General features: G+C 48.3%; 2 protein-coding genes and 2 pseudogenes across 2 annotated transcripts; 3 read left to right on the top strand and 1 right to left on the bottom strand.

Moving 5' to 3' along the window:
• Positions 1-13,471: 13,471 nt before the first annotated feature.
• On the bottom strand, positions 13,472-24,700 carry LOC136518412 (cyclin-B1-2-like). Its single transcript, XM_066512070.1, has 4 exons — positions 24,485-24,700; positions 24,274-24,374; positions 23,340-23,437; positions 13,472-13,731 (listed from the first exon to the last, which is right to left on the bottom strand). The coding sequence occupies exons 1-4, from the start codon at positions 24,605-24,607 to the stop codon at positions 13,631-13,633; spliced, it is 423 nt and encodes a 140-aa protein (XP_066368167.1). The 5' UTR covers positions 24,608-24,700; the 3' UTR covers positions 13,472-13,630.
• Positions 24,701-29,087: 4,387 nt separating this feature from the next.
• On the top strand, positions 29,088-43,722 carry LOC136516000 (uncharacterized; annotated as a pseudogene).
• A 436-nt stretch (positions 43,723-44,158) lies between these two features.
• LOC136516814 (uncharacterized) lies at positions 44,159-45,568 on the top strand (annotated as a pseudogene).
• Positions 45,569-46,610: 1,042 nt separating this feature from the next.
• LOC136518559 (myb-related protein Hv33-like) lies at positions 46,611-48,262 on the top strand. The gene is made up of 3 exons (XM_066512233.1): positions 46,611-47,146; positions 47,281-47,410; positions 47,564-48,262. The coding sequence occupies exons 1-3, from the start codon at positions 47,005-47,007 to the stop codon at positions 48,240-48,242; spliced, it is 951 nt and encodes a 316-aa protein (XP_066368330.1). The 5' UTR covers positions 46,611-47,004; the 3' UTR covers positions 48,243-48,262.
• The last annotated feature ends 23,177 nt before the right edge of the window (positions 48,263-71,439 follow it).

Genomic DNA, 71,439 nt, shown 5'->3' with positions numbered 1-71,439 from the left:
TCGAGCATACTCTCTCCATTCTAAGATAAAAATCTTTCTAAGTTTTATATTTTATCCTAAAATAAATAATATTCTACACAGATATGGAACACCGCCTCCTAAGATAACTACCAAATCTAAGAGAGATCCTCCGGAAAAAATGGTACATGCGTCTTTTGCCAAGGTCCTTAATCCGTCTGAAAATTTTTAGAAACTTATTTATTATGGGATGGAAAGCTTATGTAATAAGAGTCAAATGTTTTAAAGTTTGATCAAAATTATATAAAAGGATACTAACATTTATGATATAAGATAAGTATCGTTAAATAAATTATAGAATTTATTTTCGTAGTAAACCTAGTTGGAGACATAAATGTTAATCTTCACTATTATTAAAAATAACAAAAAAATAACCACTAAATATGTGTCTAAATTATCTACAATCTTCATTGTAGAGAATTGTATCCCTAAGTGCTTTTTTAATATATGCTTCAAAATTATCCACTTCTTGTGTTGTTAACTATAGAAAACTAACTCAAGACACACACGCATGATATGTATTGTAACACCCCAGGTGTTTGCCACCAATTAAGCAATGGGTTTGAGCTCGAACATGGCATATTAAGTGATGATGAAGATGTCAAGGTCCAACCTATAGAAACGAGCCCCAACCTAAACTTGGATATTGCACCTTTGCTCGTCTATAGACCCCTTTTTCAAGATATATGCTTGGGTGGTGTGATTGGGATATCTTCATGTGTCTCACATCAATACCCATCTATATTGATCCATGGAAAAGTTTCGTGAAGTTTGGAATCAAGAAGTCACATGAAATGACGAGTTATGTCCTTGCTTGAATTATTTTATAAAGTGAATGGAATTCTCGATCGTCAACCAAATCTTGCAACCATGCCCAAATGACTCTAGATGAACTCTACAACAAAAGTCATGAAAGGTTTATGTTGGGCAAATGCCAAGAAAATGCTCCAATGGATCAAAAAGGATAATTTAAGCTTCATCGTGATCCTACTTTGGTCAAAGTAGAACAGCAGGATCTATACCAGTTTTGAGGTTGGACATTAAATGAAAGTTGTAGTCCATATCATGTAGGACAAACTTTGTTTTTGGACGAAGAGCTAGATCATCTTGTAAGTAAGTCAAATCGAGGTCACAAGATCGAATTTGCTGCTGATTTCAGCACTTAGAAATAGAAATTCATCGACATCGGCATTGACGTCTCGCGTTCTCCAAATTCTGTTAAGCAACTTGACTTGACCCCAAAATGGAAGTTGGAGCTAAGTTCATGGAGAAGAGCATGTAAAAAGATGGCACCAGTTTGACCTCGTTTTCACCATCAATTTGAATGTTTGCTTATCGCTGTCAATACGCTGACACTAGCAGTTTGTGGCTCAATTACCCGCTGTTGAAGAGCTCTAATGACCATGCGGCCTTAATAAAAGTTGGAGAGTAATCAGAGTTGAGCAAACTTCATTTTAGGCCCAAAGTCCAATTCGCACCCGAGACGGCCCAAATCTGCTCTCCATCATGTCCACACCGACGCACGCCACCTGTTCGGAGTTTTGCCTCATTAGGTGACGCGTGTGCTGGACGTGTCCTCCATGCCCGAGCTGGGCACCTCACCTTGCTGCCATGTGTCCTTGCGCCCCTGCATCAATGCTGAGAGCCGAGCGCGTTTCCCTTCACTCGCTCTGGCCCTCCCTTTCTTCTTCCCTCTCGCATTGCCGCTGCTTACGGGCGCGACCGTCGCCGCCATTGCCGGCCAAGTTGGCCGTCGCCTGTCTCCATGGCCGCCGTTGTTCCTTCGTCTCCAGCCTCCCTCCACCCAAATTGACCGCACCACCACCTCCCTCACCTCGCGCCGCAACCCCCGCACCCCTCGCCTGAAGCCACTCGTCGCCGGTGCGCCCTCACCACGGTGCCGCTCGGCCTAGGCCGCCAGCGCACATGGCTGGGGCTCCACGCTCCACCTCGGGCTGAGCCGAGGCCACCGGCGAGTGCGCGCAGCCCTACTCGTGCTCCCCCGCCATTCCTACGCCGCTGACGAGCCTCCTCCGGCCAGAAACGACGAGCTCCGGCGCATCCTCTGCTCCAAATCCCGTCAAGGGCTTCGCGCTCGAATTCAAAAAAAGGGAAGGTTCTTTCTGCGAAGTTGTGTCACATGTGAATAGTGCAGTAAAGGATCTGTTCTTTCGGGTTTTATTTGTGGAAACTTCAGGGTCCTCGATGCAAGATTTAGATTCCTTTTCTTTTTTATTTTTGGCAGATTTGAATGCTCCACTTTGAAAATTCGTAGTAATTTGTAGAAAAATCATAAAATATAAAATGAGGACTTTTTGGAATCCTTGTGAAATTGTCTATGCAGTAGATCTATAATGTGGCATGTTTTAGTTTAAATATTTTGCTGTAAAAATAGATCTATGCAGCTAGGTTCCTGTTACTTGCCATGTCTTGTCTTTTTCATAACTGCAGTTTTTATGCTCAAATAAATGTGAAATTTTTGTGGAGTGCTAATAAGGTGATTGTTGTTGTCTGGTAAAAATTTCAGGAGTTTAGTATTTATAGTTTAAGAGTTATAAAAATAACAAATGCCCTATATTGGTTTGCTTCTACTCTAAATAGTTCTGCATGTTTGAATTAATTGGCTCAGTTAAGTTATGAATCATGACTTGGTGAAAATACATGAGTTGTGGTACTTTTCTTAAGCTTTCCAAAAAGTTAAATATCATGATTTTTGGCTAAGTAGATCTTGAGTTATACTTGTTTAAATCTCTGTGGCTGTTTCTACCCAAAACCAGAGAGAGTTTCCTTGTTCTTATTGTGGGGCCTTCTTAGTAGTAGAATTAGCTTTAGGTGTTTACAACAAAGTTGTTTCGAATTTGCTAAGCTTTCTAAAAAGTCTAGAACCACATTTTTTGGACATGTATAACTCCATTTATAGCTGTTTAAAGTGGCATGTCAGTTTCTGTCTATGTTTTGGACAGAGGTGCAATTATTGGATTAGTTGACCCTTCTAACTGTAAAATCATCTTAATATGAGAATAACAAAGTTGTAGATAATTCATGTATCTAGCTTCTGTTAAAAGTTGGTGGTATTTGGCCTTGTGGTTTGTGAGTTATGCCTGTTTAAAGTTGGGTGTCAGAAATGGCTGCTTTCTGTCAATTGTGGATTAGTTTCTATAAATGAGTATATTTGACTTAGTTAACTTGAGAATTATGATAAGATGATTAAAGGTGAATTGTAGAAAATTCCATAAGCTTTCCAAATTGTCTTGTTGCATGTCTTTTGGATTAGTACAATTCTGTTTATGAGTAAAATTAGCTGCTGCTGTTGCAGCCTTGACTCTGTGATTGCCGTGAATAACTTGTTTGCTTGATATGAGTCGATGTGATGATTTAGATGCTAGGCTAATTAAGATAACTTGTTAGTTGCCGGTGCTAAGCCTTAACTGAAGATGAGCAATTGTATATTAGGTTGTCTAAACCTGGCAAGTTAAAGTAATTTGAATAGAACGTAAGTAAACTAATATGCCATGCTTGTTGTACTTGCTATCTCCATGTTTGGTTTGATGTGAATAGCTTGCTCTTTATAGTTAGTTGTGTGAGGTTAGTTAAATAGCTATTGGTGTCTATGTCTTGCATAATCTTGTGTTTGTCTTGAATGTTTATGTGGTGCCTCTTGTATTACCATTCTTCATATTCATATACATACATCTTACATCTCATTTAGGTACGCTAGATGAACCACGTGAAGAACGTGATGTTGGAGCCGAACCCGAAGACGATGTATGGAGGATCTATCCCGAAGATGGAAGGACTAAGCGAGTGCTAGGACCTGAGACGTCACCAGGACGGTGCAAGCTAACTGAACTGACTTGTGTCGGATCCCAGGCAAGCCCCGGAGCATTCTAAGTCTCCTACTTTATAAAAGCAATTCTTTCTATATATGAGTTATATATTGTTGCATTAAGTTGTAGGAGTTGATTGAAACCGTTGATGCATTTAGTACTATCCTTGCCTACCTTATTACCTTATTACCCTGTTAGGTCGGGATCGAATAACTGCTTAGCCTTGCTTAGACCGGTAGCGATCGGTGATATCCGGTCACCTACATTTATAGGTGGTTACTGGAAGAATTCAGCTATGGAAAGAATGATATCCTAGAATTAACCATGTGTGATGGATAATTGGAGACAGGACGGAAAAGTTGGAGGCAACCAGATAGGATTCTGGGGTGATGTTAGTTTCCGTCTGTGTCGATTAAGGACCGACCGTTGTTGGGCCTCGAGTCATGTTGAACGCATGCCTTACATTTAGCTGGCCGAATAAAGTACCTTTCGACCACGAAGCTGGGAGATTATTTGGGCCGAGTAGATTGCCCGCAGCGCACTGTACCGGAGCAGGTGTGGTAGGACACGGGGGCGCGATGATAAGACCAAAGGGCAGTTGGTCGGCCCCTGGGTACATGTGGTTCCTGGCAAACTCGAGATTCATGGATAGTTGACTCGGTGACCGATACCTCACTTTAGCGGGTGAGTGAGGTTTGTGTAAGGAATAAATCACCAGCTGGTTAGGAATCGATTCGAATCGCCATCGCTCCTGGATAGTGAGCACTTGACTCGAGTTACGACATCGTAGTAATTATTATGGAACAATGATGGTTATCTGGATGGTATGGGATATGCTAAATCTAAATTGGTAACTGGATGTTATTGGTTAATCAAGTGATTGCTATAGTACAGGTGCTTACCTAGATGGATAGGTCATAATAAAGATGATGCAAAGTACTTAAAATGATTTCTTCATGATAGCTTATGCTTTTCGCAAACGAGTCAGCTAGCCCACTAAAGAAAGCCTTGCATAATCCTTGATGTCGCTTTATTTTGGTTTAAGACGGGTAAGTCTGGCTGAGTACATTCGAGTACTCAGGGTTTATCCCACCTTGTTGCAGGTGATGTTCTCGACCTGTTGATGATGGTGGCTAACCGCCGGTGGGCTCGGTGATTCTATACTTACTTCTCATCTATATGTTTTTTATCGGATGATGTCACTCATGCTAGCAATATATTTGGAACTTATATTAATGTAATCATTTGAAAGCTATGTTGTTTTCACTAAGCGGTTTTGAAACCTAAACTGGTATTTTTATTTGTGAACCCAATTATAATATTATTTTCACTGCAACCCCGTGTATGTGATGTGTATTTGCTTAATCACGCGATCTTGGTTGCGATGTTGATTTACCGAGGTCTATCGGGACACTCGGCGGACTACCGGGTTTATATGAGTGAAAGTATAGGTGTGTCAACGTGTTAGCGGGGACAACCGTACTTGATCTTGTATAAATTGAGCGGTTCTGTCACATGTATCACCATTCACATGCATAAAGCTTCACCCTAAAGTTTATATAAATTGCCTAACTATACTATTATATGCATAAAACGACAATAATATCTACTTTCATATCAAATACATAGCTCAAGATAGGTTTCATTTGAACACATGCCATACAACACATGGAGGGGTGATGCAATGAATAGAGGAATTGAAAGGTATATAGAGTAATCGGTAACTAAAGTTTATTCATTTGGGCAAGGATAAGGAAGTATCTACAAGAATATCGTGTTGAATGTAAACAAATTAGATAGAACAAAAATAAACATCTTTTGGCTACCTGTGATGGCTCTAAATTTATTTCTGAATTTATAACACTTAGCTCTCTTAATATTATTAATACCTGTGCATGAGCACAACTGTTTTTCTTTTTTTGCGAGGAAAAAATGTGCATGAGCACAACTTGATGGACTAATTAAGTAATAAAAGAAACTAAAACCTCAAAATGTGCAACCACCAAGTCATTTGTACCGTCTGTTTACCAAGTAGGTTTAGATTCCTTCCTTCTCAAGAACCACTGGAGTCTAGAGGGACGTATCTTCCTTCCCATCGCATTCTGTTTTACTAGTAATTTGATATCCACGTGTGTGTCGTATGTGCATGTCCACTTAACAGTAGCTTCTAATTTCCGATGGATCATGTTTGTACTGTGAAAATATTTTGATAGCTAGAACACCAAGATATGAGACTTGTTTGGCTATAGATACCACAACGTCAGTGTCATTTGTTTGTAAATTTATGTTTCTTTTATTAGTTGATTTATTTTTTTAGTTTTATAATTTTTTTTCTTGACACTATCGTAGCGTTAACACGGACAATATACTAGTATCAATAGCCGGGCATGAGCACAACTTAATGGACTAATCAAGTAATAAGAGAAACTAAAACCTCAAAATGTGCAGCCACCAAGTCATTTGTACCGTCCGTTAACCAACTAGGTTGAGATTCCTTCCTTCTTCAAGAATCACTGGAGTCTGGAGGGACGTCTCTTTCATCCCATCGCATTCTGTTTTACTAGTAATTTGGTTTTTTCCTTTTAACCTTCTTCTGTAGAACTTCCATGTTCCAATTGAGTGGCAACGGGTCTCTGTCTCTTTGGTCAGTTTTGGTACCACATTATGTATTTATGGCAGTCTTCTGATGTCTCTCCGTCCCAAATTATAAGATGTTTGATTTTTTTTTTACCTCAAGTTTGACCACTCGTTTTATTCAAAAAAATTATATAAATATAGTCAAATTTAAGTTATTCTTGAAGAACTTTTATTAATAAACCAAGCCATGATAAAAGAAGTGATATTTTATATAAAATTTTGAATAAAACGAGTGGTCAAGATATCAAAAAGTCAAACGTCTTGTAATCTGGGATGGATTGAGTACTCACCTCTGCTTAGCTCTTCCGGGTCCAGAGTAGCGTGTAGCGGGGTACCCCGAAAACGTCTCGAGTCTGTCCTAGGCTGCAGTTAAGCTGTTTGGACCATGCATTGCTACGGTACCGTCGGCCGGCCTACCATTGCCCCGTCTCCACTCGTTCAAACCGTGACCAGCTTAAGGCAGCCTGTCAGTGGCAGACTTGTTGCATGCAGCTCACGTACAACGGGGTACGCCCATCGAACGACGGACCATACACGCCGCATAGACAAAGACAACGAGGATTATCGAGACTCGAGAGAAGACTCTCTTTCTTTCATTTGGGCCATCTGATGGTCATCGACCTACCTAACACCAGTGGCGACCAGACTGATTGGTCTCACACGCGAAGCTCACTCAGAGCTTCCCGGTCCCATGTGACGGAGACGGACCAGACGGCAAGGGCCTTCTGCCTAAGGTTGATGACGGTGCGATCATTTCTTTCACTGGAACCAAAACGAAGACCTTGGCCTGGCAGGCAGCTCCTCTATAGGCAGACGGTGTCTGACGACACAACCAAACATTCCCTTATTAATACGACATATTTAATTGCCACGTACTTAAAAGACAGACATGAAAACATGGTGATATACTTCAAAACCTTGCAAATAAACATGGTGATATACTTCAAAACCTTGCAAATTTAGAAATGACGATATATATGGCCGAAAAAGGAAAATCTTTATATCAAGAAGAGCTAACTATAATGACCAAAGAGAAAGTGTGTTAAATCAGAAGAATTGTGAAGGAGGGAGAATACCCCTTCCATACAAGGTTCTGCATGATATTTAACGTGTTATGTGAACGCGCAAAACCTTCCATGGTAGAAAGAGAGCTTAAAATGATGCAAGAGATGTGATGCTGCCACGATTTCAGAAGGGGACCTATGATTCTTCTAGAAGACGATGATGCATCCCGCGCACCGGATTTTTAAGAGATGTGTGATGATGCCACGATTTCAGAAGGAAAATACCTACTCCGCGGCTGCGGTCTGCAGTATCAGACCACATACTTTTTCCATGAGCTTGAAAATGAGTGGTTACTTACTCTGCCCTCTTCCCAGAAGGCAGAAGCCAAGCCCATCAACGAAGAACAAAATGTAATCTACAGTTGATTCTGCTAAAAGCTTTCAAGAGCGAATGGAACACGTTCTTCAGAAAAACTAAAAAGTAGGGGCATGAGGTACAAAACATGTAATTAGATAGATGGACTGTCCCAATAGCTCACCAGCCGGGAAAAAAAAACAGGGAATAACACGTGCATTGCCCGTGACAACCTCCTCGTTAAGTTACAAGCAGAAAGGCTACTCTCAGATGCGGATGTAACCATCAAGTTTAATTATTGGGAAGGAAACGTTTACAGAATGCTTGCTAGCCCCTCCTTTGCAGGAACAGGCCTGTTGCCGGGAAATGCATTGCGAGATACATCGACGAGAGCCTTGAAGCTGTATGGCTCGTGCATTGACAGCTCTGAGAGTACCTTCCTGTTGAGTTGGATATTCTCCTTCATTAATCCATGCATGAAATTGCCATAGTTCACCTGGACAAACAATTAAGAATATAAAATAAGCATGGGCACTGCAGTGTTTAAATTTGGAACGATTCAAAGCTCTGGCAGCTTATTCTACTTGTATGAGATGAACAAAGCTGGTGTTTTCTGAGAATTGTTTGGTTTAGCATAACCATGCAAGAAACATTGGGCTAAGACTACAAAATGAGCCTCGAAAGTAAATGATGCATACCCCATGGAGGCGTGTACCAGCATTGATGCGCTCAATCCAAAGAGATCGCATGTCTCTCTTCTTGTTGCGTCGATCCCTGTATGAATATTGCAGTGCCTTTTCCACCCTCTCCCTTGCTATCCTTATGCAATTTTTCGCCCTTCCTCTGAATCCCTTAGCTAGCTTAAAAATCTTTCCCTTGTTCATTTTCAAGTTTTGGTAGTCTCACACAAAACACTCTGCCTTATATCTGCAAGATCAAGGAAAAGGTAAGGGAAAACGTTGGAATTCAGTAAGAACTAATCCAATGTTAGTTCAGACTATGCATAGGATCTGGCTGACATTTATTCCTAACTAAGGATTGCATACAAGTGAACCATGTCAAAAGATTGTTTCTACAATGTTTTAATTGCTACACGGTAACACAAGTTCAATTGGAACTGGAAGTATATGTCAACATCAATAATTCAAGGGTGTATAGGCATCCTTTTTAAAATACCCTTCAGCGAAATGCAAGGTCTTAGTTCAACTATCAGCCCAAAAATAAACAGAAACAATACTACCTAACTAATTTAAAGTTGAGTACAAAGAAAGAAATTAAATCATACATACATTTCTCTATTTCAAGGGGAAGGCTGTACTGTGAATTCAAATCTTGAAAACCAAATACATATGACCAAATGAAGTATAATCTTAATACCAGAGGCAAAACAAGTGCTGGCCACTGCATACAACTTGCACTCACATACCAAATTAATCTGACCATCAACACCAACATATTTTGCGTACTTGTTCAAATAGATCATTCACAGATCACAGAGGCAGTTCTAAAGACCATATGTTTCAGCTCTTGTAGGTCACAATGTGCTTCCACAAATTCACTCTACCAGTGCTTCCACCAATTTTATAGTACTACCGATGCTTCCACCAACTCATACTACCAATGGTACAAAAGAAGGTTGTTGGGAATAGATGGATGTGGCAGAACAGATAGAAATACTACTTCCACATCATCATCAGCTATGTAGCACAAAGACAGATATGCGAAGACATCATTCCCCCCCCCCCCCCCCCCCCCCCCCAAAAAAAAAAAGAAAGCTGATACTTTTGCTATCCCTTTTTAATAAATAAATACTCCCTCTGTCCCCATAAAGAGTGTCATTCTCACTTCCCGAGAAGTCAAATGTTTTAACTTTCACCAAATATATATAAGAAAATATTAATATTTATGGTGCATAATTAGTATAATTAGATGAATTGTTAAATATATTTTCATAATAAACTTATTTGGAGATACAAATATTGCTAATATTTTGTACAAACCTAGTCAAACTCAAGAAAGTTTAAGCAGCATGAACCCCATAGCGGCACTCATTTTGGGACGGAGGGAGTAACAAGGTATGTTTTACACAGTTAAACATCGAGCAGAAAATATTGTCCTCACATCATTCCTACAATCAGGACTAGTCTCAGGTGAGGAATAGTTTTAAACAAGTGCAATTAATAAAGAAGTAAAATTTGATTGTAACCACTGGGACACAAAGTTATTGACCCAGGATTTGATCAAGAGTAGTAGGGCCTTTACCCCGCGGCTGAAACTACCCAACAAAGAATAATTTTCTAGTTGATACGATTGAACTACATGTTTCATAATGCAATACAATTGTTAACAACATTACACGTGGATGTGGATAAGATGAAAATGTAAATTAAAAAAGGGACAAAAAACAAAGATTAAATATGAGCAAACATTTCTAGTTTGAATGTAACATTACAGTAACACAAGTACTACTACTAGGTAGTTTAGATAACTTCTTCAAACGGGAATTCAATTCTTGTAATTTTTAGATTCATGATTGCACTTTCAATTTTCAATCCAATTAAATAGATATGACATACAAATCTACTACCTACAAGACTACAACTACAAATGGATTAGAGAAGAGATTCTATTTATGCGTAGATTAGTGTTCTCCTACCAGAGGGTGAGGAATCGAGAGAAATACCAGAGTCCAGACTCCAGAGGGATTGACGAAGGGCCGGACTTGGAGGGAGAAGGGAGACGTGGCTGCCAGCTGCCGCTCGGTTGCTCCCACCCTGCAGCGAGAGATTTGGCGAGGAGGAGGTCACCACCGCTCTGACCGTACGGCGGCCGGTGGCGGCGTGGCGCGGAGGCGGCGGACGAGCCACGAGCGGACTCCCGTGCGTGCGCCGTGTGCGGGTGCAAGGAGCAGCAGCAGGTACCCTAGTCCCTTTGTTGCTGGGCCTAATATCTGTGGACCGAAACTACGTGAGGATAGGAAGTGTTACTGGACTCCGCCGCCCCTGCGACAGAGAAGAACAGTAGGTGGTTGTGGTTCAATGAGCAAGGATACCTCACAGCAGAACAGGTATGGTTGACGGATGATTTTCACGCGGCCCTAGTTCGCAGGCAATCAAAGATGTAGGATCCAACAAGAAGAACCTCACAGTGACTCAACACGGAGCTCGTCGCGCGCGCGTGCAAGCGTCCAGGACTCAAAGGGACGTCAGCGGCTCACGGTGCGTCGCCGGCGGGTGCTGCCAGCTGGGGCTCGTCGCCGGCAATGGATCTCGTCGCGAGTCTAAACCTACCAAATCCCCAAACTCCAGTCTCACAGCCACGGGGAAGGCGCGGCGGCGGAGGTGAGATTTGGACCGCGAGTACAATAGCTGGAACCCGTGCCTAAACCCCGAGGCCGAGGCTAGACCCATGCTGAGAGAGAGAGGAACAGAGGGAAGAGAGAGCGGTGGACGGATTACCTTCCTGCCAGGAGGCGGCGGTGCCAATCGATATCAGCGAGGGCTCGCCGGCGAGGGCGGCAGCGGGTGGCAAACAGATGATTAGGCAGTGGCGGCGCGGCCGCTCCACTCCTTCTATACGCATCATCTACTTGGGCTTCATCAGTTCATCCTCCAGTCGGGCCGTATTGTTGAGGTGGTTGCTATCGACCTTTCTTATGGTTGTTCCCTCAAAAAACATTTCTTATAGCTCGTTGACAGATTGATTGGGCCTGATTTTATCACATATCATACTTTATTGGGCCACATACACCATTTAATAACGTGCTATATGAACTGATTCCAGCTTTGGGATCTCAACTGCATTTATGTTCTATAAAAATTGCTAACACTCTACTATGAGAAGAGCGGCTAAATTTTAATCTCAATGACAAACTGAGTTGGGATTAGAATAAAATGGTAATGCAAACGGATAAACATTCGGCAGGCCTAGCTTCTGGACGTCCGGACGGGGCGTCGCGTCCGGACGCGGGTCCCACACCTGCGTAGCTCCCACGTCCGCATCCCGCCCTAGCACCAGCGTCCATTGCAGGACCCGTGTCCTCGCGCCCACCCCGCGCCCCGCACGGGAAACCCACGTGGGTTGACCTACGGCTGTGACAGACACTGGCCGCAACGTGCAACACCCTGATCTACTTTTGAAACATCTAGATGAAATATTTGCAACATACGTCTGAAACAGATGAAACATTTGAAACATGCGTGTATAGGCATAGCAACATATGCAACATCCAGATCTACTTTTGCAACGTCTAGATGAAACACTTGCAACATAAATATGAAATATATAAAACACTCAAAACATACGCTTGAAACATGCGGGTAGAGCCATAGCAACATATGCAACATCCAGATGGAACACTTGAAACATACGTCTAAAATATCTGAAACACTTGAAACATAGGCTTGCAACATGAGTATACTGTCATTGCAACGTATGCATCCCAGATCCACTTTTGAAACATCCAGATAAAAACACTTGAAACATAAGTTTAAAACGCCTGAAACACTTGAAACACGGCGTCGCTGACGACCATGGCCTACCTGGTGGGGAACTGCGGTAGCCAGCAAGCTGGGGTCTCTGCAGTGGGGGACAGGCACGACACGGTGGGGGTAGGTATGGCGTGGCAGGAGACAGGCGAGCGGTGAGGAAGTAGGCCGACGGATGAGCGGCCACGCCACGGTTCGGCCACGTGGTCAAGCGCGCAGCCCGGCTCGGTGACGAGCACCAGGCCTAGGCGGGGGTGCGCGGCAGCGGGCGGCGGGGTGGCCATGCGCGCGGCCCGGCTCGGTGACGAGCGCCAAGCCTAGGTGGGGACGCAGGGCAGCAGCCGACGGGGTGCCTTTCGGGCAGCTCGGCCTCGATGCTTGGGGCGGCAGCGCTCATGCTTGAAGTCGTTGCATCGCGGCCTTGAGGGCCACGGGATGAGCGGATAAGGAGTGAGGATTTTCTTTTTGTTTTTAGAAGATGGAGCCGTGCCCGGGGGCAGGTCACGGGACGAATGCTCATACCGTATCATTATCGATAAACATTCGTTCTCCAAAGCAATTTCAGGCTGGTTGTGCTGAATCGCCAACCAGGCAATCATGCCAAAAGCTTCCTTTATAAGTTACTTTGTGCACATTTGGGCTTTGGAGTACTTTGTGCACGTATTAACAATGCAAATTTTACCTTGTGTTTGATGTCTCACAACTAATGACCTACATTATCCATTAGTACACACATTTGTTCCCAGAGATCCCTGAGTTGCCTGATCTGGGCAATATGCATATGCTGCTGTCGCTAGAATCCGTTTTTGGGTATGAGTTTGGTAAAGGAAGGCAGTGCTTGTGCACCTGCAGCGCAGCCATCAGGTAGTACAGTACAAGCAAAGTGAAGGAGACACGTGCAGTCCAGCCATCACCCATCAGGCACTCACTTCTGTAGCACGTCTGCCATACAGGTGAAGGGAAGTCAGTGTGCACTGCATGAGCATGCCATGATTTGTCATTCCTCCATATTTGTGCCCCAAAATAAAACCATATGCCAAGAGAACAAACATTTTGGCAACCGTGGACAACTCACATCAAACATACAGGAATTTGGTCGCTTTCATGGGCTCGCAGGGGCAAGGAAACCAGAAAAAAAGGTGCCAAAGTTCAAACTGGACAAATATTAAATTCGGCGTTGATTGAAACATAACACTGAACAGATGCAAGCTACCAGTTTTCATATTTCACCATCTTAATATGGTCTATTGACCGAAGTACTGGACTGAGAGGTGAACGTGCAGCAGAACTACATTCACTGCCTCAATTGAAGCTAGGGCAGATAGGTCCCTTGGACAAACCAAGGCGAACCTCCATTCCGTGGTGCATGTCAGGTTGACGGAAACTGTCAGAATCTTGAGGCACTGCAAGTCAACAGAAAAAGGAAATTAGCACTACTCAAAGACAATTGTGGCAACAGGAAAAATACCCAGATACTACAGGGGTGGGGTGGGGGGGGGGGGGGGGGGGGGGGGGGGGGGGAGTTCAGTGCTATACTTTAATTGCGAATGTCTGACCAACATATACTCCCTCCATTCCACATTATAAGACGTTTTGGCATTACTAGATACATTCCTTTCACTATGTACTTAGACATATTGTATATATAAGTGCATAGCAAAAACTATGTATCTAGAAAATCCAAAACGTCTTATAATTTGAAACGGAGAGAGTATTTTTTTTTTCTCGAACGCGCAGGAGAACTGCGCATCAATATATTAAGAAGAAAAAAGGAGGGGGGAAAGAGCCCCAAAAAACTGTTACAAAAACACAGAAACAAAAAACTGTTACAGAGAAAAGGGTCTGCATATATAGATAAAATACTAATACTAAGCAGTAAGCACCAATAACCACTGACAAATGAAACACAAGATTTTATCATTTATCAAATATGCTGATCCTAACTCCTAAGAAAGTTACTGTAGGCTTGTAGCTATGTGAGACAAGCTCAGGTCAGACTGTGTCACGAAGTATGTAACACTTTTTCGTAGTACATACATACATTAATCAAGTAAAACAATAGCCAACAATCATGTAATCTGAATGCTCTTGAACTAATGACCTCTCCAACTTAATTACCAATAACCTCTCCAATACTCAAAGTTCCAACAACTATATAATTTGTATGGTAAATTTACTACTCCTGATTTACAGGAACTCCTAACTTTCAATTAAGCTGGATAAATTAGTTTTACTTCAAAGGGTCTTCCTGAGTACAACAATATTAGTGCGAATTATAGAAGGTTAAGATGAATAAAAACAGCAGTACTCTAACAACAACATAGTCTTTCAGTCCCAAGCAAGTTGGGATAGGCTAGAGTTGAAACCCACCAAGAGCCCCAAGTCACGGTTCAGACACTTCAATAGTTGTTTTCCAAGCCTATTCAAACATAGATTTCTAGGTATATCCCAAGCCTTCAAATATCTTTTTATTGCCTCCCTCCATGTCAATTTCGGTCTTCCTCTACCTCTCCTCATATTATTAGCTTGGCTTAGGACTCCACAATGCACTGGTGTCTCTGGAGGTCTTCTTTGGACATGGTCAAACCACCTCAACCGATATTGGACAAGCTTTTCTTCAATTGGTGCTACCTCTAGGCGATCATGTATATCATCGTCCCAAACTCGGTCTATTCTTGTGTGACCGTAAATCCATCACAACATACGCATTTCTGCAACACTCAGTTGTTAAACATATCGAATCTTTATAGGCCAACATTTTGCTCCATACAACATAGCCGGTCTAATCGCCATTCTATAGAACTTGCCTTTTAGCTTTTGTGGTATCCTCTTGTCACAGAGAATGCCAGAAGCTTGTCGCCACTTGATCCACCCTGCTTTGATTCTATGGCAAACGTCCGCATCAATATCTCCTTCCCTATGTAGCATCGATCCCAGATACCGAAAGATATCCTTCTTAGGCACTACTTCACCTTCTAAACTCACATCTCCCTCCTCCTGTACAACTCCGCCAAAATCGCATCTCATGTATTCGATTTTAGTTGTGCTCAATCTAAAATCTTTAAACTCAAGGGTCTGCCGCCATAACTTTAGTTTCCTATTTACAACTGCCTAGCTTTCGTCCACTAACACTACATCATTAGCAAACAACATACACCAAGGGATATCCCCTTGTATGTTCCTGGTAACCTCATCCAATACCAAGGCAAAGAGATACGGGCTTAAGGCTGACCCTTGATGAAGTCCAATTTGAATCGGGAAGTAATATGTGTTACCATCATTTGTTCGAACACTAGTCACAACATTGTTGCACATGTCCTTGACGAGGGTCACGTACTTTGATGGGACTTTATGTTTTTCCAAAGACCACCACATAACATTTCTTGATATCTTGTCATAATCCTTCTCCAAGTCAATGAAAACCAAGTGGAGATCCTTCTTCTGCTCTCTAAACCACTCCATAACCTATCTTATTAATAAGATTGCTTCTGTGGTTGACCTTCCGGGCATGAAACCAAATTGGTTTGTTGATATCTACGTCGTTCCTCGCAGGCGCTGCTCGATGACTCTCTCTTGTAACTTTCATAGTGTGGCTCATTAACTTAATTCCCCGATAATTAGTATAACTTTGGATATCTCACTTGTTCTTGTAGATTGGTACCAATATGCTTCTTCTCTACTCCTCAGGCATCTTGTTTGATCGAAAGATATTGTTGAACATCTTGGTTAGCCATACTATAGCTATATCCCTGAGACATCTCCACACCTTGATTGGGATACCATCAGGGCCCATCGCTTTGCCCCCTTTCATCCTTTTCAAGACTTCTCTGACCTCAGATTCTTGAATCCTCCGCACAAAGCGCCTGTTAGTGTCATCAAACGAGTCGTCCAGCTGAACGGTGATGTTCTCGTTCTCACCATTGAACAATTTATCAAAATACTCTTGCCACCTATATCTGATCCCATCCTCCTTTCACCAAGAGCTGCTCTCTCTTATCCTTTATGCACTTGACTTGGTTGAAGTCCCTTGTGTTCCTATCGCGAGCCCTAGCCATTCTATAAATGTCCTCTCCTTCCTTTGTACTCAAACGTCGGTAAAGGTCCTTATAGGCCCGCCCCTTTGCCTCACTCACCGCTCGTTTTACAGTCTTCTTTGCCACCTTGTACTTCTCTATGTTGTTTGGACACCTGTCATGATACAAGCGCTTATAGCGCTCCTTTTCATTAATAGCCTTTTGCACATCTTCATTCCACCACCAATTGTCTTTCGAGTCACATCCGCTCTCTTTGGTCACTCCAAGCACCTCTGAAGCAACCTTCCGAACGCATGTTGTCATCTTCTCTCACATGTTGTTTGCATCGCCTTCATCATTCCAAGGGCCCTCTTCAATGACCTTTTCCTTAAAGATCTTTGATGTCTCCCCTTCTAATTTCCACCACTTCGTTCTAGCAACCCTAGTTTGTTTGTTCCCACGAGCTTGCACCAGAAAGTGGAAGTCAGCCACCACCAGCTTGTGTTGAGCGACCAAACATTCTGATGGATAAGTCTCATGTGTGGCTGGTCTTTGTGGGGCTATGATGCTCACATGGTTGTGGGGCTATGATGCTCACATGGTCATGGTCCTTGTGGCTGTTTTTCTGTTTTTAGGACAGCATCTTAGACTAGAGGACAGCATCTTAGAGGACAGCATCTTAGACTAGAGGACAGCATCTTAGCTAGGACAGCATATTAGCATCTTAGACTAGCATCTTGGCATATGCTTGGCTGGCTAGCAGCCTATAAATATGTAACCCCAACCCCTTGGGTTGGCATGGCATTTGTGTGAGCTTGTGTGAGAAATAGACAAGAAAATTGCCCCAACTCCTAGTGTCATCCTCTCTCGATGAGAGTAAGAATTCTCCTACTACCAAGAGTGAGAATTCAGCGACTAACAAGTGGTATCAGAGCCGTATTATCCTGTAGCCTGAGCATCTCTTGCTCATCTTCTCTCCCAGCCCCACAACAGCCCCAGCTGTTGGCAGCAGCAGCTCCTCCGGCCGCTCCTGTTCACTCCTCTCCCAGCTCGTCTGAAGCAGCCCTCTCCCCACGCAGCAGCCCCCCGGTAGCGCGTCATGTCCGCAGGGCAGTCTCAGCGCTCGGTCGCCTCGAGCACGCGGCGTCGGCAGGAGGCCGAACTTGCCGCGGCAGAGGAACGCGAGCGAGCGGCGGCAGAGACCGCTGCGGCGGCGGCAAGGGCGTCGAGGCTAGCAGCGGCGGAGCTGGCAGCAGCCAGAGCGGAGGCGGAAGCAGCGGCGGCGGCGAATGCAGCGCGTGCGGCGGCGGCGGAGGTCGAGGCTCTGCGCGGCAGCATCGGCAGCTCCATTTCCGCTGACGACACCGCCGACGCGGACCTCGAGCTGCTAGAGAGGGAGGCAGCGCGAGCGCGGGCGGCGCAGTGGACAGCCGCGCACGTCCACGAGCGTGGCGGCAGCCCAGACAGGCGCGGACGCGCTGGCGGCGCTCCTGGAGGAGGCGCGCACGGCGGTGGCGCTCCTGGGGCAGCCGCGCACGCCCACGAGCGCGGCGGCAGCCCAGACAAGCGCGGACGCGCCGGTGGCGCTCCTGGAGGAGACGCGCACGGCGGCGGCGCTCCTGGAGGAGGCGCGCACGGCAACGGTGGCGGACGGGTCGATGGAGAGCGCGGCCTTCACAGGCAGCGTGGCTCTCTCTCCCCGGATCGGTACCGACGGGTCGATGGAGAGCGCGGCCTTCACAGGCAGCGTGGCTCTCTCTCCCCGGATCGGTACCGTGGTTACCACGGGCTCCAGGCTGTTGTCAGGGACGTCGGTCCCGGCGGTGGGTGGCCTACCCTCACCAAGACCAACTACGTCGAGTGGGCTGCGGTGATGAGGGTAAAGCTCCAGGTGCGGCACATGTGGGAGGCAGTCCGGTACGGCGACGTCGACTACGACCTAGATCGACGGGCGCTGGATGCTCTCATCGCTGCAGTCCCGCCCGAGATGCAGTTCTCGCTTACCAGCAAGCGGACTGCCAAGGAGGCTTGGGACGCTATTGCTGCGGCACGCATCGGCAGCGACCGCGCCCGCAAGTCCACACTGCAGGCACTTCGCAAGGAGTGGGAGAACCTGGCTTTCAAGCCAGGTGAGGATGTTGATGACTTTGCTCTCCGTCTCAACACTCTGTTGCAGAAGATGGTGCAGTTCGGCGACGACACCTACGGCGAGGAGAGAGCTGTCGAAAAGCTCTTCCGCTGCGTCCCCGAGAAGTACAAGCAGATGGCTCGCTCGATCGAGTCGCTGCTGGATCTCTCCACGATGTCGATCGAGGAGGCGATAGGTCGCCTCAAGGTCGTCGATAGTGATGAGCCACAGTCCCTCTCAGGGCCCATCACCACTGGCGGGAAGCTCCTTCTTACTCGGGAGCAGTGGCTTGCCAGCCAGGGTGACCGGAGGAAGGGGGAGCCTTCTTCCGCGACAGGCGGCCGCAAGCGTGGCAAGCCACGCAAGGCGCGCAGAGACGCCCAGGCCGGGGCGCGAGGACGTGTCGAGGGTGATGCCCGCGGAGGCGCCCAGGGCGGCGCCGCCGGCAGGCACAAGCCGGCACGAGACGACGCCTGCCGCAACTGCGGCCAACTTGGCCATTGGGCCAAGGACTGTCGACAGCCACGACGCGGCCAGGCCCACGTCGCACAGGCGGAGGAGGAGGAGCCGGCTCTGTTCATGGCACATGCCAGCATCGAGCTACCTCCAGCAGCACCGGCCGCAGCGGCTCTCCTCCACCTTGACGAGCCAAAAGCACACGCCCTCCTCGGCGACAGCTCCGGCAACGACAAGACTGACGGGTGGTGCCTCGACACCGGCGCCACCCATCACATGACCGGTCGACGGGAGTTCTTCACCGAGCTTGACTCTAGCGTCCGAGGCTCCGTCAAGTTTGGGGATGCCTCCGGCGTGGAGATCAAGGGCGTCGGCTCCATCATCTTCACCGCCGTGTCTGGTGAGCACAGGCTGCTCACCGGAGTCTACTACATCCCCGCGTTGAGGAACTCCATCATCAGCTTGGGACAGCTGGATGAGAACGGTTCGCGCGTGGTGGTTGAGGACGGAGTCATGAGGATTTGGGATCGTCGTCGTCGCCTTCTTGCCAAGGTATCCAGAAGCGCAAATCGACTCTACGTCCTTAACGTGCAGGTGGCACAACCCCTCTGTCTCGCTGCTCGTCGGGACGACGAGGCGTGGCAGTGGCACGAGCGTTTCGGGCACCTTCACTTTGAGGCCCTGAAGCGGCTCAGTGCCACAGAGATGGTGCGAGGCCTGCCGTGCCTCGACCATGTGGAGCAGCTCTGCGACGTCTGCGTGTTGACGAAGCAGAGGTGACTCCCCTTTCCCCAGCAGGCGAGCTTTCGAGCCAAGGAGAGGCTCGAGCTCGTGCACGGGGACTTGTGTGGCCCGGTGACACCGGCCACACCGGGAGGACGACGCTACTTCCTGCTGCTTGTCGACGACCTCTCCCGCTACATGTGGGTGATGGTCCTCGGCAGCAAGGGAGAGGCTGCGGACGCCACCAGACGCGCGCAGGCTTCTGCGGAGGCGGAGTGCGGCCGCAAGCTGCGCGTGCTGCGCACCGACAACGGCGGCGAATTCACGGCGGCTGAATTCGCGTCGTACTGCGCTGACGAGGGCATTCAGCGCCACTACTCCGCGCCGTACAGCCCGCAGCAGAACGGCGTCGTCGAGCGGCGCAACCAGACGGTTGTGGGGATGGCTCGGGCCCTCCTCAAGCAGAGGGGGATGCCGGCTGTCTTCTGGGGAGAGGCGGTGGTGACGGCCGTCTACATCCTCAACCGCTCGCCTACCAAGGCGCTCGACGGCAGGACGCCGTACGAGGTTTGGCATGGGCGCAAGCCGGCGGTCTCCCACTTGCGGGTCTTCGGCTGCCTCGCGTTCGCCAAGGAGCTTGGCCACATCAGCAAGCTCGACGACAGGAGCACTCCGGGAGTGTTCATCGGCTACGCGGAGGGCTCGAAGGCCTACCGCATCCTCGACCCGAAGACACAGCGTGTGCGCACGGCGCGCGACGTTGTGTTCGACGAAGGGCGAGGATGGGCGTGGGACAAGGCGGTGGACGATGGCTTGGCTCCGACTTACGACGACTTCACTGTCGAGTACGTCCACTTCGAGGGAGCTGGGGGAGTAGGCAGCTCTTCTTCGGCGAGCGCGTCTACCCCAGTCCTCGAGCCTCCACCGACCCCGGCGCCTGCTACTCCGACAGCTCCACGCTCTCCAGCCAGGACCTCGGCTGCGATGAGTTCTTCGCCGGCTCCACCACAGCCGGCAACGCCACGCACTCCAGCACCGACAGGCACCTCTCCGGGCACGTCTACTCCAACACCAGCTCGTGTCGAGCATAGCCCGGTTGAGCTCGCTACTCCGCTCTCTCACGACGAGGAGCGCATCGACGCGTACCACGACGGCGAGCCGTTGCGGTACCGTACGATGGAGAACCTTCTCGGCGACCAGTTGGTGCCGGGACTGGTGCCTCATGACCTGGAGGACCTGGAGGCGCAGTTGCACCTTGCGTGTGACGACGGCGAGCCTCGGTCGTTCGCAGAGGCCGAGAGACACGCGGCATGGCGCGCCGCGATGCAGTTGGAGATGGATGCGGTTGAGAAGAACCGCACCTGGGAGCTTGCTGACCTTCCTCGTGGTCATCGCGCGATCACCCTTAAGTGGGTGTACAAGCTGAAGAGGGATGAAGCCGGTGCCATCGTCAAGCACAAGGCTCGCTTGGTGGCACGAGGTTTCGTGCAGCAGGAGGGGGTCGACTTCGACGACGCCTTTGCTCCCGTGGCACGGATGGAGTCCGTGCGACTCCTCCTTGCGCTAGCTGCCCAGGAGGGCTGGCGTGTTCATCACATGGACGTCAAGTCGGCATTCCTTAACGGCGACTTGAAGGAGGAGGTCTACGTACACCAGCCGCCGGGATTTGCGATCCCCGGCAAGGAGGGCAAGGTGCTCCGCCTGCGCAAGGCCCTCTATGGCTTGCGGCAGGCACCGAGGGCGTGGAATGCCAAGCTGGATTCCACGCTAAAGGGGATGGGCTTCGAGCAAAGCCCGCACGAGGCGGCCATCTACCGACGGGGCAATGGAGGTAATGCCCTGTTGGTGGGTGTCTACGTCGACGACTTGGTGATCACCGGCACCAAGGATGCGGAGGTGGCGGCATTCAAGGAAGAGATGAAGGCCACCTTCCAGATGAGTGACCTGGGGCCTCTCTCCTTCTACCTGGGAATCGAGGTACACCAGGATGACTCTGGGATCACGCTTCGACAGACCGCCTACGCCAAGCGCGTCGTTGAGCTAGCTGGGCTCACCGACTGCAACCCAGCTCTCACTCCGATGGAGGAGAGGCTGAAGCTGAGCCGCGACAGCACGACGGAGGAGGTGGACGCTACGCAGTACCGGCGTCTTGTGGGGAGCCTTCGCTACCTCGCCCACACACGGCCGGACTTGGCATTCTCCGTCGGCTACGTTAGTCGGTTCATGCAGCGACCGACGATGGAGCACCAGCAGGCTGTGAAGAGGATCATCCGCTATGTTGCGGGGACTCTCGACCACGGCCTCTACTACCCGAGGTGCCCTGGGGCGGCACACTTCGTCGGGTACAGCGACAGCGACCACGCCGGCGACATCGACACCAGCAAGAGCACGAGCGGGATCCTCTTCTTCCTCGGCAAGTGCCTCGTTAGCTGGCAGTCGGTCAAGCAGCAGGTGGTGGCCCTGTCCAGCTGCGAGGCCGAGTACATAGCGGCCTCCACCGCTTCGACTCAGGCGCTCTGGCTCGCTCGACTGCTTGGTGATCTCCTCGGCAGAGACACTAGAGCGGTGGAGCTCAGGGTGGACAGCAAGTCCGCTCTGGCCCTGGCAAAGAACCCCGTGTTCCACGAACGCAGCAAGCACATTCGGGTGAGGTACCACTTCATCCGAAGCTGTTTGGAGGAAGGGAGCATCAAGGCGAGCTACATCAACACCAAGGACCAGCTTGCGGACCTGCTCACCAAGCCCCTTGGGAGGATCAAGTTCCTTGAGCTCTGCTCCAGGACCGGGATGGTTCAACTCTCCCACAAGACGACGCACAAGACTTAGGGGGAGAATGATGGATAAGTCTCATGTGTGGCTGGTCTTTGTGGGGCTATGATGCTCACATGGTTGTGGGGCTATGATGCTCACATGGTCATGGTCCTTGTGGCTGTTTTTCTGTTTTTAGGACAGCATCTTAGACTAGAGGACAGCATCTTAGAGGACAGCATCTTAGACTAGAGGACAGCATCTTAGCTAGGACAGCATATTAGCATCTTAGACTAGCATCTTGGCATATGCTTGGCTGGCTAGCAGCCTATAAATATGTAACCCCAACCCCTTGGGTTGGCATGGCATTTGTGTGAGCTTGTGTGAGAAATAGACAAGAAAATTGCCCCAACTCCTAGTGTCATCCTCTCTCGATGAGAGTAAGAATTCTCCTACTACCAAGAGTGAGAATTCAGCGACTAACACATTCTCCAGATATCACCTTACAGTCCACGCATGTTCGTTTATCCCTCCTTTTTGTAAGGACAAAGTCGATTTGACTAGAGTACTGGCCGCTATTAAAGGTCACGAAATGGGACTGTCTCTTACGGAAGAAAGTGTTAGCTATCATTAGATCAAAAGCTATGGCGAAGTCTAAAACTTCCTCTCCCTCCTGGTTCCTACTACCATATCCGAAACCCCCATGAACCGCCTCGAAACCTGCACTTGATGTACCTACATGGCCATTAAGATCACCTCCTATAAAGAGCTTCTCGCTACTAGGGGCAGCTCTAACCAAGCGATCTAAGTCTTCCCAGAAAAGAAAAACAGCAGTACTCTCTGGCTAAGAATATTAAGGTGGTCATAAACTATTGCGGAAATTCTTATACATGTGATAGAGAAGGAAAATGACTTAAAAATAACAAATGACAGAATGTCTTACTGTTAAGATAATCTTCAAATCCAAAATCATCCAGGGAACCTGTCAGTGCCTCATATCCAAGCAGAGATGACGGCAAAGCACCAGGGGGCCTTTGGAACCTGGCATCACAAAATATCCATCAGCAAGTAATCAAGAGAGCTAAACTGGCTAATCACCAAGAAAGCAATTTAAGCTAGATGTACTAAGATGTCGAAGGATGAAGATAAACAACATAAAAGGCACACTCCTATTTCCTTAGCTGCCTCCCTCTTTTGTCCGTTCACAGTTGGTGTGAGAACTTTTAGAAGGACCAGATGAACACAAACAATTGCTGAATTGCAACATATGATTGCACATTGAAGCAGAGAAAGGTCTAGACATTCAGAGACCCATTTTATAGTGAACATCAACCAAATATTATCCCAGCAATGTGTGTATTTTATCTGTGAGAAAGTGGCACTTACGATACTAAGACTTAGCACAAAACCCGACATACAAAGTGAAGCTATTCAAAAGTACTGTTATACTCACTGCTATATTGTGACCTGTATGAACCTACTTACTGCTATACTAATACCGAAGTAACATCAGAACAGCTCTACACAATACATGCATTAACACAATTCTATTCTCAAGCTACCCAACCTTAACTAGGTAATACTGACGGTTCAACACCTTCTACAACGCACGTGATCAAATCAATTTTATTTCGATGCCAACAAACATAGGTGCAGCGAAGTGCGCTAACCTTCCTAGTATGTATATCATGAGGAAGGTAACTAAGCTTCAGGAATTCACCTAAACTTCCCTCGGGACTGTCAATTCCAGCAGCCAGATGGGCTTTTTTTAGTGCTCCCATCAGCCACTAACTACTCCCTTACTCGAATTCGAACGAATTGATGGAAGGAAAAAAATATTTTTCCAGTAAGAACCGCAAAAGGGAAAGTGATGAAACCTGGAGAGGATTTGGGCATCGAGATCCTTGCGGATGTTGAGGGCGGATCCGTATATGGCATCTGTCCCGAACTTCTTCTTGTCCGCCCAGAACTTGGTCTCCTGTGCGGGGCGCGCGCGTGCCCCCAAAACATGGGTCCCAGGCTCAGCGTTAGGGTTCGAGGGCACGGACAAAGGCAAACGGAGGAGAGCGACGGGTCACGGGTCCTTACCGATTGGATGGTGGACTGGAGCGGGTGCGGCGGCGCGAGGTCGGCCTTGACGCCGGCGTTGATGCCGAAGCGGAGGGTGTCGTGGGTCTCGCTGATGTCCCTCTTCATGCTGCTGCTCTGCATCGTCGATGGCTCGATGCTCTCCGAGACTCCGCCTGCGCCTTCTCTCTCGCGAGAACTAGCCTTCTTTCTTTGCGGGGAAGAAAGGAAACTGAAGTCTGAGGCTTTGGGCTTGATTTTTATTCAATATGCCTTCTTCTAACAAAAAAAGTATAGGACTCTTCTTCATTATGTTGGGCCGGGCCGGCCCAACTGCGATCGACGCGTTCCGATCCGTACACGGGACGGTCTGCAACGAGAAAACGGTTGTTTGTTGCCACCAAGAACGCGGCCGGTGGACCTACCGCGCTGGAACCCCCGCAAAACATGTGCTAACGTAATAACCACCCGTGCCAAAACAAAAACTTCAACGCCATCTTCTGATGCGCTGGACGACGGCAGCAGCTTTTTGACCTGCATGCTGCTAGCCCGCTGCCGCTTTCCTGGACGATTTTGGCGAATCGACCGGTGGATCCATCGTTCGCGCGCGGCTGGTGCTTTTTCTTGCTCGCTCAGGGCATGTTTGATTCTAAATAAGTTATCTATTTATAAGTTAAAAAGTGAAATAAGTGATTGATTTTATCAAACACCACCAACTTATAAGTCACCCCTGCTTATAAATTTTAAGTTGGTTTACTCCTGCTGAAAACTTATAAGCACCTTTTTCTGCGTGGGGCCCATAGCTTATAAGTCATCTACAACCAAACAGGCATGATTTATAAGTCAATAGTTTTCAGTCACCTGACTTAATAAGTCACCTGTGACTTATGAAAACCAAACAGGCCCTCAGCTAGCACATGGCCACACACCCCGCGGCGCCGTACAGTACAAGCGACTCGTGCGCGCCGTGCTGCTGCTTTTTCTTGCTCGCTTGGGTGTCTTTTTGCTGTTGTGGCTGTGCGCCTGTGATCATATCCAACATCCATGTACTCGCTCCTCGTCCCGTTCGTTTGGGCTTGTTTAGCTGATAAGCAGTGTCAATCCTAGAATTTTAAGGGCCCTCTAGCGATTTCGTCGCAACGACCCCTCTTGATCATGTATAAAATCTTATAATATATAGACGCTAATTTTACTTGCAAAACGAAAGCAAATTCAATAACATATTTTAAATTTAACATGTCTGATAATTATCGAGGAACAATGTAGATTAAGCAATATATTTGTAGATGTATGATAATTATCGAGGAACAATGTAGATTAAAAAAGTAATATATTCGTTTTCTTTTCTCACCCATGACAATAGGTAACATTCTAAAATTCTAACACCTAAATTAGAAGAAAACTATGACTATATAGGTACAAAGTACTATAAGTCTGAAATACTATACAAATAATTAATTTGGATTAAAAATAAAAAGAAAAAAATACCTTAGTGCCTAAACAACTGATCGGTGATCGCAATTCGTAAGAAGCCAAGAATCAAGATGTCGTCGTCGTGGAGCCCTGCCTGGTCACCGTCCTCGTGCGCCGTGTCCGTGTCTCCGGTAGTCTAGCTCTTCGCGGCGGCACGGCTCGCCATCTCCGCATGTGTAAGGCACACGTCGCGAACTCACGATCAGAGTGTGCTGTGTGCAGCGTGACTCCTCGCCTCCTCTCTAGCCGATGGTTGTGGGGAAAGAAAACTAAGAAAGAAATGCCGATGTTGTCTTTTTAGGTACTTGGCCAGTTCCATGTCTCTCTTTTCATTAGTTTGCTAATGCCTAATGAACTATAGAACCTAGGGGATTTGTATATCTGGGCTTGGGCCCCTCCTCCGCTTGGGCCCTCGGCCGTCGCACCTTGTGCCCTATCTCTAGGGCCGCACTGCTGATAAGTTATGATTGAAAGTACTATTAACTAATTTGGTGTAAGAAAAAAATACTATTCATTGGCGAAGAAGTACGCTTATAAATCCTGTCCTCTGTGATCACGCACAACCGTCGTCTGTGCAACATCTGTACGACGACTGTACGCACGCGCACAGGCCTCCTTTTCCCTTCAAGTACAAGGATCAGATCGATGCCGGTTGCCCTCGCATCTGATGGGGCGCTCCGGAGACCGTGCTGCCATGCTGTCTCTTGTTTTGTTTGAATTTATTTGGCTGATAAGCTATAATTATTGACTAGGTTAGTGTAAAAAAAAACTATTTATTAACAGTAAACCAAATACGACCGAGCTGAATATGCTGCCTTCTGCGCCACATGATGGCTCCGCTCAACTCGAACCAAAGTAACCGTAATGCATGTAGTATTTCTCACGTTCAGCACTCGGTAACTTTCAGGCTTCAGCTTTTCTTGCTTCGATTTCTTATCTCGAGCTACCTGGTGACAGCAGACAACCACTCCTGGCCTGTTGTTTTTCGGACATTTTAGTATTGAAGCCTTGAAGGACCAGCTATAGGTCTAGTGGACACGAGTTCCACGTAGTACGTACTTACCGAGTATTCTTTCACGCACTAAGGTCCTTTTCTGAATATATATTGAGGCAGCACTAATGTCAACACCCTGACGCATGCTTATTACACTGTTCACTGTTGTCGACGCCGCTTCTTTCCCCGACACTGAAAATCTGAAATGATTGGGCGAGCGATTCGTCACAGCCATCCTTCAGAAGTTACCACCAGCTTTTCCTGTCAGTTTTCTTTCCTTCTTTCCATCTCAACTACGGGGGTGTTTAGATCCCACCCAAAATCCAAAATTTTTCAAGATTCTCCGTCACATCGAATCTTGCGGCACATGCATGGAGCAATAAATATAGGTAAAAAGAACAACTAATTGCACAGTTTGTCCGTAATTGACGAGACGAATCTTTTAAGCCTAAATAATCCATAATTGGACAATTTTTATCAAATACAAACGAAAGTGCTACAGTGTCCATTTTCCAAACTGGAAGGGATCGAAACACCCCCTACAGCGAGATCTTTAACGAGAATGACGTCTGTTGGTACTTTTGCTTGAGTACATCTAACAATACACGCCTGGTTTAGATTGCAAGTTTTTTCACTCTCTCTTCATCACATTAAATCTTTGGACGAGTATTAAATGTAGATAAAAAAATAACTAATTACACAGTTTAATTGTAAATTACGAGACGAATCTTTTGAGCCTAGTTAGGCCATAATTGGACAATAATTGTCAAATACAAACGAAAGTGCTACAGTACCAAATACTGATTCCTAACCTCAATCTAAACAAGGCCCGCTAACCGAAAGCAAATCCACCGGTAACAATTCTGCTCATGCATATGTACTCTCTGCATAGGAGTACTCCTATACTCCTGTGTGTGTTACTGTCAGAACAGATCGGATCCACCGCAGACGGGCGATCATCAAGAAGGCGAGATGTTAAATCCGCTGTCATCACTCCCTCGAGCCGTAAAACGATCGATACTACAGTGAAGCGTATCAGTGCAGCGAACTGAGGCTGCGGTGAGTGAGTCACTGACGAGTGACGACCCCCAATTTCTTCCGGGACGACAGGGCAACCCCAACCGTTGGCGGCGGCCGCTATCGTCGGATTGACGGGGCAGACACCGGTGATCACCCGTTCTATATAAATATATATATAAATTCCCACATCGGAATCTGATGGCCAAAATCTATGCTCCATAGACGAGGCCACGAATCAGTAGGCTGTAGACGAGGCCACGAGGCCAGGGCATACATGTTCGTGCTGCAGGGCGACGTACGGACGGAATGGGACGTCGAGGGCAGGGCACTCATGGCCATTTATTTACTAGAACACGTGACGTGATTGGTGAGGCCGATCGAGATTAGCGACGTGATTAGCTAGCTAGCCCAAGAGTGACCGGGCACTCGGGCCTGGCGCGCGGCTGGCTTTGGCTGGCCGTCGGCTCCGTGTCGCTCCGCTCCGTTTCCACGGTGGACCAGAGCAAGCTGAAGGAGCGCTGGGCGAGTGAAAGGAAAAGGAAACGTGACGACGCGATGAGAGGAGGTTGTTTCGCGTCATACCACGGGCGCGGTCGCGAACAATTAGGAGATGTTTGGTTGTTAGCCATCGGCTGCCACGCCTAACTTTAAGTTTGCCACGCTAACTTTGGTAGCTCTTTTGGTTGGTGACACTATTGTGGCACGTCATCGTCACGGAACCATGCCGCCAGTAGGTTTTCGCCGCAAAAGTGTGGCGGACGTTTTTGCCGCCGCGAAGCCCGTGACACGCCAAAACCAATTCCCATCGAATAAAAAAAAGCACCCCACCGCTCTCCTCTGTCCACTCCCTCGCCTTCCTCCATGAAATAGGTCCGAGCGGCCGCTCCCGTCCGACCTCCGACACGTGCCCAGGGGGCCGCGCCGCCTCGCTCCCAGGGGCCGCTCCGCCGCGCGCCCAGGGCAGGCCGCCGCGCGCCCAAGGGCGGCCGTCACGCCCATCTCGCCTCTCTGCTGCCTTCTTCCCCCTCACGTCGTCGTTCTCAGTGAGCACAGGCCTGCCTCTCCTTCCACGCAGGTGATGTCCACCTTCTCATCTTCTCCCACCTCAGTCGTATTGCTTTTCCTCTTCCGGTCGCCATGTCTGTTGACCTCTGGTTTTCCTCCATGTGTGCAGATCTGGAACAAAACAGTAAACCAGGTGAAGGTCCATCCATCCCGTGGTGTTGGGTCATGCGCGGCAATCAATCCCTACAGCTAAAGAAGATTCAAGCACGGCAACCTCCCGCAGCCAAACAAGGTATAAATCCATTTTCCCCCTTTGACATTGATTTTTTGATGGAGAAATAAATTCATGCTGAGATTAGGTGAATCCATCTACTGTCTTGCTAGTTAGGTTTCCTTTGTTTAATATATATGGAGAAGTCACATCTCTTTCTTTCTTTAGTCTAGGCAAGATGAATTATTGTGTTAGATAATATATGCAGCACCTTGAGACTTGGCATGTGGTGCTAGATGATTCTTTTTCTTGACAAAATGAGCTCATGACTTTGATCTTTCAAAGCTATTTCAACTATACGCTTCACTATTTCTAGTTTATTACTAATTTCGTCTTTTTCTGAACATATGTTTTAGATGGGGTCAAAGAAAATTGTACTTGCAGTATTACTTGGACTACTGCCATTATATGTGGAGGAGAAGATTAATTACTGGTATTCTTGTGTGTCTGGCCATGCATCTGTATAGGATTAAATCAAGAAAAAGAAGAAGGGCCATAACTTATGCTCCGATGATAGATAGAGATGTTGAAAGATTGTCACGTCTAAATCGTGTTTGTATCATGGTACTGAGGCCCATTGCATAAATGAGCTGCGTATGAGGAAAGCTATCTTCCATAGACTATGTGATGAACTTAGATCACGTGCCTTGCTAGAGGAGACTTTTCATGTCACAATAGAGGAACAAGTTGCCATGTTTATCCATTGTGTTGGGCAACGTTGGTCAAACAGATCAATTGGTTTTAAGTTCATTAGGTCAAGTGAAACTGTTAGTAGAGTATGTCGACAGAATACCGTCGGCAGTCCTCCAAGGGGTATCCCACGAAGGTAGATTGATCGGTAGAGGAGCGTGAGATCAAGAACAAGAAGGCAACAGAGACACACGAGTTAGACAGGTTCAGGCCGTCAGTATGACATAACACCCTACTCCTGTGGTCTGTTGGTTTGTATTAGCTATCGTATGATATTGCGTGTGTTTGGGGGGGTCCCTGCCCGCCTTATATAGTCCGGGGAGCAGGGTTACAAGTTGGTTAGATCTGAGAGATAACCGGAAAGTAATAACTGATTACAGGAATCTTGGGATCATACATATCCTAATAGATCTCGTAGTATCTTCAGGATATTTTCCAGATGTCTTGCGAGAGGCGCCGAGTAGAGTCGTGCCCCGCAAAGCTTCGTCTTGTGGACTGGGCCGCCCTTGAGGGCGCAGCCCATGTGGTCTACCGTGGGTATCCGGGGTCTAAACCCCACAGCTAGTCCCCGAGCGCCTTGTACCCGTTGTGCAATGCCGTCTTGTGCTTGTCCGAGCAGGTGCTAACAGAGCCGAGCAGTCAAACTCGTGGTTCAACCACCGTGACGAGTTGCCGAGCAGTTGTGAGCAGTTGCGAGTAGTGAGGACCACAGCCGAGCAGTATGATCCAGACACGGCTTGCCATAAGGGTGTAAGGAGCTCAAGTTCAGAATCAAAAAATTTCTCGCAGTGGACCAAGTGTGCCCACTTAGAGTCCGACCATGAGAGTAGGCGATAATCTTCTCCAGCCTCAAGGGGCGCGGAGTTTTCCAAAATAAAGCAAGCACATTCACCGCTAGGTGAAGTGTGCCCACTTAGTCCCTGAGCCTGACAGTAGATGACATAGTCATGTGGTGCCAGGGTCCAAAGTAGAAGAATAGAAGACCAGCCGAGCAAGCAGCCAGTCCTCGGGCGTAGACCCAAAAAGCACATTCACCGTAAGGTGAAGTGTGCCCACTTAGTCTCCGAACCTGACAGTAGGTAACGTAGTCATGTGATGCCAGGGTAAGAAACAAAGAAATGGGGAAAAACCAGCCGAGTAGACAGCCAGCCCCCAAGCCGCGCGTGGAGATATCGGAGGAATGCAACCGTGGAGAAAAAACCAGAGGAATGGCTGTACAGTAGCAGTTACTGAGCCTCAATAAATGGCGGAGAAATCGGCGATTATTCGGCGAGTAATAACTGACGGCGGCAATAAATGAGCGACGTGGGCTGCGGTTGCGTGAAAGCCCAGGTTACGGCCCATTAAGCCACGCCAGAGAATTCAGAGGAGTGCAGATCGTAGGAACTAGTTTCCCAAAAACCCTCAAATGCGAAAGGGTGGGGTAAGTGCTTTATAACTACACCGCCGCATCCCGCGCCCCCACCTTTGCCATTTCGCCCTTTTAACTTCCTTCTCAGCTCTTTCGCTTCCCGATGCGCTTCGACGCGCGCACCTGCCTCCAATCCCAAACCAAATATGAGAGAATGGCGCCGAAAAAGGGAGTTGCGAAGCTAAGGAAGGTGGCCACCGAAGCCAGCCATGATGAGGAATGGGTGCCAGTCAAAGAAGGGGGAGGCGGAGCTCAATGGAATGGTAGCAGCGGGCGTTCTTCTAGACCGCGTCACCGCCGGATGGCGGCCAGCCATCGGTGAGCCCTTCCCTACACCTCACACTGATGAAGCTGTAGTGTTTGAGGATTATTTCTAGGCAAGGATTGGGATTTCCTATTCACCCTTTCCTGAGGGATCTGCTGGAGTTTTGGGCGATTAGCCTGTGCAATCTACACCCAAACACCATACTGTACGTCTTGGTCTTCATCCATTTCTGTGAGGCGTATCTAGGGATTCTTCCACACTTCAACCTCTTCAGACACCTGTTCTGGTTGAAGAAGAAAGGCGACAGTGGCTTCAAGGTGGTCGGCGGTGTATATCTGCAGCTCAAGGATGGGATGGCTAGCGAGTACATTAATGTACCACTGAATACTTCTCTGTAAGGATGGAACGCCAGGTGGTTCTACATTAAGTAGAGCCACCCAGTAATCTGGTGCGACGTCCACCACATCCCGGAGAGCCAAAGTAGCTGGTCGGAGAGACCAAACAACGCTGACATGGAGCAAGTGAAGGAGCTCCTCGACTTGATTAAGGGCGTGGAGATTAGAGGTGAACTGGTGGCGGCAAGCTTCATAGTGCGTCGCGTCCAACCCTGCAAAGAGAGGGCCCACCCGGGCTTTGACTACAAGGGTGATGACGACGGGACCTGGGAGAGTACAAAACGGCTGACGAAGAAAGAAGTAATAGGGCGAGCCACAGAGCTATTTACTTCCAACGCCTCGTTCAGCTGGCCAAGGCAAACGAGGGCCTTCAACTGTACGAACCCGCCTCCTTAGGTAACCATCTTAATTTGCTTTGCCCATGCTGCTTTGCATCCCTGATGGTTGCCGAGCATGGGACTGACTCACTCATGCAAAGATCCATTCACAGGAAAGAGCGATGTATTTCTCAAGCGTGCCGAGAGGTGATTGGCCGAGGGGAGTAGATGCCCGGCCACCAACTCAACCTAAAGAGGATGATGCTAGTGCCTCATCAGAATCCAGAGGCACGGACGCTAGTCGGATGGAGAGTCTTCCCCCGATGTCGGAGAAAACTCGGGGGAAGAGGGCGACGAAGAACGAGCCGGCCCAAATGAGAAGAAAGGCGGCAGCTGCCGCTCCCCTCGAACATGTTGGTATCTCACTTGGCGGTGACCGGACCACTTGAATGTGGAGGACCACGGTGATCGAGTGGTCCTGACGACGACGAAGTTCCAGTTGCTCCTCTACCGAGCACGAAGGCACCTCCAGCACAGCGCGCGTGCGGAGGACCAGTCAAGTGGCAGCGAAGGAGTCTCCGAGCAGCGAGCTGACGACAGCTCCTATAGGGCAGGCAACGTTAGTCCCCGAGCAACAGGCTACAGGAGTCCCGGAAAACCAGGCGGATAAAGTCTCAGAATAGCAGGCAGAGCAGGGGCCGATTGTGGAGGAAGCATGACCTCCACCCTAGGGCATGGGAGTCAACCCCATGGCTATGCCTGAGGGCTCTGGTAGGCACCACCGGTTCAAGAGAGTGTACCGGCAGACCAAACCGTAAGTATCCTTGTCTTGGAGTTACATTGCTATTGCTTTTGGCGCTTTTGGAGAACTGACAAGCTGATCTGATGTAGTGCAAGTGTTTCGGAGGACCTGACCCCACCCTGTCCAGGCTGATGAGCCTACCTCGGGCTGATCCCGGGGTAGAGACAATACCAGCAGCTCCCGTGTCGAAGTCCCTGGGTGCTCAGCAGCCGACAATTGAAACAACCACCGCCATTGGTGGTCTTGGAGGTGGCGAGGGATTAGCGTCATCGGCTGATGGGTAGGCGATGGTACCCGGAGCCATGGCGGAAGCCGCCGGGGCTGTGCGAGCTAAACCTGGAGTTGCCAGCGAAGCGCCGGAGTCTAGGGCGACGGAGCCGACGATGGCCGAGGACCAAACGGTGCCCCCTTGAGGCATCGCCAGGGATGGTCGGACCCGCTGTCCATGCACCGAGCCCCTAGGTGGTGCCGCCGACTGCAGCAGAGGAAGACGAGGTGGAGGAGGTCGAGCGCGATGAACCTCGAACCCAAACTGTCCGAATCCTCCAAAGGCGCGGTGATGAGGTTGTGATTCTCGAAGAGGAGGACACCACTGATGGAGCTCAGGAGACTAGAGACCGCCCTTGCTGGGATGATGAAATAGATCAAGGTTAGTGCGGCACCTAGAGTATATGTCTTTGTCGATGGTGATCGGAGTTCGTTACTGTCACTGTGCATTTGCTGGGGATATCCTAGACTACCAAGCAGCGGCATCAGCTGATAAAAAGGATGGAGCCCCTCACCGAGGAGAATGAAAAACTTAAAGAGGCGATGAACCTTATGAAGAGAAACATCCCGAGGGCCCGACACGAGCGAGACCTTGCTGAGTCGAACGCGCGGGACCTGGAATACCAGAAGGGAGTCCAATCTGAGCAGCTGACGAGTGCTTCCACGCAACTAGCGCAGAAATCCAAGCAAAAATAGGTATGGCAGTCACCCGAAAGCACTTTGCATAGTTGAATAGCCATATTATTGGTGACAAATGTTGTGCTTGTAGAGCAAGATATGCAGCTCAGCCAACTGCGCTAGACCATTGAACAACTCCAAGAGGAGAAGGCGAAAGAGTCAGGGCGAGCAGACAAACTGGCCAAGGAGCTGATCGGTGAGTACTCCTTAGTTGGAGCCATTGCTTGAGTAATATCTTAGCTTAATAGATTCTTGTAATGCCCGCAGATTATCGTCGGAGGGTACAGACACAGTTCGATGTGCTAGAAAAGGATGCCTGGACCTAGAGGGACAACTTTGATGCCGTAGTCGTCGCAATTAAACTGGTGCTCGACTGCGTTGACCTAGAACTGGCTACATAGCCCGACGACAGGCGGCAACATTCAGACACCATCATCTAGAGGTGCGAGACAGCATGGGAGAACTTCAAGAGCTTCAACCGCGACGCCATTGTGTCAGTCGCTACTCATGTCCTTGCGATTGTCCGGTCCCACTACCGAACCATCGACCTTCTGTCGATAGGGGGCGGGTTCGCCAAAGGTCTGAGCAATGCGAAGACCCTAGCAGTTTGAGGATGAGGTGGAGGACGCCGCGAAGAAGCTGGCAGGCGATATAGACCTATTCGGTGAGACGGACGGTGATGGCAGAGCTCGGTGATCTGCTCGAAGATTATCATCTATAATGTCTTGACAGTGTAGTTAGAACGCACGAAAGCGCAAAAAATAAATATGTATGTAATAAAAGTTACAAGGTGCATGTGTATGCAGTTTGCTTGTATTTTCGGCGAAAAATCCTCGTAGTGTTGAACATGACGTATTTATATGGAGTATAAGTAGAGGCTGAGCAGTTAGTTCGCTACTGACCCCTATGGCCTCAGCTAGCCCATAGTCCATGACATCGAGCGTGGAGCCCGTGCACATGTAGGAGGAACATGCGTGACCAAGGAACCAGCAGCCGACCACCCATAACTGCAGAGCAGCGGAGCCCGTAGCACGTGTAAGGAGAGATCAGAGACTAGGTCTTCTCCATAGAGAAAAGGAAATGGAACGTGTGCTGCTCGGAGGTTATCGAAATAACTTGGAGATATAGGTAGTATAAGCGACGTCCGAGCAATTAATTCAGTGCTGAGCTCTCGGCCTTGGCTAGCCCATAGTCCATAACATCAAGCGTGGAGCCCGTAGATGTGTTGGATGAATAGGCAGTGACCAAGGAACCACAGCCGACCACCCATAACGCAGAGCGCGGAGCCCGTGGCACGTGTAGGGAGGGGTCAGAGACTGGGTCTTCTCCAAAGAGAATAGAAAAGAAAGTATGCTGCTTGCTGACCGGTGAAATATCTTGGAGATTTGGAGAAAAGTGTTCGGCGTTTTGGAGAGAACGCATGTCGAAATACATTGGCGATTTAGAGAAGACTGTGTTCGGTGATTTGGAGAAGACTTATTTGGTGATTTTTAGCGAAAAATGTGTCAGGCGATTTGGAGAAATCGTTCGACAATATTGGAGAAAAACCATTCGGCGGTTTTTGGCGAAAACATGTCGGCGACTTGGAGAAATCGTTCGGCGATATTGGAGAAAAACCTGTTCGGCGATAACGTTGGAGATTTGGAGAAACGTGGTCGGTGCAGTTATGGTGATTTCGTATTAGAGTTCGCAATGGAGTAGCATGGAGCTCGGCGACCATAAGTGGAGATTGGACCATAATGGAGAAAAAGTGGAGAGAATTTATGGAGACTATAACTTTGTTCATCATAAAGTGTAGAGTACATATCCTGGGGTGTTTCAAGGATAGAAACATATAAGGTGCTCGATGTGCCACGAGTTGGGAACATTGATTCCTTCTAAATCACATAGGCGATAAGACCCTGGTCGGGTGACCTCTTTGACGACGTAAGGCCCTTCCCAAGGGGAGGAGAGCTTGTTCATCCCTTCAGGTTTTTTGTTTTCTGCGAAGAACGAGGTCGCCGACAGCAAATGAACGACCTTTAACGTTGTGGTTGTAGTACCTCTATAAGCCTTCCAGATATTTGGCTGTGCGGACGCAAGTGATTAGACGTTCTTCCTTGGCCCTAGTCGACGTCCTCTGTCCGAACAGCTACGGACTGCTCTTCATCATAGTTTTCCACCCTAGGTGCTCGGAAGGCAATGTCCACTGGTAGTATGGCTTCTGAGCCATAGACCAAGAAGTATGGAGACACACCGGTGCTATGACTAGCTTGAGTATGCAGTCCCCAGACTACAGCTGGTAGCTCCTTGAGCCATATGCCCGGGTGCTTTTCTTCTTTCTGATATAATCTCTTTTTGAGGGCATCAAGGATCATGCCAGTTCGCCTGTTCGACCTGGCCGTTGGCTCTAGGATGAGCAATGGAGACATATTTGACAAAGATGCAACGGTCTTCGCAGAAGTCCCAAAAGTGATGGCCAGTAAATGTAGTTCTGAGGTTGGTGATGATGCTATTCAGGGAGACCAAATCTATGGATGATATCCTCGAAGAGCTCGACTGCTTTCTTTGCAGTAGCTGAGACGAGCGGTTTATACTCAATCCACTTGGAGAATTTATCAATGGCGACGTATACGTACCGGAAACCACCTGGCGCTGGCTTAAAAGGGCCAATCATATCTAGTCCCCAGCATGCAAAGGGCCAAGAAGCTGGAATGGTCTGCAGCTCTTGTGTCGACACGTGTATTTGCTTGGCAAAAAATTGGCATCCTTCACAACGTCGGACGAGGTCTTTTGCATCGGAGATGGCCGTGGGCCAGTAAAAACCTGCTTAGAAAGCTTTGCCGACCAGTGTTCTTGAGGCCGCATGGTTGCCGCAGGATCCAGAGTGAATTTCAAGAAGTAGTTTCACTCCTTCTTGGGTGATGCATTTTTACAGAATCCCTTCCTTGGCACTTTTCCTCATCAAGTTGTCGTCTACCAGCTCGTAATATTTGCTTCGATGGATTAGGCATTCGGTTTTAGTCTTATCGGGGGGTACATTGGTGCTGGTAAGGTACTTGATGAATTGCTCCCTCCAATCGGTGGCCGGCGAAGGTACCAGCCAGTACCAGCTACTCGGTGGAGGGAACTTCCTGAACTTCCTTATCTTCTTTGATGGATGGCGCCAGGAGATCTTGAACGAAGACCCCTGGTGGGATCACAGTGCGAGAAGAGCCCAACTTGGATAAATGGTCGGTGAGCTGATTCTGGTCGCGTACCACGTGATGGTACTCGATACCATAGAATTTTCCTTCAAGCTTTCTGATTTCGGCGTAATATGCATCCATCTTCTCGCTGGAGCAAGACCAGCCTTTGTTAAGCTAGTTGATGACCAGCGCGGAGTCCCTGTATACCATGAGGCATTTGACACTGAGCTCAACAGCTATACGGAGTCCATGGAGACATGCTTCATATTCGACGGCGTTGTTGGAGGTCGGAAAGTGTATCCGGAAAATGTATCGGAGCTTATCCTTGGTTGGCGTAATGAACAGAATGCCCACACCAGCATCATTGATGTTAAGGGCGCCATTGAAGTACATCACTCGGTGCTCAGGGCAGGTGGCGACGATGGGCTCTTGGATCTCGGTCCACTCAGCGATGAAATCAGCAAGCGCTTGAGACTTGATCGTAGGCCTGCTTCTGAATTCAATGGAGTAAGTGCCGAGCTTGACAGCCCACTTGATGATATGGCCGTTGGCCTCTTTGTTGCGGAGGATGTCCCCTAGGGAGAACTCGGTAACCATGATGATCTTGTAATACTCGAAGTAATGCCAGAGCTTACGCGATTTAATCAGGATGGCGTATAGCATCTTTTGGACTTGAGGATAATGAGTTTTGGGCTCGTTAAGGACCTCGCTGATGAAGTATACCAGACGCTGCACCTTATAAGCATGCCCGGCCTCCTCACTGTTCGACCACAATGGCTATGCTGACGACGCAAGAAGTAGCGGTGATTTAGATCAGGAGAGTTTTGTCTGACCGTGGCGCCGTCATGATTGGAGGCTTTGTTAGGAACAGCTTGAGCTGCTTGAAAGCTGTATCTGCCTCCTCCGACCAGGAAAAATGCTTAGAGGCCTTGAGTTTGAAGAACGGTAGCCCTTTTTCACCGAGGCGCGATACGAAGCGACTTAAAGCAGCCGTGCAGCCTATAAGTTTCTGTGTATCCTTGACGCATGTTGGCCGTTTCATATTAGTGATGGCGTAGACCTTGTCAGGGTTGGGTTCGATGCCACTGAGCGCTGACGATGTAACCCAGCAGTATACCGGATGGAACTCCAAAGATGCACTTTGAAGGGTTCAACTTCCATCGAGTACTTTTTTAGGTTGGCGAACGTTTCTTTCGAGATCGACGATAAGCTCATCGGAGGTCTTGGACTTGATGACCACATCGTCGATGTAAGCTTCGACAGTTGCGACCGATCTATTGATCGAGGCACATCTGGATAGCCCTTTGATAGGTCGCCCCGGCTGTTCTTGAGTCCGAAGGACATGGTGGTATAGCAGTATGCACCAAAGGGCGTGATGAACGATGTCTTGATCTGGTTTTCTTCCCTGAGGGAAATCTGGTGATAGCTGGAGTAACAGTCAAGGAAGGAGAGCAGTTCACAGCCGGCGGTAGAGTCTACAACCTCGTCTATCCGAGGCAAACCGAAGGGGTCCTTAGGGCAGTGTTTGTTGAGATCAGTGTAATCAACACATATTCTCCATTCTTTATTCTTTTTTTGAATGAGAACAGGGTTTGCTAACCACTCAGGATGATACACTTCTTTTATAAATCCGGCAGCTAAGAGCCGTTTTATTTCTACCCTAATAGCCTCCTTCTTGTCTGGCACGAATCGGCGGAGTTTCTGCTTGATCGGTTTGGCGGTCAGCGAGACATTTAAGGAGTGCTCGATCTTCTCCCGTGATACCCCCGGCATGTCTGCAGGTCTCCAAGCAAACACGTCATCATTGGCACATAGGAAGGAGACGAGCACGCTTTCCTATTTGGGGTCAAGGTGAGCCCCAATCTTCATGGTCTTAGAGGGGTCGTCGAGGCCGAGACCGACCTCCTTGACTTCCTTAGACTTGGCGGAGGCACGAGGAGGCTCTAGCTCTGGGATCTCCATGTCATTCGGCGAACACCATATTAGGCTTCGGTGACCACGCTGGCCATCTAGATGGAGAGGTCAGTGGCTTCAGTAAGGGTGAGACTCTATATCTCGCAGGCGTAGGCGATGGAGAGGTTGGCCCGCAGGGCCAGAACTCCTATAGGCGATGGCATCTTCAGCACCAGATATGCATAGTGTGGTACGGACCATGAACTTGGCCAGAGCTGGCCGACCAAGTATGGTGTGATAGGCGGTGTTGAAGTCGGCGACGTAGAAGTTGATGTGTTCGACGCGGTAGTTGCTTGCCGTGCCAAACTATACTGGTAGGGTAATCTCTCCAAGCGGTTTGGAGGCCCTGCCAGGTACCACACCCTAGAAGGAGGAGTCGGAGGGTGTGAGATCTGACAAACTGAGGCCCAGCTCCTTTAGGGCTCCGGCGAAGAGGAGATTTAGAGCGCTCCCACCAGTCGATGAGCACTTTTCTGAAAAGCACCTTCTAGACGGTTGCGTCGAGGACAAGGGGGAAACACCCTATGTAGGGGATGTCCGCCACTGGTCGGCCTTGCTGAAGGTGATGGGTATCTCGGACCATGGGCGATACTGGGGTTGGCGGTGTCGTCTTCCATAGTGATGGAGAGCACCCGCCATGCGGTGAGCTTTCGTTCTCTTCTGCTCTCGGTGGAGGCGATGCCCCCTAAGATGGTAGCGACCACCTTGTCGTGGTCCTGGAAGGCATTGTTGTTGTCCCCAGGTGGTCGGCTGGCCTCTAGCTCCATTGTTGGTGTCGTCGTCCAGCTTCTTGTCCTAGAACTCTTTAGTCAAGCCGAGGCAATTCTTCATCTTGTGTTTGGCATTTTTGTGAAGAGGACACGAGCCGTCAAGGATCTTTTGGTACTGCTCGTCGTAGTTGCGCTTGGTGCGAGGTTAACTAACGGTGGCGACGATGTGGTCTAGGCCGGTGGCGGCTATTTTGGCCAGGCCTGGGTCCTTCTATTTGATCACGGCCGCTGTCATGATGGTAACTATGGTCGTCGAAGCGGCGGATCATTATGGCAGTCGGTCATCGGGGCGGTCGTCGTAGCAGGCGAGATGGGCGATGAGTGCCCTGCATCCTCGTTGAAGCGCACCTTGGCTTCCTCGGCGTCAACATACTGGTTGACAGTAGTGATCATCTCGTCGATGCCTGTGGGCGGCTTGCGGTTGAATTTGGAGCGAAGCTCATGATGGTGGAGTCCTCGAATAAAGGCGGTGATGACCTCAGCCTCCATGATGTTAGGAATAGAATTTCTCATCTCGGAAAAGCGTCGAATGTAGCTGCGGAGGAGCTCGGACGACTTCTAGTTGATGCGGTTGAGATCGTGCTTGGTGCCCGGTCGAGTACACGTAGCCATATAATTGTCGGTGAAGACTTTTTTCAGCTCTTCCCAGGATCCGATGGAGTCCGGGGTAAGGCTGGTAAACTAGCTCATTGGTGGGTGGTGTGAGCATGACAGGCAGATAGTTTGCCATGACATTGGTGTCTCCTCTGGCGGTGCGGACAGTGGTGGCGTAAGCCTGTAACCACTGTGTTCGATTCATCCTTCCCTCGTAGGGCTCGACCCTAGTGATTTTGAAACCATGGGGCCATTGAAGTGTTCGGAGCGCCCTTGTAAATGCTGGGGGGCCTTTGGGATTGTGGTCGGCGTCAGCTGCAACGTTGCCGGCATCGATCGGCTCGAGAGCTGAGTCCGGGTTGCCGTACTCCTGCTCGTACTCCTGGTGGCGACGTACTTCATCTTCATGGCGACCGAAACGACATTGATCGATACACCGTTGTGCATCCCGAAGGTTGCTGAGGTGCACTAGAGCGTCCTGTTTGACCTCCTGGTCATGTTGGCGATGGTGTACTGTGCGGTGGCCCCCGACTCCCCCCTGAAGAGGCAGCGACTGGTCAGTGAAATGGCTTTGATTGGGGCGGCGATTGAATCTCGGTGCAGCTGATCGGCGAATCATGCTCGTAGAGCATGAAGGTCCCTCATCCTCTCTAATCTCATTAACTTGACAGTGTGCCGCTTTAAGCATAGCGGCGACCTTGGCGAGCTCGGGCGTCTATGGGAGGCGGGCGAGCTCATTGGCGGCCACTGCTAGATTGGCACTTGGAGTCTTGAAGACGTCGTGGCCGTCAACGCGGAGAAACTCTTCATCGAGGTCACGGTGGAGCGGGAGTGGCCTTCCTTGTGAATCAAGCCGATTATTTCGAGCAGCCTCGGCCCTCGCAATGGTTGCCTCGTTTTCTCAGCGCTGCGCGCAGTTGACGTTCCGGTTCTCATGAGCAACGCGTTCCTCCTCGGTTTCGTCGTTCCGACAAGGGCTGTCGACGCTGACGTTGAAGATCGCACCACCCTAGAAGGGTGGGAGAAGGAGTTGTTCGAAGAAGGTTTCGGCGAGGGTCTCCATAGAGCCCTGAGACTCAGAGCCTAGATTTTCCTCCGAGATGGTCTGGAGGGACACTCCGGGGCACCGGCCTAAGTGTAGCATGTTGATGGCTGGCGGAGGCTGGACGGCGATCTGGTCGGCGAGTGAATGGGCGCATCCCACCTGGTCGGCGAATTCGCCCCTCAGGGCGTCTTGGTAGGTGGCGGCGATGTTGGTGAGCCCAAAGGGCAGCGCCGCAACTCCTAGAGTTTTTCGAGCAGCCTCCGATAGATTCGGATCGGAGGGTGGTCGGCGCTGAACCAAAGCGTCCAGAGCCGATTCAGGCGATGGAGAGACAATCGGCGAGCTTTAGACCGACCCTGATCGATGGACTTGATCAGATCATCGTTGTTGATCTGCCTCCTCTAGTAGCGAGGAAGTGGGCGGCGAGTTGCTGAATGAAGGCGAACCTCAGGGATGATTCCTGAGATCGGATCTGCAGATGCAGGTGCGGGGGTGATCGACGTAGAATTGATTTGCGCTGGCTCGAGGAGCTCTCTGACTCTGTCAGCAGTTGATGATCTAGGAGATCAATCCGACCATGAAGATCTGGCCAGGGTGCGGGAGGGACGAAGAGCCTGTAGAAAAATCCATCTTGTTCGACAAGGAAACAACATGCAATCCCCTACCTGGCGCGCCAACTATCGACAGAATATCGTCGATAGTCCTCCGAGGGGTATCCCACGAAGGTAGATTGATCGGTAGAGGAGCGTGAGATCAAGAACAAGAAGGCAACAGAGACACACGAGTTAGATAGGTTCAGGCCAGTCAGTATTGACTGTAACACCCTACTCCTATGGTCTGTTGGTTTATATTAGCTATCGTATGATATTGCGTGTGTTTGGGGGGGTCCCTGTCCGCCTTATATAGTCCGGGGAGCAGGGTTATAAGTCGGTTAGATCTGAGAGATAACCGGAAAGTAATAACTGATTACAGAATCTTGGGATCATACATATTCCTAACAGATCTCGTAGTATCTTTAGGATATTTTCCAGATGTCTTGCGGGAGGCAGTCGAGCAGAGTCGTGCCCCGCAAGGCTTCGTCTTGTGGGCTGGGCCGCCCCTGAGGGCGCAGCCCATGTGGTCTGCCGTGGGTATCCAGGGGTCATACCCCCCACAAGGTATTTCCATCATGTCTTAGATGCCCTTTGTACCCTTGCTCGTGACCTCATATGCATCAGATCTGTTGACACACATTCAAAGATAACAAGTGCTCCGGGCCGATTTCACCATTACTTTGAGGTACATAAAAATTGCTAATCAATGTTTTGAATTTACTTTAGGTGTCATACTCATCTAATTTTTTAAAAATTATTTTCATAGCGATGCATAGGAGCCTTGGATGGTACACATATACCAGCATGTGTACCTTTCCATATGCGTGATCGGTTTAGGGGTAGAAAATCAATTACCACCCAAAATGTGCTAGCAACAGTTGATTTTGACATAAGATTCATATATGTTCTTGCTAGATGGGAGGGCTTAGCCCATGATTCTTATGTACTTCAAGATGCTCTTTCACATTCTAATGGGCTTAAAATACCAGAAGGTAGGAATACCCCATTATGTCCTAACAATTTGAATCTAAAACTTCACCTATATTCTTAGCTAATTAATTTGTAAAAAAACAATGATGTAGGCAAATATTTCCTAGCTGATGCTGGATATGCAGCAAGGCCTGGTGTATTACCCCCCTACCGTGGTCCCCGATATCACCTAAAAGAGTATAAGGGGGCTAGGGAGCCTGAGAGCCCCAAGAAATTATTCAATCTTCGCCATTCCTCACTTAGAACAACTGTTGAACGAGCATTTGGTACCCTCAAGAATCATTTCAAAATCTTCGCAAGTCAGCCATTCTTCCCTTTGAAAACACAATTCAAAATTATGATGGCTTGTTGTGCACTTCATAATTGGATCTTATAGGACGGTCCTGATGAGTATGTTTATGATGATGCTACTTGGTACACAACCTTGCCTCGAAGTGTAAGAAATCATAGTGTAAGAAATCGTAGTGATATACACCGGGAAAATGTGGCATGGGCTAATAAAAGAGATGGGATGGCTTAAAGGATGTGGGAAGATAAAGTAGGAGCAGCTGTAGATTAGGTTCAAGAAATTATGTAACCAATGGTGCTATCTTTGCATATTTCTTCTTGTACCTTTCTTGTTGATTTGCTTGTATGTATGAAACATACATATATAAGTGCGATGCTTTATATTATCTTCACTGGTTCATTTGCTTCTATATGTATTGGCTTCTATTATCTTGTTGAGTTTGCTTAAATAAATTATGTCTGTACATAGTTTGCTTAAATAAGTTGTCACTGTCATTTATTTTAGCCTCACTCATTTATTTGTCACAGTCATGCTGTAAATAAATTATACCTGTACACAGTTTGCTTAAATATTTTGTACCTGTACACTGTATGATTTTAATTAAATGTCTCTTTACTAGTAGTGTCACTTATAGGCTGCTGTTTGGAAGGGAGTACTAGTACAGTCACTTGTAAGGTTTTAATTATCTCTTGTATGTGAAACAGCCATGGCCAAGGGAAAGGCTAAAGCTGATGCTTTTGCATCCTCTCGTGAGAGGTCCGTGAACTGGCATGAGGATCAGTCGAAGTACATGCTAGAGTGGTGCATGGAGTATTTGAAAAAACAACATGCAGGATTTTAGTTCAAGAAGGCACATCTCATGTTGTGTGCCAATGATTGAAACAAGAAGTTTACTCTGGGGGTGAATGTTGATCAAGTGGACCGTCACTATAGGTACCATAGAGAAAATTGGAAGTACATTGCAATAACATTGAGCAATAGTGGCAATACATTTGATGAAAAAATATGCATGGTGAATATTTCAGAATCTGAAAAAGAAAAATTATGTGTAACACTAGTAGAGAACAGACCTTTCATCTGAAGCCAAAATGGGCTCTAGTCCCGGTATTTTTTGCGCCCGGGACTAGAGAGACCTTTAGTCCTGGTTGGTGTCTCTAACCGGGACTAAAGGTCCCTGCCCAACAGCTACTGCGCTCGACACAGTGGCAGGAGACCTTTAGTCCAGGTTGGAGACATCAAGCGGGACTAAAGGTGGACCTTTACTCTCGGTTGGAGCCACCAACCAGGATTAAAAGTCCTCCAATCTTTAGTCCCGGTTGATAACACCAACCCGGACTAAAGGACCCTTTAGTCCCGGTTGGTAACACCGACCGGGACTAAAGGTCCCCCGATGGGTTAGTTCAAAAGGGAAGCATCCCATCCATTGTTAGATGTGTTATGTAGGTGGGGTGGTAAGCTACGCGCGAGGCAATACATGAGGTCTTGGGTTCGAATCTCATGGGACGCAGCGGTGGGGGGCATTATTTTTTTTAAAGCTGGGAGGACCATTAGTCCCGGTTCCTAACCCGGGACTAAAGGACCCCCCCTTTAGTCTCGGATGCTTGCTCCCGGGTGGGGAACCGGGACTAGAGGGGGTTCCCCATCAGGAGTAAAGCCCATCTCTGTATTAGTGTAAGTTGTTTGTACTGAATATATTCTATTTTACAATCTGAAATCAATTCACTTGTTCGCATGATTATAAACTGAATTTCACTTTTCACATGAATGCAGTGCGAAGCCCACCAAGTTCTTCAATGAGATGAGAGAACTATTCATAGGATCCAATGCTGATGGTTCTTTGGCTCTGGACCAGAACACATGCATGGATGCTGCTGATGGCTCAGATAGTGATGTCTCAAGAGAACTATTTGACCTCAATACCTACACATAGCCTCAAGATCTAGAAGGTGAGGATTCAAACACTTTGCCAACTCCAACTAGGCATGCAACGGTTGACAACACATCTTCCGGCACTAGTCAAGCTAGCAAGAAGCGTCCAAAAGCCAATAACTCACCAACTAAGAAGCCAAAAAGAGCTGTTTTGCAGATTCCACTGATGAAATTAGTGCTACAATGAAGTCACTTTGAGAAACACTTGCTGCCACTGCCCCTCCCCCAATGCCACAGCTTACTGATCCTCATGCAGCATTATGGAAGAGACTAGAGGCAATTTCAATGACACCAGATCAGAGGGTTCTTGTTGGTGAACATTTGTCTACCAAGGAGAATAAGGTAAGCGTGTCTAGTTGTGTAATGCAAGTACTGATACTCTGCATGCTTGGGTGTTCAAGTTCTTATGTGGGAAGGAAGGCATTAACCTGTGAAGCTTAGCTTCTTAGGGTGTCTGTTCATATTTTGTGGCGTGCCTAGGAACTTGGTTGTGTGATTATTTTGGTTGTGGTGATAACTGATGGCTTAGGATGTAATATAGTTGGATGTGTGCTCATTTTGGCTGATGCATGCATGGCTGGCTGCTGCTTTTGTAATTAATCTAAATCTCCTAGAATGTGTTTATGAAGATGGCATTTCGTGCTTGTAATATTATTGAAATATATGCTGGTTGTTAATTTTTATTATTGCTGGAATATATATTGTTGTATAGGAAATGTGTCTTACCACTGTAACATTGAGGTATATGTGGCTGCAAACTAAACATATGCCACAACATTTTGCTAAGTTTTTGTGGCAGGAATCCAAACAGCAGCCACACTTATTTTGTCAACCTTAATCATACACCAAACAACTTGTTTTTACTACCGATTATGGAAAGCCACACATGTGGCTGGTGTTTAATATTAGTCGTGGCAAATTGTGGCGGGGAACCAGACATCCCCGACGTAACTCGCGAGTCCGCGGCCGCATTCATGGCTGGCTTTCCACAGTTGCCATAAGCAGTGTGTTTAGTCACTCGTAACAGGATGGCAAGAAATTAGAGGGGAAAATGTACTAATGCAAAGGTCTTGTCGCCAACTAACGCCGTGTTAATGTTAAGGAGAGGGAGAAAGAGAGAACCGGAGAAGTTGATCTCTTTGCTCTTTCTCTCTCCATTGCCGTTGCGAGCCAGGAAAGCTCTCTCTCTCTCGCTCATCTCTCGTCCAGCACGGCGCACTATTTTAGGTCGCCACGGCGCCCACTATCTCTCTCAGAAACGGGAGGGAGTCGAGGTATCTTAAGCTCCAATTCATTGGCGCGCGCGAGCCCGGCCGGGCGCACTGCACCTTGCTTAGAACCCACTTGATCGCTGCCTCACCTTGTTCGTCTCTCACCTCACCTCACACCAGAGAGAGTTGAGTGTGTCTGTGTCTGTGTGCAGGGCTGCGGGCAACTAGTTCTTGGTACGCACGCTTCCCCATATATACCCCCCGCCCATACATAGAGGCATAGAGCTAGCCACAAGCAGCCACCGATCGCCATTGCAAGTGGCAGCGGTCGATCACCGACGTTGCCCTTGCCCCGTCTCTTAATTTGTCGCCGTCGTCGTCGGAGCAGAGACAGAGAGCGCGGGAGGGGAGAATGGGACGGCTCTCCTGCGGCGGCGGCGGCGTGCAGCCCAAGCTCCGCAAGGGGCTCTGGTCGCCCGAGGAAGACGAGAAGCTGTACAATCACATCATCCGACACGGCGTCGGCTGTTGGAGCTCTGTCCCCAAGCTCGCAGGCAAGCAACACGAGCCTTACACACTCTCACTGTTGTATCCATCAGTCTGTCGTCGTTGTCTTCCTTGTACACTGCCATCCATGGCGCGCCTCGCCTGAATTGCCTTCTCGCTCGTTGTGGTGCCGTGCGTGCAGGCCTGCAGCGCTGCGGCAAGAGCTGCCGCCTGCGGTGGATCAACTACCTCCGCCCCGACCTCAAGCGCGGCAGCTTCTCGCAGCAGGAGGAGGACCTCATCGTCGCACTCCATGAGATCCTGGGAAACAGGTCGGTAGCAGCTAGCCGTCGCAATGCATTCATCCATTCCAGCCTCTCCCGCGTGTCCGCAATGTGGCGGAGGGAGATAGCTAGCATTATCAAATTGGCAACTATGTTCATGGTCATGGCCAGGCTGATGGACTAAGCGAATTGTTCATGCAGGTGGTCGCAGATCGCGTCGCACTTGCCGGGGCGGACGGACAACGAGATCAAGAACTTCTGGAACAGCTGCCTCAAGAAGAAGCTCCGGCAGCGCGGCATCGACCCGGCCACGCACAAGCTCATCGCCGCCGGCGCCGCCGCGGAGGCGGGCGCGGCGTTGCCGGACGCTCGGGACCACGACCTCAAGCCCGGAGGAGCCGCCGCCGCCGACGACGACGCGGACGGCCTCGCCCAGAGCAAGCAGCAGCAGCCGGCGGCGGCCGTGTTCGACCCGTTCCCGGTGATCGACTTCGGCTTCGACCTGGGCGTGGCGGCATTTTACGCCGGTCCCTACGACGCCGACGGCAAGGCGTCGTCGGACGCCGGGTTCGTGGCCGACTACAGCAGCGTGCTGGACGTGTCGGAGAACCTGGGCTACGGGGAGAGCTTCAGCAACAGCAGCAACTGGAATTGCGGCGCGGAGATGAGCAATGCCGTGCTCGACAGCGAGGTGCTGCACTGGGCCTCCGGCGGCGCCGCGGCCAAGCCGGAGCCCTACACGGAGCTGGAGCAGCAGCAGCAGCACAGCGGAGGCTACGGCAACGGGGGCCAGGCGGTGGACGACGACGACGACGACGCGCTGGAGCACAAGTTCTTGCTGCCCTGCGGCCAGGAGCAGAGCCTGGCGCATTACTTCTGAATTCTGATCCTTTTTTTCTTTTTCTTTTTGGCCCTTCATTCATCTTTGCCTGCCTTTCCTCCCTGAATTATCCATCTATTCCCCTACGTTTTTATAGACAAGAGGAAGAAGAAGAAGAAGACGCATTTGGACGATTAGGTACCGTGAGCATGTTCGTTGGTTCATTTCTGGGCTGATAAGCCTGACTGGTACTGTTTTGTTGTGAGAGAAAAACATTGTTGGTTGACTGAGAAGTCATAGCTAAAACCAACAAGCGAACAGACTGATTATTAGATACTGAATATTAACCGTCTTAACTTGACATTATCCCTTGCTAATATATCCCTTCCTCTGAAAAATATTGGAAATGGTGCATGTTTCACGTTTGGATGCCATTATAGTATAGATATCTGCTAATATTTCAATAAAATTATATCTCTGTTGATGATATACCAAAGAGTCAAGCCTGTGTGATATGAGACTCGTAAATATTTGGATGCAGATAGTACATGTAGTCTTTTGAAGTGAAGACATGACTATGGGGGTGTTTGGTTCCTCCTCTAAATTTTAGTCGCTGTCCTATCGAATGTTTGACACATGCATGGAGTATTAAATATAGACTAATTACGAAATTAATTGCATAGTTTGCGACTAATTTGCGAGACGAATCTTTTAAGCCTAATTAGTCCATGATTTGACAATGTGGTGCTGCAGTAAATATGTGCTAATGATGGATTAATTAGGCTTAATAAATTCATCTCGTGGATTACTGACGGATTCTGTAATTTATTTTTTTATTAGTATCTGAACACTCCATTCGACACCCTCATGTGACCCCTTCTAAATTTTAGTCACTAGATCCAAACACCCCCTAACTCACTGAGCTATCATAATGGAGGTCCAAGAGTCCTAGAATTTGATAGAGACCAAACCAGTATATATGTGGTTGGTGTCTTTTAATTATCTTTATCCTGAACCAAAGCTTCCTGTTAGTAAATAATTCGTCTCCTGTTTAGTTCCATACATATCCAAATTTTGGCTAATATGAACATTAGTCATATTGTTATTCATGGATTAATGGCACGTTTGCAATTTGGCAAGGAATGTTAAGAATTCAAATTTGCTTAGCCTGATTTCATACAAATGGAAAAAGAAAACCAAACTGCAGTTGATATATGACATGCCTGCCCCTATTCATCTAAGTATCTAACATTGGTTTCACACTTTTTGAGCCATGCTATGTATTATTTAATTCGTTGTGATGAAATTCCACCCTGATTTGTATTCTGACACTATTCATAAGTAGACTTCCGAAGTATGCTCCTTTTCTTGTCTGATTTTACAGGAGCTTTAGATATTCCTATTTGCAACATGTTTAGCTTAAAATTGTCTCCTATTTATGAAAATTTGAGTCTCATAACTTACATGGATCTAGGAAGGCCTTGGAGGGGAAAGTATTTAAGGTGTACTCTTAGACGGACAAGATAAAAAAAACTTGAAAAACTGTCCTTTTATCACATTGCACATATAGCATCAAAACTGTGTCACTATAAGGTGCTCTCTCATCTGTCATTTATATTCATTAGATTGGGAACTAAAAGATTGATGTAATTACTAGATTTAACAAAGTTCTTTCTGTATGTCATATTTTTCTAAATTTACATTATCATGTCTCACAGTCATCCCACTAGAACTTGATCCACGAGAATCAATTTATTGTTTCTTTCTAATGTAGTGCTTCACATCAAAATTCAAGGAAGAAGTAAAACAAGCAAGAGGTGCTCAAGGTAAATATCTGGTGCATATGGTAAACAAGTCGTCTGCTTTTGTTGTCCTGTCAGAAATTGCATTGCATCTAGAGGCTAGAGTGAGAATTATGATGTTCTCACATAAGCCTTCTTGTTTACGTTGTTCAGTTCCCAGCTAACTGAATGTACCCTCCTTCTAAATTCAAATAAAACAGGGAGGAAAAGTACACGGTGTTTTCCTTTAGATACTGCTCCTGATGCAGCCAAGTAGTGTATGTGACTATCAATACCAAATGAGGCTATTCTTAAGGCCTCTGTATGTATTGCAAGTCAATATTTCTGCTCATATTCCACAAGAAAAGAGATGTTCCTGTAGAGTACACCGATACATTCCTTGGCTTTGAACCAGAGGACACCAACTTTGCACTTGAATTGGTATCGTTATGTTCACTGACCATGTCTCAGTATGCTACTATTATTTGTGTTGCACAATATGTATATCTACTCGATAAGAAAGTTAACGGTGGATATGTTTCTCTCTTCAAGAAAGCATTTTCATTTTCTGTACCTTCTAATGTGCTAACAAGTTCACTCTTGTTCATTAGATAAACTGGCCTGCTCCACGAAGGGTGCCGCAAAGCCACAAGCGGAACCGGATCAATGTTATGGGCGGCGGGCTCCATCTTGGAGACTTGGGGCGTGTTTGATACGTGGCCTGAAGCCAGCCCAGTTCGCAGGCCAGGCCTAGGCCAGCCACAGCCGGTCCGAACTGGTGCAAGGCGCCGTGTTTGGTTGCCTGTACCAAACGGACCAGACCCATAGGAGATTGTATTTGATAGCACACAATGCAGCTCGGCCCATGGCCAACTAACTCCAACTGCCACTTTAGGATCCTGTTAGATTCTCGGATAGGCCTAGAACCGGAACCAGAGAAGGAGAACACAGGCAAAGAACACATATTGCATTCAAGCCAACAACAGCCATCAGACTTTGCAAATAATTATCCAAACAAATCAGCTGTCACAAAATAATTACTGCTGTACATAATAACAGGCCTCAGACAGCATAAGTCATTAATAATAGAATCATAGCTGGCTGTAATTAAGAAGATAGCACTGAAGGAAGGAAGATACATTTCAGTAAACAGAAATGGATGAAACAAAATAATGACAGACTGAGCCAGCTCATCCATAATAAGATTGTTGTCATCACAGGCCTAAGTACTGCATTTGCATTGTCTAGTCATGGTAACCCTCATCCATAGTCCATCATGGAGGGAGCAGTAATACTCCATGAAACGATACACGAACTTCATTCCAAAAGGAAGGATGGGGTCATTTTTAAAATTGATTTTGAAAAAGCATATGATAAGGTAAATTGGAGTTTCTTACAACAAACGTTGAGAATGAAAGGGTTCTCACACCAATGGTGTGAATGGGTGCAAAAATTCACACAAGGGGGCAAAAATCTCGCACTCAAAAGTTCATTTTAGCACTTGTAGCAAATTCCCGTAGGAGCCAGAACTGCTGACTGTTTGTATCGGAACTTTCGGCCGTCGGAAGTTTCGGTAGTTGCTGACTATTGACTTTGAGTTTGTGTAGAAATTTTTAGATACGCCTATTCACCCCCCTCTAGGCATTGTTTAGATCCTTTCAATTGGTATCAGAGCAAGGTCTTCTTTTAGCGCTTCACCGCGTAAGAAGAAACAATGTCGGACATCGAAAAGATGAAAGTCAATGCCACTGAGATTGGCAAGCAAATTGCAAAAGAGTTTATGGCTGAGCAAGAAAGCTATTCCAAGATGAAATGAAGAAGAAGCAAGATGAGATAAGCAAGGTGAAGGAAGAGTTGAGCAAGAAGGTTGAAGATGTTATAACTGGCAAGAATGAAGCAACCAAAGACAATGCAAGTGATGTTGGAGCAGGCGAGCATGCTCATGGAAAAGGAATGTATTCAAACATAGGATTCGATTATGGAAAACTCATCAAAGGTCCACCTCTACATTCTCCTTCCGTCAACCTCGACAAGCCACCTCACTTTGATGGAACAAGATACACCGATTGGTCTTACAAGATGAAGATGCATCTCATTGCCGCAAGACTTTGGGAAGTTATGGATGTTGGTATGGTGATTCCTACCGATGAAGATAGAAAGATAACTTCGAAAGAAGTGCACAATCTCCATCAAAATGCACAAGCCATAGCATTGCTTGTGTCAAGCCTAGGCTCAGATGAGTTTAGAAAGGTGAATGGAATGGAAAGTGCAAAGCAAATATGGGACACTTTGAAAGTGTCATTTGAAGGAGATAAGAGTGCGAGAAAAGGCAACATTGAGTTACTTTATGGTGAATTAGAAAGATTTGTGTTCTTACAAGATGAAACAACCCAATCTATGTTTGATAGGCTTATGGCATTGGTCAACCACATAAGAGCTCTTGGAAGCACCGAATGGGATGACAACAAGGTTGCTAGGAAGATGTTGAAAACCTATAGAGCCAAGAACAACATGCTAGTGTTTGTGATCATGGAAAGGCCCGGTTATGATGAGATGACACCTCAAGAAGTTGTTTTCAAAGCTCAAGCATCATGAGTGTCTAGATGAAGATGCAATCAATGCTCACAATCAAAATCCTAATGCAATAGGATACAACAAAAATGTAGCTCTATAAGCAACTCAAGCTCATGAAGGCCAAACTTCTAGTCAAAAGAAGAAGAAGAAAGTGATGGATGATTCCTCAAGTGAAGAAGAAGAGTTCGATGAAGATGTTGCACTCATCATTAGAAACTTTAGAAAGTTCATAAAGAAGAAGAGCAACTACAAGACTTATGGTGTTGGGAAGAGGAGGAACAAGAAGGGGTTTTGCTATGGGTGTGGTCAAAATGGTCACTTCATTGCCAATTGTCCTAATGAGAAGAAGAAGCACAAGCATGACAAGGATGAAGACAAGAAGAATAAAGACAAGAAGAGAGGTGAAGCTCATCTTGGTGAAGAGTGGGAGTCAAATGATAGTGACTCAAGTGATGATGAGAAGAAGAAGGGAGCCACAAACATCGCCATCCACTACTCATCGTCATCGACCATGATCTTCCCTGATTTGACTTCACCACCAAAACTCTTCCCCGACCTATCTTCATCACCGAGGCTCTTCTCCAACCTCATCGACAACGAATACTACAGTCCAACTTGCCTAATGGCTAAGGGGGAGAAGGTACATGACTCAATCGATTTTTCTAGTGATGAGTATGATAGTTGTGATGAGAACATATAAAAATTGAAGCAACCATGATAAAGAAATTTGGTAAAAAGGCTATCACTAAAATAAAAATGCTAATGAAAAAAATTAGAGAAGAGGGATAGATGTTTAGAGATGCAAGGAGATATAATCACTCAAGAGAGAGAGAAAAACCTTGCACTTGAAGCATCTATCGCCGAGGAAAAGATGAAGGTTGAGAAGTTAACCATAGAATTGTCTTTAGCCAATGACTCAATTGGAAAATTGACTAAGGAACATTACTTGGTAATGACACAATAGCTAGCCTCAAGAATGAGAAAAATATAGCTCAAGAAAGCCTTACAAGCTTGGAAGAAAAATACCATAATCTTGAGTTAAACTATAGCACTCTTTGGGCTAGCACTTTAACTTCTTCTAAGGTAACCGAAGACTCTAATGTCTCCACTAGTAATGGTTTGTAAAAGATGCTATAAAATTGATGTAAATGCATATGCGACTAATCTTGTTGAGCTAGAGAAGAAAGACAAGGAGATTCATAGGTTGAAGATGATCTTGAAGAATGGGTGCAAGTGTCAAGAGCAAACCAACAAGACAATATACACATCATTAAGGCACCCATCAATCAAGGAAGGCATTGACTACAATAGGTATGATGGAAAGGCCAATGGAAGGAGCATGATCAATGGTGTGCCTTGTATAAAGTTCAACAAGGGTGTTGCCCTTGATGAGCTCATATGCAAGACAAACAACAAGGTCTACATCCCCAAGATTGCACCTACAAGTGACAAGACAAACAAGATGAAGCAAGTGGAGGCCCCAAGCCACAAGCACCACTCCCATGATGCTATGCTAGTGATTACATGTGTTGTTGGGGGCAAGGATGGCAAGATTGTGGTGAAGTATGTTGGTGCCCAAAAGAGGAAGGAGATCATGAGGAGTGTTTGGGTGCTCAAGTTTTATGTGACTAACCCCTTAGGACCCAAATTTTTTTGGGTACCTAAAACCAAAGCTTGATTTGTCTTTGTAGGAATACTCCTCCAGTGGAACAAGTTGGGTGTTGGATAGTGGATGCGCCAATCATATGACCGGAGAGAAGGACATACTCACATCATTCCAACCTAGTCATGACCAAAGTGGAAACATTGTGTTTGGTGACAACAGAAAAGGTGAAGTTCTCGATTTTGGTAAAATTGCTATCTCAAATGACAATTCAATTTCTAATGTTTTACTTGTCAATTCGTTGAGATACAACTTGTTGTCTGTTTCACAACTTTGTGAGATGTGTTACAATTGTCTCTTTATGGATAAGGGTGTGAAAGTCTATAGAAGGGAGGATTCCTCTATTGCATTTATGGATCATTTAAAAGGAAAACTCTATCTAGTTGATTTCACATCAAATAGAGTAAATCTCTCCTTTACCTTTGTGCATCTAGGCCTGATATTATGCTTAGTGTGTGCATGTGTGCAAGATTTCAAGCTAATTCAAAAGAATGTCATTTGATGGCTGTTAAGAGAATTTTTCGGTATTTAGTGTACACTCCTAATCTTGGCTTGTGGTATCCTAAGGGCTCCATTTTTGAGTTACTTGGCTATTTCGATTCGAATTATGCCGGTTTCAAAGTAAATCTAAAGAGTACTACCAGGACTTGCCAATTTATTGGTAGGTCTTTAGTGTCTTGGAGCTCTAAGAAGCAAAACTCCATTGCTTTGTCCATCGCCAAAGCTGAGTATGTGGCGGCTGGTGCATGCTGTGCCCAACTACTTTGGATGAAGCAAAATCTCAATGACTTTGGTTGTGAGATAACCAAGATTCCCCTTTTGTGTGACAACAAGAGTGCCATTAAGTTGGCAAACAACCCCATAAACCACTCTCAAACAAAGCACATTGTCGGTGCCGAAAGTGACCAACACGTAAATAATTATAGTTTTGCCGTACGTTGTGATCGGAGGTGACCAGCACTCAATGACATAGGATTTATACTAGTTCAGGCAATATGCCCTACGTCTAGTTTGAGTCGGTCGGTGACTTTATTCTTGAGCCTAGGTGCTCAAAGTCTGCAGTGGGGTTACAAACGAGAAGGAGAAAGATGGGGTGTATGAGAGGTCCGATCGGACTTCGGTCAGAAGGGCCGAGAGCGATAGGAGCTCCGCTACGAGCTAAGTATTCAAGCGTGTGCTTGAGGTTCGAACCTGGTAGTTCTACCATTGTGGACTAGTGAACCTGGTTGATCTAATGAATCTAAAGGGACTGAGTTATGTTGGAGGGAGCGCATCCCCTTTTATAGATAAAGGGGATGGCTTTACAAGTGAGAGGGTGAGGGTACGTATGCTACTGAACTTTGTTGCCCATTCCGATGTGTACAAGATAATGGTAGGCGCCCATAATATTATTGATGTCACTGTAGAATGTCAGATGCATGTGGGAGGTTGCATTGTCTTCTTCAGGTATGGTAGACATCGGTATATGCATATACTGTTGATGCCAAGAGGCATGTGAGGAGTTGCACTACGTTCACTTGGTATAGTAAATCCTGGCACCTACAACACTGTCAATGCCTAGAGGCATGTGGGGCGTGCCTTACCGTATGGGAGTTTAATGCCTCCCATAATACTGTAGGGGAAAATATCGGTGCCTACAACACTGTTTGTGTCAGGGAAGCTGTAGAGTATAGTTTCTACAGGTGTACAGGGTATGGTCTTGGTATCATGGTTTGACTTATGCGCCCTACCTTGCTTTCTCCGTTCGTTCCCTGGTCCTTTCTGAGCGGGTGTCCCTAGTCGATTGGTTCCAGTCAGCTTTGATTGTGCCAGTCGGAGAAGAACAGTGAGCAAGTGCTTGGCATATCCCGCGGTCGGAGAGCGTGGGGTCAGAGCTAGAAGCAGTGCTTTTGGCCAGGCCTTCCGATCGAAGAGGTCGTCCAGAGGTAGGCTGGCGACTGAAGTGAGTGCTCTGGTCGAAGAGGTGGGCTAGAGTCAGAAAATAGGCGCTGTTCCTCCTCGGCCTGACCCTCTGGTCGAAGATTGGATCACTCCCCCATCCTGTCGCTCAGGTACTTGGGCCGAGGTTTTTCATTGAAGCCAGTCCATGAGGGACCCTGGGTTTATGAACCCGATAGGAGCCCCCGAGCCCCTAGGCGATTTAGGTGGATTCGTTTGGGGGATTTTTGTCTTGGCGGTGGGTGTAGCTCCTAAGCCCCCGTGCGGTTCGGGTAGAACCGTCTGGGGGGTTTTTTTGTATTTATCAGGGGAGGTTTTTGTTTTTGTTGGTGGGTACGTGTGAGCGCACCCATGGGTGTAGCCCCTGAGCCCTCGGGCGGTTTGGGTAGAACCGACCAGGGGGTGTTTGCCAGCTGGCGTGTTGTGCGTGTTTTTAGTCGAGATGGAGTTTGTCAACCAAGGCATCATTGCGCGCCGTGGGATTGGGCGAGGCAGTTAGTTTGTTAGTTTAGGGATTAGGCAAAGCGATAAGGCGGTGCTCGTGGATCCTAATGGGGCAAGATCGGGGTCACAGACCCAGGCATTTTTGGAGCATAGTCAGAGTGTAGCCGGATGGGGCAAGATCGGGGTCACAGACCCAGGCGTTTGGAGCGCAGTTGGAGCATAGCCGGATGATGCGAGTTCAGCGTCGCAAACCCAGGCGTTTGGAGCATAGCCAGAGTGTAGCCAGATAGGGTGAGTTTGGGGTCAAAGACCCAGGCGTTTGGAGCGTAGTCGGAGCGTAGCCGGATGAGACAAGTTCGAGGTCATAGACCCAGGCCTTTTGTGTCTTGAGCCCCAAGCCCTATTGGGCCTTAGTAGGGGTTGGTGTGAGTTGTGTGCGTTACCCCGTCCTCGGTTCCTCACAACCAGAGGGCTGAGTTTTGTCGCTTGTCCTGATCACTTGGGCTCAAGTGACACGCTCGATGAGTTCGCTAACGGGTATGATCGAGCGGAATCCGGGTCCATCGTTCATGATGGGGTTGGCATAGCCCTCTTATGACATTCCACTGCTCCTTTACCTACAACCCAGTAGATGCCTAGGTCATTCCAGAGACCGACCCGGGTGGCCTAACGACCTCTCCTTAATGGAGATTCTGTGGGCTTGGCAAGAGGTTTAGGATTGAACGAGAAGGTTGAGATGACCTTGTCTGCTAGACTGGGCGAGGGCCACAAGGGGCTCATTTGCATTTTTCTCCCCTGGCTCTATTGTTGCCCATGTTGAATGAGGCAACTGCCGCTTTGTGATGCAACACGGAGCGTTGTGATGCATTTCGCTGCACGTGCGATGCTTAGTTCTCGGGCCCCTGGGCGGTTCAGGGCCCAAATCGTTCGGGAGGCATGGGCATATGGAATGAATGCGTGTATGGATGTATGAAATGATTATAAAGAAATAGAGGGGTTTGGCGGTGTTACCTTGATGACTCGAGTGTTAGGGTTTGGAGAGCTCTAGTCGAAAATGTCCGACCAGGACCCATGCTCGTCGTTCGTGACAGAGTCGGCATGGCCTATATGGGGCATCCCTTTGCTCCTTACTTGTCTCTCGGTGTTTATCCTGAGCGATTTGATCGACTTAGGGGGCCCAATGGTCTCTCCTGGTGGAGATCCCATTTTTGGGTTTTTCTAGGTCTGGCCTGGGGAAGCGGAGAGCCGCTCGCATGCGGTGGCGCTTTGGTTCTTGTGCCCGGCGTGCGGTAGTGGTTGGTCGTGCGGTAGTGGTGGGCCATGCCCAGGCCACATCCCGTCTGATTAGGAGTTGTTCTGTCGGGCAGGGCACGTCTCATCGGTCAAGGTGCGTCTCATCGGTTAGGGCATGCCTCACTGCATTAAATGAGAAAGAGAGAGTTTTTTGCTCCACCGTTTCGCCTTCCCCGATCGGCACACCCTTCCCTAACTGTTGTTCCCTTTTCCTTAAGTAGGAGAAGGGAGAAGGTTTTCGCCCCATTCTTTTGCCTGTTCCTCATTTGCTGCCTCCTTCCCTTTTCCTCCTTGTCGAGAGCGTTTTTGAGAGCCGCGATGGTTACTAGGAAAGAAAAGGGAGAGCGAGGGAGAAGAAAAAAAACTCACAAATCCTTTTTGTGATCCCGGAGTGAAATGTTGGACTGGAGGTCATCCACCGTAAGGGAGTCGATGTTGAAGGCCTTCATCATGAAGGGGTTTCTAGCGCCGAGGGAGGTGGCGCACTAGAGGGCTCCCGGGAGGGAGGAGTTCCCGCAACCTCGGCCCGACGAGGTGGTTTCCTTTCTCACCTTCCACGAGCGTGGGTTAGGATCCCCCATGCACTGGTTCCTATGCAGGCTCCTCAATGAGTGGAGTCTGGAGCTATAGCACCTTAATCTGATGAGGGTGCTGCACATCGATGGCTTCGTCACCATCTATGAGGCTTTCCTTAGGATGGAGCCGCACGCAGACTTCTTTCGGCGGCTATTCTCTAGGAGAGCTCTGACAGCGATGAATTCATCCGAGGTCACATCGGTGGGGGTTTTGCCCGGTAGAGGAAACTAAGCGTGGGAGGCTCGTATCCCACGTACATCCCTTGTGACTCCAACCGGGGGTGGCATGGGGAGTGGTTTTATATTAGGAATCTGGTGGAGGCGCTGTTCTTGGCGTTGACCGACGAGAGGCTGGAGAAGCAGGAGAGTTGGTCATGGGGTTGTGCCCATAAGGAGAGGAAGAAGGTGGAGGTCATCAAGGAGGAGCTCTAGAAGCTTGTGTGGCATGGTCTTGATGGGGTGCAGGTGTTCCACACCCTCTACCGCCGCCGGGTTGCTCTGTTGGCAGAGAGGGCGTGGCCGATGTGGAAGTACAGCGGCGCGTCGGACCTTGATCATGTGTCGTAGGAGCTGCTAGATGACAAGGTTTGGAGTCACCTCGGACAGGTGCTGTAGCTGAAGCCCAGAGAGAAGGTTGAGGGGAAGCCCATACCTCTCAATGCCTCGGTGGTGTCCAGACTGGTATGCTCTTCTTTCTTTACTTCGTGCTCTTTTCCCCCTTTGTTTTCCTACTTTTTTTTTCTTAAGTCACCTGTTGCGTAGGGGCTTGATGCTTATAGGTCCTGGCCGCACCTTTTGAAAGGGCCAGAGGGCACGGCCCAGTAGGCCACCCAAAAGGAGGCGGCTGATGTCAGGAAGAAAAATAAAGCCAAGGTGGCTCATCAGAAGTACAAGAAGGAGAAGGAGGTCGCTCGGCGCGTGAAGGTCGGGGAGAGAAAAAGCGACGTCGAGTCCAAGCTCGAGTCGGAGGATCCCACAGATGTGGATGACATGGTTTTCTCCAAGGAGGAGGAAAGTTGAGAGGTCGTTGTGACCTCGACGGAGCGTTGCGACCCTACGGCGATGTCCGTTGGTGATGAGTAGGAGGCCGCACGGCGCGCGGTGGTTCCCGCACCAAGGAAGCATGCAGCGAGCATGGACACCGCCGGTGAATGGGAGGCAAAGCAGACACGGTCACCGCGCCCTCTGGCAGCGTCACCGGTCCCATCGCCGCCTACGGTGGACGTGGCCGAGCAAGCCGGGCGGTCTGAGGAGTGGATGGACACTTGTGTGTCACCGGGACCAGTGCCAATGCGTGACTCATAGCTGGGGGAAGCCCCGCCTACCACGGATGTGGTCGAGCAAGTTGGACAGTCCATGGAGTAGACTAGCACCCACATGTCGCATGACTCGCAGCTAGAGGATGCCTCGCCTGCTGCTCCGATCAGGGAGTCCCGAGCCGAGGGTCACAGCGACCTGTAGGCCGAGTAGGAGCCAGTTGGGATGACTCCTCCCCAACTGAAGTGAGGGGCACGGGTTGTAGCCTAGGAGCGGTCCTTGCCCTGCAAGCCCATCGACATCGGGTCTCACCTTTAGAGTCATGCCGCTCACCTCTAGGTATGTTTTTCTTTGTTTTGTTTTTGATCTTTCGTTGTTGAGCCTTTTTTGGAGTGTGACTTACCCGCACTTTTTGTCAACGGCCGAGAAATGTCCGGGTTGAGCATCACCCTAACTCCCATGTGGGATACTTGGAGGCCCACCCTATAGCATGTCGCGGTGAGCGACGGGGAGAATAGGGTGGCAGCAATGAACCCTTCCCTTCCGGGGGTGGTGCCCCCCGGGTCGGCTGCTGGTACGGTGGCAGCGGCGGCGGCGGTGTTGGCGGTGATCCCGATGCTGACGGCTAGGGTTGCATCAGAAGTAGCCCTCGTGGCCCTTCCTCCATTGGCTACGGTGGAAGAGGAGAGGGAGACCGAGCTCCCTGCCTTGTCGGGTGGAGGGCTACACGGCTCACCCTCGTGGTCAGAGCCAAAGGTGTTGGGGGAAAACGCGGCTGAGATGGAGTCAGAACACCCAGCGGTGGTCCACACAATTGAGGTGGTGGACATCCCATCCGATGATGAGGCGGATGACATGGTGGAGTTGATGGTGTCATCATGGGAGCTGGCGGTGGTCTAGTTGGAGGCTAGGCTCTCTAACAGGCTGCCAGAGGGTGACCTAGAGTGGCCCTACCCTAAGGACCCGATGAAGGTGCAGTTCATCCTTCGAGATTCCTAGGAGTGTCAGCTCTAGGACATCCTTAGGGAGCAAGGACACACTGTGGTGTCCAAACTCGCCAACCTATCCATGAAGCTTAGAGACGCCTAGGGCAGGTTAAGTCCGCTCAGCAGTTAGTCGAGGTCGACCTACAGCTTACCGCAGAGGTGAGTTTTGTGTACTTGTCCTTGACCTCTGAATCTTTTGTTGGTTGCCTTAGCATGCTTATTTTTCATAGAGCCTAAAGGGGATGTCATCCCGCAAGTCCCGCTTCCTCCGAATGGAGTACGCCTAGATGGTTGAGCTTGAGCATTAGCTAGAGTCCACTCACTGTGAGTCATAGGACCGAGCGACCGAGGTGACCATGGTGTGGGCAGAGGGGCAGCGTGCAGTAGAGTGGGCAACTACCGCTGAGCAAGGGCTCAAGGCGGTGAAGGCCCGCCAGGCGGAGACCGAGGCGGGGTTGTAGACATCCCTGGCAGACAGTGAGGTGGTGCTCCAAGAGTCCCTAGAGACCCTTGAGTTGGAGCAGAGTGCCTTGGCATCGGAGTGGAACACCCTAGAGTTGGCGTAGAAGGTCCTGGAGTCAGAGCAGAAGGCTCGGTTAGAAGCATACCGGGAAGTGCTCGTGCTTCGGGGCCAGGTGATGGGGACGGAGGAGGCGAGCATCTGGCTGTGTGAGCAGGTGGCCCGGTAGGCAGCGGATCTCTCCACCCTTGAGAACTTCCGTGTTAGTACATACCTTTTCTATTTTTCGTTGTGTTGGTTTCTTCCTTCTGCCTATTTCTGAGCTTGTTGCCCTTCTTTCAGTGCTAGGCGGAAAGGTGAGGTTGCTAGAGCAGGACCTGGAGATGGTCAAGGCGACTTTTAGCCAGAATACAGAGGAGTTGGCCAAGTCCTATGAAGAGCAATGTTCGCTCGAGGGGGAACTTGACTAGATCCGCAACGTTGCCCAGCTGGTCATCTCGGAGATCTTCGGGTTGGCGCCAAGCACTAGCACGCCCGCCGTCCAGCTAGCGGAGGTTCCAGATGCAGTCTAGGACCTTATCATGAGTGGACTTTTCTATGGGGCGTCAGGGGTGCTGACTTTGGTGGTGATGCACCACCCAAACCTAGACTTTGCTACCATCTATAGTGGGTATGCTAAAGGCTTGAGCACAGAGGATATCCAAATGATTGGGGAAAGCTTGCTGTCGCACGCAAGGTCGGTGGTAGAGCAAGTCTTTGCTTAGTGGGTGATGGACGTCCATCATGAAGACATGGCCAGAAGCATGCGTGGGGAGGACATTGCCCAGCCTACAGATGGCACAGAGCCTGGGTTAGAGGTGGATGTCACCCTGACTTTGACCAAGTCGAATGTCGTGCCACCGGGGAGTGAGCAGCTCGCGCCTTCATCGGTCGCACCGGCAGCAGATGCCACCGAGCGGGTCCAATAGCTTGTAAAATATTAAGTAGTTTAGTGAATGTAAAAAATTTAAGTTCATGGGGGAGCCCCCTTGTAAATGTTCCTATGTGCTTAATGACTATAGTTGGTTTCATTTTTTGTGATGGAGTCACTCCGTTCGGGGAAGCTTGTTCCCTTTTGTTCCATAGTTTTTCCTTAGCATAATTTTGTTTTTTATTCTTTCTTTCTCATACCTTCCTATTTGTCTTGTAGGCTACAACCTTGGGCGCTCGTGGCATGGCCCGTGAGGCTCAGCTGCTCGTAACTGTAGGGAAAGGTAGGGTGCGATCGGTCGGAATGTTTTAAAGCAAAGCTACGTAAGGGAAATTAAAGGAACGAACTCCCCTTTTGATCAGGTAGGAAGGAATTTCACCATATGATAGTAAACAAAATAGAGAGGTAGTAGTGCCCCCTAGTGGAGCCCCTGAGCACCCTAGGCCAAAAAGTGTTCGGGTCGGGGTGCTTTTATAGGAGCATACGTTAAGTAAACAATGGTAATACTAAAACTTAGGGGAAGAAAAATGACATAGCTGTTCCAAGCATTCGGAGAGAATGTCGTTGTTGTTGTCCTTTAGTCGGTAGGCATCTAGTCGGATCACTTCAACCTTCAGTCGTCTGGATCCTTTCCCGCTACGCCCCTTTCTTGGTCATTGCTTGTTCGCCTTTTTCTTCCTTTGGCCTGCTACCTGCCGCAGAAGGCGCTTGAGAAGCTGGTAGTCCTTGTAGAGGTATTTAACGAGGTAGTCGTGGTTGGTGCCTAGGCTCTCCATGAGCTCATGGAAGTGGCCCAGAGGGTCCTGCTAGGGCTACGTGCCCGCATGATGAGCCATGGCGACCAACATGGAGTTGGCCGGTCGGCGGTGGTCCTTTTTGTTCTTTTCCCCCTGTGCATGGAGGGGCCCTCATTCTGATCCTGGCGCTTGGCCTTACCTTTCCCCTGGCCTCTGTTGGAGCATGGTGGGAGTGGCGCTTGCTGGAGGTTTTGGACAAAGGTCCACTATCCCGGGCCATCAGGGCTGGGACTCCAGTTGCTGCTGCGTGTGTCTTGGTTCGACCTGAGCCATGCGTAGACAGGCGGTTAGTATGGAGTGGTCATCAAGTCAAGACGAGGTGCTAATGCGGCCCTCTGTGCCACACGCAGCAGTCGTAGCGATGATCGGGTGGAGCGACCCATCTGCTGTGTCCCCATTCCCCTAGTGGGGAGCAAGGCTGTGAGTCGGTGTCGCAATATGGAGCTCTCTACTTGTTGAACGGCGGTGGTCTCCACTAGTGCCTGGAGGTTCCGGTGGATTGCCTATTCATGAGGGTCGTTCGGCTCGGATAGGCCACGTAGAAGCATTGCCGCCACGGCGATGTTCTAATTAGCTCGAGCAAACTACGGGGGATCATCCCCCCTGTCCATGGTGTTGTGCTAGACTCGACGGGTGTGACCTCGGGCGCCGCTCGCTGGTCTATGCGCATGGGGCGTAGCATGGTGCGCCGAGTGCGCTGGTGCATTCGGTGGCTGATGCAACCACTGTTGTCGTAGTTCCTCCCCATGCTCACGTGTGAGCTCGGGGGTCTCTGCATGAGGGTCTAGAGGGGTGTGAGTCTGCAAGGACCCCATTTCCCCTAGTGGCTTTCCTGGAGCATCCACCATAGTGCACTCCCAGGATGGACGGTGGCTAGGTGCCCCATCGCTGATGCTGGAGCCATCACTCCCGACGTCATCATTCATGAGGTTGAGGAAATAGGTGGGAGCATAGCTCGCCATCCTCATGAACTCAGACGTGAGAGGGGGTGGCGCCAACATCCTTTGGAGCCCTCTGGCATACGCGTCCATGGGGGACTCGAGGCCATAGGGGAACCGGCCGTATGGTGGCCACAATGGGGACAGCAGCATCCCTCTGGGTAATTGGCGGAAGATAGAAAATAACAAGTAAATAACAACATGTACATTACTCACAACGGGGTTTGAGTAGAGAGTTTGCTCGGAATAAAGCGTGGGTGCCATGCTGTTGAAGTTGTGTGTCCCAGAGTCAATGGAGGGTGCCCCTTCGATAGGTGCTGGAATGTGAGCCTCCCCGTGGAGGTGTAGTACGCCGAGCCAATTAGCGATGAAGTCCAGGCTTTCGAAGAGAAAGGCCTAGGATGGCTCAAAGATGGGTGGAACCCACATCCCAACAGGTGAGAGTGCGGTAAACTCCAGCGAGCCGAAGCGAATCATATCGCCTGAGCCTGCCACAATGAGGGTGGCAGAAAAGTGGGACATTTGATAACCAAAAAAAGTGTTTGAACGTACAGCATCTTCCCCACGGACGGCGCCAACTATCGGTGCAGAAAGTGACCAACACATAAATATTTGTAGTTTTGCTATCCGTTGTGATCGGAGGTGGCCTAGCACTCAATGACATAGGGTTTATACTAGTTTAGGTAAGGTGCCCCACGTCCAGTTTGAGTTGGTCGATGACTTTATTCCTAAGCCTAGGTGCTCAAAGTCTATAGTGGGGTTACAAATGAGAAGGAGAAAGATGGGGTGTATGAGAGGTCCGGTCGGACTCCGGTTGGAAGGGCCGAGAGCGATAGGAGCTTCGCTACGAGCTAAGTGTTCAAGCATGTGCTTGAGGTTTGAACCTGGTAGTTCTACCATTGTGGACTAGTGAACCTAGTCGATCTAATGAATCTAAAGGGACTGAGTTATGTTGGAGGGAGCACATCCCCTTTTATAGATAAAGGGGATGGCTTTACAAGTGGGATGGTGAGGGTACGTATGCTACTGAACATTGTTGCCCATGCCGGCGGGTACAAGATAATGGTAGGCTCCCACAACACTATTTATGTCACTATAGAATGTCAGATGCATGTGGGAGGTTGCATTGTCTTCTTTAGGTATGGCAGACGTCGGTACCTGTATATACTGTTGATGCTAAGAGGCATGTGAGGTGTTGCACCATGTTCACTCGGTACGGTAAATTCCAACGCCTACAACACTGTCGATGGCTATAGGCATGTGGGGGTGCCTTACTGTATGAGAGTTTAATGGTGCCCACAATACTGTAGGGGAAAATGTTGATGCCTACAACACTATTTGTGTTAGGGAAGCTGCAGAGTATGGTTTCTGTAGGTGTACAGGGTATGGTCCTGGTATCATGGTTTGACTTATGCACCCTGCCTTGCTTTCTCTATTCATTCCCTAGTCCTTTCTGAGTGGGCGTCCCCGGTCGGTTGGTTCCAGTCGGCTCTGATTGTGCCAGTCGGAGAAGAACAGTGAGCAGGTGCTTTGCGTATCCCCCAATCAGAGAGCGCGGGGTCGGAGCTAGAAGCAGTGCTTTTGGCTAGGCCTTCTAGTCAAAGAGGCCGTCTGGAGGCGGGCTGGCAACCACTGTGAGTGCTCCGGTCAGAGAGGTGGGCCGGAGTTGGAAAATGGGCATTGTTCCTCCTCGGCCTGACCCTCCGGTCGGAGATTGGATCACTCCCTCGACCTGTTGCTCAGGTACTTGGGCCAAGGTTTTGTGGGGAAGCTAGTCCGCGAGGGACCCTAGGTTTATGAACCCAACACACATAGACATCCAGCATCACTTTTTGAGAGACCACGAAGCCAAAGGAGATATCGCAATTCATCATGTGAGCACCAAAAAGCAACTAGCTGATATCTTCACAAAGGCCCTAGATGAGTCGAGATTTTGTGCTTTGAGGAGTGAGCTAAATATCATTGATTCTTGTAACATGGCTTGATGTCTTGCACATACTTTGCTTGATCTAGATAGGAGAAAGCACTTGTGAAAATGTTGTGTGATACTTTCAAAGTCTACTTTATAGTTTTTCACGTGTGACTATTGCTTTGAAATGGTTGTTTGAAATCTAGTCACACTTGGAAATGCTAGTGTCCATCATATTTTTGCACCACATGGCATGGTGAGTTTGAGCTAGGAAGTTTCTAAGTTTTTTGCATTAGAAGTCCTGACATCTGCTAGAAGTGCCGATAGCTGGAGGTGCCGTCTCCTACCAGAACCCCCAACTGGCAGTAGTTCTAGCTCCTGCCGATGCTACCGACGCAGATCTGAGTCGACCGCTTTGATTGTGTTTTGACCGTGCCTGTTTGACCTAGGGTAATACCTTTTCACTATGGCCTAGCCTAGTTACCACTCCACTCTTTCTCTCCCACCCGCCCACCCCCAACTATGCCACCCCCGTCTCTGCGTCGCTTCTGCCGCTGCTATCATTTTGTCGCATCCCTACCGGTGGATCCGGCCCGCGCCAGGCGCTTTGGCTCTCCCTGAGGGCTCATCTTTCCCTAGGAGCTTCGGCTTCAGTCCTAGCATCACCTCTCCCTCTGTCTTCTCGCCATCCACCTGCTCTTCATCCTAGCATTCTTCATCAACGTTCTTCTTCCTCAGATTGAAGGCTTGTGGGTGGCCATGATTCTACTATGTGGTGTTCTCCTCACTGTGGATTTGAAGCTTCTCCATCTTCTTCTCTATCTCTCAAGGTACTAGCCATGATGCCCTAACCCTAATCTTCAATGTACCTTGATTTTTTATTCTCTCTTTCTTCCCTTTATACTCCTCTACCCTCCTTGTGTTCTTGCTTCCCTAGATCTAGTGCCCCTTGGATGGATCGACCACCGAGTACGTCGAGAGTCCTGACCCTATGCATGGGGCTCCCGATAGTCGACAGTTCTGGCTCAGGCCGGCACTTCCGACTCCTTGGTCATCCATCCATTTATGTTTCTCCACCTCTAGGTATTTGTTCCCCTTCTTCTCGCCTTGTTGCTTAGTCCTACTTCATTTTGCCTCACAACCATGGTGTCCAGTGATGATGAAAACCCTCCATAATGTTGAGAGAAGTGGTCTAAGAAGAACAATGACCTACTCGGTTCCTCTAAGCCGTCAGGCCATACCAAGGCTACATGTGTTCATGATGCTAGTGGTGCTCATAGCTGTGGTTGGTCTGCCCGGGTCTGTGCCCCTTCCGCTTTGGCAGCCCCTGCTCCTCCACCAGTGGGTGTCATAGTGTGGCAGTTTGTTCCTGGCATTGGAGATGTGCCAGTTACTAATCCTACCAAAGATGCTCTCGATCAAGCAGGCCACACCATTGATTCAGAAGTGTGTCCGCGCACTCCTCCTAATGGAATCATTTCTTTTGGTGAGAGTCGTCTGGTTCCTTTCTCAAGCCCTAATCCATGAGTCTCAGCGTACTCCCAATCCTACTGAAGGCTACATGCCACACCTGTCCGTGGATTATAGTCATGATGTGCAGCGGCTCAGGCAATAGCGTGCCTAGAATCTTTATGAGGAGGAAGGCAAATACTTGAGGATCGAGTATCACTTTTGGCACCCCTTCCACTTTGACTTCTTTCATAGCAAGAAGGGTGAGCCACCGGTTCTTGACATGCAATACATCGACACTTATGAACTTGGTAAGATGCCAGAGCTGAAGCTTAAATAGCTTATCCATGATTTGAGAAGGATGGGGCTTGAGCAGTTAATGGAATTCCGTAAGCCATGGAACAATGAGATTATTTGTCAATTCTATGCCTCCTATCACTTGGACAATGCCAACTATTGCATCCATTGGACTACCAAAGGCAAGCATTATAAGTTGGATGCAGTCACTTTTGGTCACCTTCTTGGCTTTGGAAAGGAGGATCGCAATCAACCTCGGATTTCTGACCTCAAGCAACTTGCGATCTTGGAGTATCAGTACATGTACATGATTGGTGACCCGGCTGATAGCAAGATTACTTGGCTAAAGCCCTATTATTATATGTTGAACAACATCCTTCATTAGATTCTCTATCCGAAGGGCGGTGACTCTACCTTTCTTTGTGATGATTCTCTAGTGGTTCTTGATTGCTTTGGTGAGCATATCACTAAGTTCACCATTAGTGAGTACATTTCGGATCAGATCACTCAGGCTAGTGAGGATGTTGTGAAGTATTTTCCATATGCTCCCTACATCATGTACATTATTGAGAAAGTGTCCGGCATCAAGTTCCCCACCGATGCCTACCACACCAAGCTTAGGATTTCTAACAAGATGTCTCTTAAGGCCAAGGATGAGCTCAAGAAGGCAAAGGGTACTCATGCTCTTGGATCCACCTCACGTGCTTCTCCACCGCATGCTTCGCGCTCTTGCTGTGCTCACAGTGAGGAGACTCAGTCCTCCTCCTCCTCTAGTGGTAAGCCCCCCAGCAAGTTCAAGTTCTTCATGAAGTATATGTTTGGGGCTTGTTGTGCTAGCGTGGAGTGTGAGCAAGAGATGATTGTGTGCATGCATCGCATTGAGCAGAAGTTAGACATTCACTCCACTCCACCTCGTGACTTGGAGCCCCTTCATGACCCCTTCGAGCTTTATGATGAGGCTTGCAAGGATTATTATGGGGAGTCATCCGATCAGCCCCATCGCCATGGCAAGCAACAAGTTGATGTTGATGATGAGGATTACATCAAGGAAGATGATGACGACGATGACGATGGTGATGACGATGGTGGTGATGATGGTGATCATGATGATGATGATGACTATGAGGATGAGTAGTCATTTCTTTCACGTGGCCTACCCCTTTTGGCACTTGTTGACAAAGGGGGAGTGTTAGGCTTTGATCTATCTATGTAATAAGCTAGTTGGGTTCGAGACTTTAAATTTTTTTAGCTTGTATGAACTATGTCGTGTGGTGGCAACTATGTGATGGACAACTATATATCTATATGTGATGGATGATTGTAGGACAAGTAATGCATATTATCTATATTATTAGAGTTCATGCTTGTCTTTACTTAGGTTTGGTGGATGTTATTTTGGATGTCCATGTGTTGTTTCAAGTTTTTACTTTGAGGTCTTGGCCATCACGTTCTCTTTTACTTGTTGTATGAATATATCATGTCATGTTGCATATCTTTCTCATGGATATATACTTGCTCACACACACTTGGTGCACCCCATGGATTGCAAAATTTAGGGGGAGTTTCTATCTTAATATATGTAAGTGATGTGTTTATGATCATCATTAAAATTCAAATTCATTGCATATATTAAGGGGGAGCTATGTAACACCCTTGGTGTTATGCTCTAAACAAATTACTAAATCATATCATGAGCATCATGTTTATGTGATAATGCATGTGATGGAATGAATAGATGAAGTATTGTAACCTAAAATGATCAATAAAAATGCTAAACGAGAAGCTATTCCATAACTCATGTAATTATCAAGTAGGGTTTTAAACCAATTTTTATTGAACAAAAATACTATAGAACATCTATATGGAACTTAAATAAAATTTGGAATATAAACTTTGTAGATGAAAATGAAATCCTTGCTATGGAAAAATAACATTGCTAGCTAACATTTCTAATAGCCTAGAAATGCAACTTTGAATCAAGTTCAGCTCAGACTTAGAATATTTTCAAGTTCATAAACAGCAAGACAATGCAATGTTTAGCGATTTATTTTGTGAAATCGAGTTAGGAGGTGGTGTCATGTTTTAGCTTGGGCTGGTAGCCTGATATGCTCTCTTGAGCATGGTGAAGATGGTTTAGGCTCAAGAGAACCGTTTAGTTATTATAGGTGCTTTAAATTTCGTGCACGACACGGTCTTGGGTTGGTTGGCTGGGTGGGCGCCGTCACCATGTCCTAGGAGCATGACGTCGCCTCACTGGCTCACCCTGTGCATGCACACACGCTGCCGCGCAAGGTTGCTATCACCATGGCGCCGTGCTGCGCGGCTGCTGCTCGCACGATCGTGCGGCGCTGCCGCCTGCCCTGTTGACCTGCCTCATGCCGCGACACAGCCCCTGCCGCTACCGTCACATTGCCATCTCATCCACACCTATCTGTTGTATGCTTACCCCACCGTTGGCCCAGTTAGATGCCATGCGCACGTGGCCAAGCTCGCCGTCGCCATGCCATTTATGGCACTGTAGCCACGCGGGACATGCCGATCGTGGACGCACACGCTTGTCCATAGCATCTACGCGCGTGCCTCCCCGATCATGCTAGCCACGTCCTACAAAGGTGAGACTGAGCTAAGCCCACCTATCGCGCCCTCTCTCTCTCTACTGTCGCCGTCGAAGCCGTGCCAGCACATTAGACATCAAGTGATCACCTCCATTCAATTTAGCACATCTATGGCTTCACCATCAAGTTCTCTAGCTACCCATCCCCACCTAGCCATGAAGCACGCACTGCCAAGCTCCAATTTGGCGCTTTTCCTACCACCGTGTCAATAAGGCCACGTTCGGTCGTGAACAAGGGTAGCCCCCTACTGTCTGTCCTGATCTAATTCACCTACACCACTAGCTTTGCCTCGCCCCTCTCTTCACCTTGCACACATAAGAGGAACTGCTACCGCCTCCCCGTCGCCGCTAACATGACCGTGCCACCGTGGTGCGCCGCTGCATGGCTCGGCCGCACGTGGCCACCCCTCCTCCGCCATCCTCCACCCCAACCATCACTTCATCCTAGTCCATGGTAGCCTCCTGATGCTCACGCATGAGTTAGTTAGGTCTATAGCAGCCCCAGCTCACTAGAGCGGGTGTGTAGCCATTGTGGATGGTCGTGCATCGCTGTAGCTCGCTCTAGCGCATCCCGCCGCCCCCATGTTGCTGCTTGGTGTAGGCGATGGGACCGTAGTTGAAGGTTGGCCCGACCGATGGGCCACCATGAGCCCTAGGTGGCCGGCGTAGCCACGCTATGCCACTGCTCATCGTGTCACCATGCGCTGAGTTGCTAGGGGTGCGTGCGGGTGAATTAGGGAAAGGTCGAGGGGTTAAGTGAGAAGTCTAGTGAGAAGGGAAGATAGCGTTAGGACATAGTTGTAATTCGGGAGAGGCGCGAGGTCTATTTTGTAAAAGCACCAGCACACGCGAGATTCCCCGCTGTGGGGCGTCTCGCGCGTGGGCCACGTGTTGTGGGCTACGCGGAGAATCTGTTTTCTTTTTCCAGGGGATTAGTAAATAATTTTCTAATTTAATTTCTAAGCTGATCTTTGTAATTAATATAAAATCATGTAGGTGTCCAAAAATTGTGAAACAAATTTTGTTAGGTTCCTAAAATTGTGATCTATCTATTGGTGTAATTAATGTATACATATACATGTTGATACTAGGGGCTATTAAATCATTTAAGAGTGCTCAATATTATTGGGTTAAATATTGTAGGATTTTTTATGGTAAATTGGTGATAGCTTTAGTCCTAAAATTTTATGGTAGCTTCATTGTATTATTATGTGCCCACTGTAATTTTTGTAGTCATAGAATAGACCAAGCATTAGGGTAGTTAAATGCTCTTTGTTTTAGTATACATTAAATCATTGGTAGAAATAAAGAT

The sequence above is a fragment of the Miscanthus floridulus genome, chromosome 17, assembly GCF_019320115.1.
Source record: "Miscanthus floridulus cultivar M001 chromosome 17, ASM1932011v1, whole genome shotgun sequence".
NCBI classification, from domain to species: domain Eukaryota; kingdom Viridiplantae; phylum Streptophyta; class Magnoliopsida; order Poales; family Poaceae; genus Miscanthus; species Miscanthus floridulus.
Note: the sequence above shows the minus strand (reverse complement) of the source record. Positions and strands in the feature narration are given on the sequence as shown.

Bases quoted from the DNA above. Each gene is read 5' to 3' on its own strand.
- LOC136518412 (XM_066512070.1), bottom strand. From the start codon at position 24,607: ATGCAGAGCAGCAGCATGAAGAGGGACATCAGCGAGACCCACGACACC. The intron at 24,375-24,484 runs GTAAGGACCCGT...CGCCCCGCACAG, and splicing joins TCCAGTCCACCATCCAATCG to GAGACCAAGTTCTGGGCGGA. The intron at 23,438-24,273 runs GTTTCATCACTT...TTGTGATGCCAG, and splicing joins GATGCCCAAATCCTCTCCAG to GTTCCAAAGGCCCCCTGGTG.
- LOC136518559 (XM_066512233.1), top strand. From the start codon at position 47,005: ATGGGACGGCTCTCCTGCGGCGGCGGCGGCGTGCAGCCCAAGCTCCGC. The intron at 47,147-47,280 runs GCAAGCAACACG...CCGTGCGTGCAG, and splicing joins CTCTGTCCCCAAGCTCGCAG to GCCTGCAGCGCTGCGGCAAG. The intron at 47,411-47,563 runs GTCGGTAGCAGC...TTGTTCATGCAG, and splicing joins CATGAGATCCTGGGAAACAG to GTGGTCGCAGATCGCGTCGC.